The 72,089-nt window shown below is 34.4% G+C and overlaps 2 long non-coding RNA genes across 7 annotated transcripts; one reads left to right on the top strand and one right to left on the bottom strand.

The window, feature by feature from the left end:
- The first annotated feature begins 21,213 nt into the window (after positions 1-21,213).
- On the top strand, positions 21,214-24,409 carry LOC136209947 (uncharacterized). Of its 5 annotated transcripts, none has more exons than XR_010677735.1 (5): positions 21,214-21,833; positions 23,094-23,227; positions 23,685-23,750; positions 23,835-24,017; positions 24,106-24,408. It is a non-coding gene; the product is annotated as an uncharacterized lncRNA (long non-coding RNA). The 5 variants fall into 5 exon arrangements; XR_010677736.1 differs by having other exon boundaries at positions 23,840-24,017; positions 24,106-24,407; XR_010677737.1 differs by having other exon boundaries at positions 23,685-24,017; positions 24,168-24,409.
- Positions 24,410-38,937: 14,528 nt separating this feature from the next.
- Positions 38,938-41,887, bottom strand: LOC136208263 (uncharacterized). Of its 2 annotated transcripts, XR_010677034.1 has the most exons (4): positions 41,656-41,887; positions 39,547-39,664; positions 39,330-39,464; positions 38,938-39,246 (listed from the first exon to the last, which is right to left on the bottom strand). It is a non-coding gene; the product is annotated as an uncharacterized lncRNA (long non-coding RNA). The 2 variants fall into 2 exon arrangements; XR_010677035.1 differs by lacking the exon at positions 39,547-39,664 and having other exon boundaries at positions 41,656-41,878.
- Positions 41,888-72,089: the final 30,202 nt, after the last annotated feature.

Raw genomic sequence — 72,089 nt, 5'->3', positions numbered from 1 at the left:
AAATTCACAAACCTTGTGAAAATAGAGTTTCACGTAAAACCTATAAATTTTACGTAAATTTTTTTATTTTTAGACATAATTTACGTAAGGTTTGACTAAATTTACGTAACCCTTTTACTTTAGGATGAAAAATCCACAAACCTTGTGAAAATTAGAGTTTTACGTAAAACCTTTGAACTTTACGTAAATCTTTTATTTTTAGATATAATTTACGTATAGTTTGACTAAATTTACGTAACCTTTTTATCTAAGGAGAAAAAAATTCACAAACCTTGTGAAAATAGAGTTTTACGTAAAACCTTTGAACTTTACGTAAATCTTTTATTTTTAGATATAATTTACGTATAGTTTGACTAAATTTACGTAACCTTTTTATCTAAGGAGAAAAAAATTCACAAACCTTGTGAAAATAGAGTTTTACGTAAAACCTATGAATTTTACGTAAATCTTGTATTTTTAGACATAATTTACGTAAGCTTTGACTAAATTTACGTAACCCTTTTACTTTAGGAGAAAAATCCACAAACCTTGTAAAAATTAGAGTTTTACGTAAAACCTTTGAACTTAATGTAAATCTTTTATTTTTAGATATAATTTACGTATAGTTTGATTAAATTTACGTAACCTTTTTATTTAAGGAGAAAAAAATTCACAAACCTTGTGAAAATAGAGTTTTACGTAAAACCTATGAATTTTATGTAAATCTTTTATTTTTAGACATAATTTACGTAAGGTTTGACTAAATTTACGTAACCTTGTTATTTTAGGAGAAAAAATCCACAAACCTTGTGAAAATTAGAGTTTTACGTAAAACCTTGGAACTTTACGTAAATCTTTTATTTTCAGATATAATTTACGTATAGTTTGACTAAACCTTTTTATTTTCGGAGAAAAAATTCACAAACCTTGTGAAAATAGAGTTCTACGTAAAACCTATGAATTTTACGTAAATCTTTTATTTTTTCAGTCCTTATGTTAAATATCTAACATATTGTTTAGTTCTCATATTTTAATAATATATTGTTTAGTTCTTATTTTTTTATCTTGATCAACAGTTTTATCACTTAAATTTTTAAATTATTATACAGATCCTCTATAAGGGACTAAATTGTCGAATTGAGCTAAAATTAAGAACTGAATAGTGTATTATTAACATATAGTGACTAAATAGTGATTAGATTAAAATATAGGGACTCATATATTATTTACCTTGTAATTAATAATCTTTAAAATTTCCATAATTAAATATTACCTGCTATAGCAGGTTACCCTTTTTATTAATTTTAATTAACATTATTTTTTATTAACACATGTTCAATTACTATTGGATACTAAAACAAAGTATGATTGCTTTGTTTTCCAACAAAATAACCATAGAATTTACCAATCGATAGATTTTACAAAGTTTAGGAACTTTATTAGTAATGCACTAATGAGTTTTTACCTTTGGTCTCAATTTATTTTTGTGAACTCTTTTAAGTTTTATATTTGATTTAATAATCAAATTACACTGAATAAAGTTTATAATATTAAGGGTCTGTTTGGTTTAGCTGTTAGCTAATATGTCACGTCCATGTCTAAATTTTTAAAATTTATATTTTGATATTAGTATATATTATAATTATTGGGTGTGTGAAGCTAATTTGGTGCGATAGGAAAAGTTTGGGATTAATTCAATGGTTTTATGTGTAAATTAAAAGTTTAGGGTAATTAGTAAAAGATTATATAAAGATGAAGGACTAAAATAGATATTTACCAAATTTGATATATATATATCTCAAATGCTTCCCGACATCGCCATCTTCTTTTCTTCCTTTTCTTTCAGTATCAAATCGTTCCTTGACCGTTTCTCCACCGTTTTTTTGATTTACGGAGATTCGACCGTTCGAATCACTTGAAATTGAAACCATAGCATCCTTATGTATAGATCTAAGTCCTAACTGAAGAGTTTTTGAGTTTCGGCAGTGTTTGGAGATAAACGTCTTAGATAGAATTTAGAGGAGAATTGAACGGATGTGTTTTTCCTCAATTAATGATCAAGGTAAGTAACTATCAACTATATTTTGAGTTTTATGTATATATATATATATAATTAAAGAATTTTCAGAAATTGATATTTTAAGGTTATACAGGAATTTTGTACAATTGGGGTTTTTCACGATCTTGGTTTTTATTGTGAAATTGTGGTTCAAATGAAGCTATTGATGCTTCAATGTGAATTTCGGATTTTACCTGATTATGTTGATTTAAGGTTTCATTTGGTTGATTAACGTTGGATTTATTGATTAAGGATTGATATTTTGAATAACTGTGGTTATTTTTACGAAAGGGCTAATTGAAGCCAAATGATTTATGGTTATGAAATAGTTTGGAATTTGATTGTGAAAGGAAATTTGAGTACGTTATGATTTTATGATTTTATATCCATCGAGAGTTATCCGGATCGATGGTTTTATATTTGAAGACCATGTTCAGTGAGGGACATGGCTTGTGTACACAGTCTGAAGACCTATTGGGTATGACAGCGAAGTGTTGGGTAAGACCATATATTATGGGATAGGCAATGTTAAGAGACGTCTCGACTATATATGTGGTTATGGATTGATACTTAAGGGGAGAAACTCGAGGATGGATACAATGTTTTAAGTTCATTTGGATTATGTTTTCGGGATTGAATACGAGTTGGTTTGATAAAACACTTATTTGATTACAAGTTGGTTTGATAAAACGGTTATTTGTTTATGAACTAGTTTTGATAAAACATTATTTAATTGGATTCGTTTTGATAAAATGATATATATATAATTATATAGTAGTAACGTGAACTATACAGTTAATTGATTAGTGTGTTGATCAACGTATCAATTAATGAAGAAAACTACCTAAAATTGTTAGAACTACGTGGCTTTGATTCCCGATTTAAAGATTGCAAGATGTTTGGAATACGTAGGAAGCTTGATAGAATTATCAGGTCCAAGCCAAATAATTAAATAAAAGTTATGTAGTCTAAATAAATTTTTATCTATTCGAAAATAAGTTGGGTTTTTGGACTGTTAGAAGTTGGTTATCCTTGCTTCCGTTCATACTCAATGCCGGTTAGGGTCGGGTGTGACATAATAGCTATTGCGGTTGCTGTTAGCTATTTGCAGTTGCAGTAAGTTGTTAGTTGTTACTGTTAGTTGTTTGTTATTAGTTGTTTAATTACTAGTGTTTGGTAAAATTATATTGAACTGTTGCTGTTCGGATTTAAAATGTCTAAAATTGACATGTTTTAAATTAAGCAACGATGAAATTATAAAAGGACTAACGTCTAGGAATAATTTTACTCATAACGTCTAAAATAGTGCAAACTTACTCATAACGTTGACAGCTAAGAGCAAACATAGATATTTTATTTCTTATTCTACACCAATTGCACATACCAGTAGTTGTAAAAAAGAGATTTCATATTTTTTTTTGTGATTTAATAATAAAATTGAAAATTACTATTTATAAATTCGATGAAATATTTGAATTTTTTTGTCCAACTAGTACAAAAGACAATATATTTTTTAAAAAATAAAAAAATGGTGCACGTGTGAAGTGTAGGTGACAATATTCATGACCAAGAATACAATTTGATAAATTATTTCTCAAATTGACCCAATTTGTCAATGTTAGGGGTAAAATTGCTTTTGGCTGCCAACATTAGGAGTATAATTGCACCATTTTAGACGTTAAGGGTAAAATTGCTCCTAGCTATAAATGTTGGGGTATTTTTGCATCTTATCCTATTATAAAATAAAAAATGTGTTACACAAATTAATAAAAATAATCTATATAAAAGATAAAAAATTTATTGAACGCAATAAAACCTTATTCTTCCAGTAATTATGTTGTAGAAATATAAATTATATTAAAGAATAAACATATTTTATGGAAATAAGAAAGATAATTTTGTCAATAACAAATTACTACAAACAGCTGTTTATGAAAAGCTCCAAATAAGAGCTTTTCGTGAAACACTCCAAAACGCTGCAGTGTCTAGAGAAAATGCTAAACGCTGCGGTTATATAAACCTAATCAAACACTATATTTCCTGCAGTTTGGAGTGAAACGCTAAACGCTCCTCCGAAAAGCTGAAACAAACACCCTCTAAAACTATCCTTTTTAACAACAGCATAGCATTAAATAGTAGGAGTCGCTTTCAAAAAAATTACATCAAAAAGCCAACTTGATAAAATTGATGAGTATTGAAACGGACTTGTCTAGCTACTAGATGAACAATCCTGTTCGCTAAACCTGCTTTTAAAATTTTATTTCTTATTTAGCGAATAGAACTTTAGTTAGTAGCGCATAACTTATTCATTCTTTCAAAAATAAAAAACTTACTCATTAAAAATAAATAAATAATATTTATCAAAATAAGAGTAGTTTTATATAAAATTGTAAAAGTGATTTTTTTTTTTATTTTTAGAAAAAAATTCTGGATGAAATGAATGAAAAAAAGGATAAGGTGTAAAAATACCCCTAACGTTTCCATTAAGTAGCAATTTTACTTCTAATGTCTAAAATGATGCTACTTTATCCTATAATATTGACAGTCAAGAGCAATTTTACCCTTAACATTGGCAAGTTGGGTCAATTTCATACATCATTATAAAACACAAATATTTTGTTTTTTATTCTGCATCAATTGCATGTTCGTTGTTTCTAAAAAAATCATATTTTTTTATGATTTAATAATAGAATTGGAAATTAATATTGTTAAAATTAGGCAAAATATTTGAATTTTTTGTCCAACTCGTACGAAATACAAAATATTTTTAATATTTTTTTTTATTTTTTCACGTCTTATAATTTGTGATATGTTACTAATTAGTCATAAAAACCACCCACATATGAAATATAGATGACAAAATTCATGACCGAGGAGGCAGTTTAATGAATTATTTCTCAAATTGATCCAATTTATCTATGTTAGGGGTATAAAATTGTTCTTGGCTGCCAATTTTAAGGGTAAAATTGTATCATTTTAGACGTTAAGGATAAAATTGCTCTTATATGTAAACATTAGGGGTATTTTCGTATCTTATCTCTTTAAAAAAAGGTAAAATGATTAATTAGTCCTTATGGTTTTACTTCATACACCAATAAGTCTAGGGTCGGGTCGGGACTATTTGAGGTCCTATGCGAGATACGAAATGTAGGCCCTTTGTATATAAGTAAAATTAATATATATATATATATATATATATATATAGGGGTGAGATCCAGCGTGACCAGGGTTTAAGTTATGACAAGGAGCTTATTATGTGACATAACAAAACTACGTAGTTTTGATGATAATTAAAAAGGGGAAGATAGCAAATTGGTAGATAAAATGAAAGAGAGTAGAGAAAATTGTTTTATTTATTTTCTTTAAAATATATTTTCCCGACATCTCTAACATCGGTTTTCGAAAATTTTTATACTATTAGACTCGTCTAAATTAGACGGTCATTTTAAGATCCCTGAAGCTCAAGTAAAAAATTTCCGGTGAATGGAATCCGGGTGGACGTTTTTCGGCGAGAAAAAAAGTGCCCAGAAAATTCTAAAACAATTCCAGAAAATGTAAAACAATATTCTGAAAAACTTTAATTCTTGGGTCGAAACAGGATTTATTACTCCCAATAAAACTTTTTTCTTAATTTTATCCATTTTACATGCTTCAACAATTTGTTGGGACTATACCGTAAGAAATACCGCTTCAACCAAAGAATTAAAGTTTCTTAGAATAATGTTTTACATTTTCTGAAATTTTTTGAGAATTTTCTGGGCACTTTATTTCTCGCCAGAAAACGCCCACCCGGATTCCGTTCACCGGAATTTTTTTTACTTGAGCTTCAGGGATCTTAAAATGACCGCCTAATTTAGACGAGTCTAATAGTATAAATTTTTTCGAAAAATAAGGTTAGAAATGTCGGAAAATGTATTTTAAAGAAAAGAAATAAAACATTTTTCTGTTGGAACAATACAAGTATTATGTTGGAACAAATGGTACACTGATTTGGAACAAATGGTACACTGATTTGGAACAATGTAAGTAGGACAAAAAACGTACCCAGAAAATTATCAAAAAATTCGAAAACATGTAAAACATCACTTTAAGAAACTTTAATTCTTGGCTCAAAGTGAAATTCCTTACAGTTTTGACCCAATAAATTGTTGAAACATGTAAAATAGATAAAATTAAGGAACAAATTTTATTGGGACTAAACCGTAAGAAATCCCGCTTCGATCCAAGAATTAAAGTTTTTTAGAATAATGTTTTACGTTTTTTGGAATTTTTTTAGAATTTTCTGGGCACTTTTTTTCTTGCCAGAAAACGCCAACTCGGATTCCGTTCACCAGAATTTTTTTTACTTGAGCTTCAGGGATCTTAAAATGACTGCCTAATTTAGACGAGTCTAATAGTATAAAACTTTTCGAAAAACGAGGTTAGAAATGTCAGAAAAATATATTTTAAAGAAAAGAAATAAAACAATTTTCTGTTGGAACAATATAAGTATTATGTTGGAACAAATGGTACATTGATTTGGAACAACGGGATAAAAAACGTGTCCATAAAATTATCAAAAAATTTCAAAACATGTAAAACATTATTTTAAGAAACTTTAATTCTTGGCTCAAAGCGAGATTCCTTACAGTTTTTACCCAACAAATTGTTGAAGCATGTAAAATGGATAAAATTAAGGAAAAAGTTTTATTGGGACTAAACCGTAAGAAATATCGCTTCGACCCAAAAGTTTCTTAGAATAATGTTTTACATTTTCTGAAATTTTTTGAGAATTTTCTGGATACTGTTTTGCTTGCCGGAAAACGCCCACCCGGATTCCGTTCACCGGAATTTTTTTTAGTTGAGCTTCATTGATCTTAAAATGACCATTTAATTAAGACGAGTCCAACGGTATAAATTTTTTTTTAAAACGAGGTTGGAAAAGTCGGGAAAATGCATTTTAAAGAAAAAAAATAAACAATTTTCTCTTTCCTTTTATTTACAAATTTACCACCTCCTTTTGGTTAATTACAAAATTGGTCCTTATCACACAATAAGGCTCGTCACACCATAAGAGATGTGTCACACCTGATCTCTCCTATATATATATATATATATATATATCTTTTAACGTAGAAATGCCTTAGAATTGAAAAAAAATATTCATGTAAAACTAAAAATTTAATATTTATATAAAAATTGCTCTAGCCTTTTGAGATGCAAAAATCACTAATTAAATTTTGGACAAAATAACAAAAAAATACGCATGGTTTGCTTTAATTATAAATAGAGATCAGTGGTTTAAAAGTTTACAAATAGAGGCATGTGGTATTCTTTTTTTACAAAACAAAGTTGATAACATCTAGATATTATCCTCGGGACAAATCCATAAACAAAATGATCAAATTGGTGAACAAAGCTCCGCCACCAGACGAGATCCGCCAGGTCAAGACAGTGGCATATGCCAGAAGCCATACGCATAAAGACCTTGCCACGTGGACACGTCTTGTACATACCATACGCCATAAGGGACCCATGTCTGTCAAGCTGACAGGGACACACCATCCAAGGTAGATCCGCCCATAGCATCACCAAGTCGTTACCAAGGAAACCGCTAAAATTAATAACATTAAATGGTTCCGTAAAAGCACTAACGGCCAAACATAAAGAAAGCAGCATTAAACTACATTAATGAGCATTAAATGAAAGACTACTTTGATGGTTATGGAATCTAGTATAAATACTCTCACTACGAGGTATTCAAGGTACACTTTCTAATTCCCTACTTTGTGCTTATAGTTATTCTCTCAAGAATCCTTACTAGCTTAAGCATCAGAGTGTCCCCAGCCGAACCCAATGACGCCTCACAGGAAAGCATTCCGGTAGAGGAAAATCTGTAAGTTATCAAAAGTATTTAAAATTAAACTTTTAAGTAATTCATGATAATCAGAGGCATTTTTTAATTTTTTTTTCAATTACATTTACATATTGACAAAACACAGATCTCAAAATCAAATTGCAACCGTGTAAAATGAACTTAAATATCAATTTAGTTCATAAATTGTCAGATTAGTAAAAAACCGTAAAATTACACCATATTATTTATTTTTTCGATTTAGGAAGTTGTTTTTTTCGGGAATTGTGTTTTGCTGATATGTAAGAGTAATTTTTTAAAATAACTGTGTAATTGTAATACTTTGTTTTGTAAGTAAAACATACCACATATATTTATTTATAAACTTTTAAACCACATGCCTCTGTTTACAAATTGGACAAACCACAATCATTTTCGTACTTTTCCCTTAAATTTTTATATTTAATGCCCTTTAATGTCTCTTTTTTATATAAAAAGAAACTATGAAAATTATCAATACACTAATTTAAACCCAAAAATCAATACACTAAATTAATCGAAACTAGTTGTGAATGAAATTTTGTTTTTGTAAATTGAGAATAAATTGTAAAGAAATTTAAGAGTTTGTAATTTATAACAAGAGTAATACATATAACTATTCTTTTTTGTATTTTTTAAAGTTTAAAAAAAAATACACGATTGAATATGGATTTGTTAAACAGTAAATATAAATTTGATAGGTAGGTATATATTGAATTTAGAGGATTTGGATGGAAACTGATCATGAATTTGTTTTTATTAATTCATACTTCCATTCAATATCTATAGAATATATTCTTATTCTCCATGCACCTTAGTGAACATGTAGAATTTGCTCATTCACCATTAGATCTAGGTTTATTAGAATCCTAAGGCGGAGATTCAAAGCATCATGAGACTTAGATTTAATAAAGCTAGATCTAACGGTGAATTAGCAAATTCACTTGCTCATTAAGGTGCATGTGAAAATTCTTGCTTATTCTTATTATTATTCTTTTATACCCCTAACTTTTAGGGGGTTTGTTTTGGGGTTTCAAGAAAAAATAAGAAAAATGAGAGGTTTCATTCTCTTTATTGGTGTTTTTTTATTAATTCAATCATTCCATTTACCTTATTTTAGTTTTGGGTTTACCTCTAACTTCTCTAATCTTATTCTCCAATCCCCTAAGGTTTTCCATTCTATTTCCACTCTCATACTAACTTTAACTTTTTGGGCTTCCTACATGAATATCATAATTAAATTTAAAATTACAACTAAATCAGATTATCAAACTTAATTCTGAATATGTCATATATAACAAATAAAGTATGCTTTCACCCCTAATTTAAAAATTCTAAACTCAAATTCATAAATGTTAAACTTTAGATAATATATTTTAGATTCTCAAAACATAAACCCTAATTCTTAAAATAGATTAAAAGTAGTGATTTTATTAGTTTGATATAATTCAAAATTATGACTTGATATAATTGTAAATAGTTTTTTAAAAGTGAATTTCTATATAAATTTCCCTAACTTCTATCCTCTTTATAAAATTCTACTTTACTCTCTATTTTACTTTTTTTTTATTTGATCCATATATTTTCTTTATTATTTTTTTATCCTTAGATTAATTTTACTTTTGATCCCTGTACTTGTATATTTTTAATTTTTTCCTCAAAAAATTTTTTTGACAAAATTTTACTTTTTTTATTTTTGTATCCTTGTATTTATTTATGTATACTTTTTTTTATGTATATATTAATTTCACTTTTGATCCTTAAACTTATTTATTTTTACTTTTTTACCCTGAAAAATAATTTTCTTTTATCATATTATTCAGTTTTAATATTTATTTTTAATTATTTTCTTTGATTAATTATTTTTACCTGTAGAAATTGTTGTTAAAAACATAATATATATGTTATTAAACAATTTTAAAATATTCAAAAACTAATCTGACAGCGATGAGAATGTTTATAACTTGATTTTTTAAACATTATTAAACCTTTTAATTTTCCAACTGGTCAATAGATATTAAAGATTGACATACCTATGGTATTAGGTCTTAATATAGATCAAACTTGTAGAAGATTATATAATTGTACTTGGTTTGTTATTCACTCAATTGGAAAACATGTCACCGAAGATAAAATAATTAATGTTTCTAATATAGGACACAAAGTTTTTATTTCTAGACTTGTTTTAACTCATTTGGATAATAAAAATAAAACAAGTAGTCGTGCTCAAATATTCAAAGAGATTTTTAATAATTTATAGTTATATAGTCAATCATATATTCATATCTTTAAAATATTTTTTATATTTATAAATATGGTAAAATTAATCATATAATCAATCATATATATATGTAAGCTTTAGAGCTAATCTAATCAAAAGAATTCATTATAACTTTTATAATTTTGTCTATATATATATATATCTTCATTGTACATATATCCTATACTCATTGTATTCAACATGGTTTCAGCAGTCTCTGCTTCCGCTTCATCTTCACCAGCTGAATTACCAGCATCTACGTCTTACAAATAATCAGTAGATTAGCAGTGGGAAAAATGTTTGAAATCAAGACATTTGATAGAATAAAAAAATCAAGAATGAAGAAGCAAGTTTCCTTGCAAGACAAGCAAGTAACCATCATGGATGATGAATTCCCAAAACTTGAATGGGATACTAGTATTTTGCTTGCACAGCCAGCCAAATCAACAACTTCACTACTTGTTAAGTGTAATCCACGAAAGAAAGAAGATGATGGTGCAAAATCAAACAACTGGATAGATAATTTTGTCATAGATTTATTACAACATCAACCTCCTAATTCACCACTCAAGGAAACTCAAATTGAAATGTTGCCCAATCTGCATTGTACCCATGAATGGTTGGGTTCTGAATTGCTGCCTAAAAAACTTACATAGTTTTTCTCTAACTTAATTTTTTTTACTGATTTAGATTATTTTATCTTAACTTCATAGTCCTATAGAATATAATTATAACTGATTTAGATTATTGCAAACAAATTATATTATGTTGCTTTTATATCTCTTTATATATATATATATATATATAGAGAGAGGATGACTCTTGTGAGAACTCTTTTTTAGGTGAGGACACTTTGTTATGTGAGAACACTCAAAACTACGTCATTTTGAGTACAAAAATTAAATAAAACATAGAATGCTTCTAGTGGGATTCAAACCCAAGGACTTGGGTCTACACTCCATGCTGCTTAATACTAAGCCAATTAATTTTCTTGTACATTATATCGCGCGCTGCTTAATACACTACTGTCCTTGTATCTTCTATTGTTTAATATTTGACGCATACACTTATTAATATCGATTAAATGTGCATAATAATAAATTATTAATAAAAAAAAAGAAATATGCATAATAATGAATTATTAATAGAAAAAAAGAAATGTGCATAATAATGAATTATTAATAGAAAAAAAGAAATGTGTATAATAATGAATTATTAATAGAAAAAAAAAAAAATGTGCATAATAATAAATTATTAATAAAAAAATAAATCCAAGAACATGCTCCAATTTCTTATTTATTTAATTCTTCTATATTTTTTGTAATTTATGTTTTAAAATGTTAAGGACGATGTTCTAAAAATTAAGTATAATGTTTTAAAAAAATCAGTAAATATATGGACCATTTTTGCATTTGTTCTATAATATAATTTATAACTCATATTCTAAATAACATAACGTATGTTCTAAAAAACATAACGTATGTTCTAAAGTTTATAGTTTGTGTTCTAAAAATTAAGTATAATGTTCTAAAAAAATCAGTAGATATCTGGATCATTTTTGCATTTGTTCTATAATATAATTTATAACTCATGTTCGAAAAAACATAACGCATGTTCTAAAAAACATAACGTATGTTCTAAAAAATATGTCGTATGTTCTAAACTTCATAGGTAGTGTTTTAAAAGTTAAAATATATGTTCTAACGTATGTTTAAAAAAATATATTTTCTTATATAAATAAAATATTAATATGAAATTTTATCAAAATATATAATATATTTTTATTTAAAAAATAGGAAAAAGTACAAAAATAAACCTTGTGGTTACACCCATTTTCGAACAACACCTATGTGGTTTAAAAGTTTGCAAAGTGGTGTCATGTACTTCATTCCGCTAGCAAACACATACCAAATTGACTAACGGTATTAAAAGTCAAATGAAAAATAGTTAATTTGGCCCTTATATTTATTTATTTTTAAAAATTGACACCCTTATTCTCTAATTATCACAAACAAACCACAAAATAAAAAATAAAAATCAAATATACCATCATCTCCAACTCTTTTTAATTTCTTATTTTTTTTCTTCTTTCTCTCTCCTCTCTCTTAATTTCTCTCTTTAAAATAAAGCTATCCCCAACAACTCTTTCAAAAATTTCTATATATATACATTTATTAATCTCTCCTTCACATACTTGCATACATTTAATCCATAATCAAATAAAACTCTCTCTGAAATTTATCCCATGGCGGCTAAATCTCTGCTGAATAACAATCCATACTCGCCTAAATCTTCTGTTTAAAGTCAGTAAATTAGTAGAAAATATGATCAAAGAAACAATCTTTGATGCTGGAACAAAATTGGGGTAATTCTAGAACTTCCAGAAAACAAACTTTGTCATCAGCATAAATTTGGAACCTGAAGTTTTGCCCCAAATGAAAAAATAGCCCCAATTCCACTCAAGCTCCACTTCCATAAATTCAACCTCTCCATTTTCTTCCCAATTAACCTCATCATCATCATCTCCCTCTACTTTCATATTTCCCCTAATTCTTGGGGGAACATATTTTAGTGTCCAAGATCTCACCTGTATGCCCGTTTGGTCTACTCTTCTTCTTATCCAAACTAATAATCTCGTTTTGCCCTTTTACACCATTGAAGAGAACGTCCACTTCTCTCCCAATTCATTCTGTGATCACTGCAGATGCACTGGTTAGTATCCTTTTTCTGATTCCTCATCTGGGACTGTTCCGATTGTCATTGGGATTTCTTTCATTTTGATCTCTTATGTGATCCTTGATTTTGTTAGGTTGGGGTGATAATTTTGTGTGTAAACGGAAATATCATGTTATAATACCTGTTGATGGAGACTGGAACAGGAGATTAGAAGATGGAGTTCTTGATCTCCACACTCATCTCTTACATGGTTTGATTCATTGCAACGGATTTGGCCATTTGCTTTGCATCAATGGCATTGAGATGGGTTCGAGTTGAAATGGAACGCGCACAACTCGGTTAGATTGAAGCATTATGGACTAAATGTATCTAAGTGTTTGAATGGGATAGCTTTATTTTATTTTAGAGAGAGAAATTAAGAGAGGAGAGAGAAAGAAGAAAAAAAAAGAAATTAAAGAGAGTTGGAGAAGATGGTATATTTGATTTTTATTTTTTATTTTGAGGTTTGTTTGTGATAATTAGATAATAAGGGGGTCAATTTATAAAAATAAATAAATATAAGGATCAAATTAATTCTTTTCCCTTTGACTTTTAACACCGTTAGTCAATTTGGTATGTGTTTGCTAACGGAATGAAGTACATGACACCACTTTGCAAACTTCTAAACCACATAGGTGTTATTCGAAAATGGGTGTAACCACAAGGTTTATTTTTGTACTTTTCCCTAAAAAATATTATATGGACTATTTTTGCATTTGTTCTCTAATATAATTTATAACTCATATTCTAAATAACATAACGTATGTTCTAAAAAACATAATTTATGTTCTAAAGTTTATAGTTTGTGTTCTAAAAATTAAGTATAACGTTCTAAAAAAAATTAGTAGATATCTGTTATAATATAATTTATAACTCATGTTCGAAAAAACATAACGCATGTTCTAAAAAGCATAACGTATGTTCTAAAAAATATGTCGTATCTTCTAAACTTCATAGTTTGTGTTTTAAAAGTTAAAATATATGTTCTAACGTATGTTTTAAAAAATATATTTTCTTATAAAAATAAAATTTAATATGAAGTTTTATTAAAATATATAATATATTTTTAATTAAAAAATATAGTATTGGATTTTTTTAGCATCATATGCACTTAATAATATATAAATAAAAATTGTATAATGAACAAACTAAAGTAAGCGTATTTTTATTTAAAAAATATAGTATTGGATTTTTTTAGCATCATAGGCACTTAATAATATATAAATAAAAGAATTGTATAATGAACAAACTAAAGAAAGTGTATTTTTATTTAAAAAATATAGTATTGGATTTTTTTTTAGCATCAGATGCACTTAATAATATATAAATAAGAGAATTACATAAAAAACAAATTAAAGTAAGTTGCCTAGTGGTAGATGGCGTATGCTTTGCTCCTTTTATGCTTCAGTCTCAGGTTCGAATCCCTCTACCCTCATTTTCTTATTTAATCTTTAATTAAATGTACCAAAACTACGTCATTTCATCTTGTTCTCACATAACATAGTTCTCACTTGATCTCTCCCCTATATATATATATATATTAAAATTCTCATTTATCTTGGAATGAATGTCATAAAGAACTTTCTAAGTGTCTTAACTTTGAATTCGCTTCTTACACTTATTATATTGCTCTTAAGAAGATGATTTTAAGGGTATAAATAACACCACATTCATTTTAGGGTAAATTTCAAATAAAACCTCTGTGGTTTCACTAATTTTCAGATAAAGGACTGTGGTTTACTTTTTGTCAAACCGAGGATTGAGGTTTCGCACTTTTAATAATGCTATTAAAACTATCTTTAACGATCTGAAAATAAAAATTTTCAAGAATTAAAGTTGTTCAATGTCATATTTTCTATGGAACTACATTTTCGATTTTAGAAAATCATCTTTTTTGGAACTTTCTCTCTCTAAACATTAACTTTCTCTCTCTTTACCAAACATCATCTAAATAATCTCGAAATAAAAAAGTTGAAGAATTAAAGTTGCATAGAATATTAGTAGCTCTTAAAATATGTCATTTTTGAAGTCGTCAATGGTGATTTTAATAGTATCAATCGAAAAAGTCCTTATTTTGCTAAAGTTGAAAACCTCAGTCCTCGTTTTGATAAAAAGTAAACCATAGTCCTTTATCTGAAAATTGGTGAAACCACAGGGGTTTTATTTGAAATTTACCCTTCATTTTAACTATCTTATTTGATTATTATTTTTATGATATTGTATAATATGTTTAATAATTTTAAGGGTATAAATAACACCACATTCACTAACCAAACACCTAATGCTACTTTTTAAGTGTAAAAGGCAAACAGGAGGTCACTAAACAAACACCTAAAACTCTCCGTTTTGAAGTGAAAATGCAAACAACAACACGAAAAGAAGCAACCAAACACCCCCTTAATAATTCGCTATTTCTCAATATAATTTGTTGAATGAAAGACATACTCCATTATTTTTATACTATTTTACCCCTGATGTTGGAAGTCAAAAGCAATTTTACCTTTAACGTTAGCAAGTTGGATCAATTTCATACATCATTATAAAGCACATATATGTTGTTCCTTATTCTACATCAATTGCATATTCGTTGTTTCTAAAAAAAAAAGATTTCATATTTTTTATGATTTAATAATAGAATTGGAGATTAATATTTTTAAAATTCGGTGAAATATTTGAATTTTTTTATCCAACTCGTACAAAATACAATATATTTTTTAATATTTTTTTTTACGTCTAATAATAAGTTTGTGATATGTTACTAATTAGTAATAAAATGACCCACATATGAAATATAGATAATAAGATTCATGATCGAGAAGACAGTTTAATGCATTATTTCTCAAATTGATCTAATTTATCAACGTTAGGGGTAAAATTGCTCTTGGCTGTCAACGTTAGGAGTAAACTTGCACAATTTTATACGTTAGGGGTAAAATTGCTCTTAGTTGTAAACGTTAGGGGTATTTTTACACCTTATCCCTAAAAAAATGGTAAAATGATTAATTAATCCTTACGTTTTTACTTAATATACCAGTCAGTCCATATATATATATATATATATATATATATGGGTAAATTACAAAACTATGTCAAATGGGAGGCTCATTTATATATTTAACCCATTTACTCAACCTACTACATATCTAGACTGTTTTTGTGTGACTTTCTCATAATACCCTCAATATTAACGCGCGTCTGTCTCCCTCCCGTCTGACTTTGCAGATTCGATCTTATGTGAAGCCTGCGAAGCTAATGTTTGGGTTTACTTGATGAATTTAATTAGCATATGTGAAGCCTACGAAGCTAATATTTGGTTTACTTGATGAATTTAATTAGCATATGCAAAGCCTGAATGTGTTTTGAAGCTAATTCGCGAAGTGGTATATAACAAAAAATGTCAAACAACAACGTATTCTAACATTAAAATCATAACATTATCAAAATTTACAACAAAATTGCCATAATAAACTCCTAACAAATCACTTCATAATACATATGCTCCTATTCAATACCGATGGATGGATGTGTCTCACGATACAGAACAAGATTGCCACAATAAACTCCTAACAAATCATTTCAAAGTGAATGTGCCAATCTTGAGGGAAATTTCTCCCTATACAGGAAGAAAAGTCATCTCCAGGAAAAATTAATCGTGTTAGGTAGGGAAAAAGATGATTTTGGCTTCGCGAAATGAGGATTAGCGAAGCATGCGAATGTAAATGTGTAGGGAAAATGATGATTTTACTTCGCAAATCGATGTTTTCGTGAAGTTTGCGAGGTCTGAAACGTGACGATTTATGTCGCATATCGATGCTTTCGCGAAGTCTGCGAGTGAAATCATGAACTTTTCTACTCACAGACTTCGCGAACTAATCGATTCGCGAACTAGATCATCACGTTTCATGTTCTTTCTCTTCGCAGATCTTCGCAAAATCATCGACTACGCGAAGTGATTTCATGGAAAACGCAGAAAAAATAGCAGATACTTATATTTTTCGCGCCTTTCACCCTTAAAAGCGACAATATCAATATGATAAACTGGGAAAAACGATGGAAATAACGTAGAATAACCATTTCTTTGATGGTAACAAGAAGAAAGAAACCAAGTAACGAGCAGGAACAGGAAGATGAAAAACCATGGCTTCGTTTTCTAGGATTAGGAAGTTGCAGAATCAAGATATGAAGAGAGGAAAAAGAGAAATACATTGTGATTTGGAGAAATGGTGCAGATTTCGTGCAATTTAAAGGAAGATAGGAAGATCAAAAGTCTTAGAATCATTAATGGAGGAGCCAACAGCCGTTTCGCGCAACCAATGAGAAGAGGGGAGAGAACGTTCGCGTAAGGGGAAGTGGGAAGGTTAGGGTTATCATGAAAAAGTCACACAAAATCAGTCTAGATATGTAGTAAGTTGAGTAAATGGGTTAAATATGTAAATGGGCAACTTATTGGAAGATAGAAGTAGAGCCCATACCCACTAGAAAACCTTGGACAGCTGGGACAAAGACTGTAGAATAGACGCTCACCGACTGAAACCACAAGGAAGGATAGGCATAAAGAAATGGAGCTTCCGGCCTGACGCCTGAACCTATTCATTCCACTCCTGAGTTGAACCGCTCTACTCAGCTGAAGAGTAAAATGCTTTCTCTAGCTCAGTCCTATTTGACTCATTTTTGTAATTTACCCTATATATATATTTCAAAACCATTAAGTTTTGTCATAATCAACTATTTAGTCCCTCTTTTTATTTTTGTACATGAAATTGCAAAATTCCCCTTAATTATATAAGGAAAACAACTTGTGTTGATTTTTTTTTTTATCTTTTTGACAGCTAACTAAACTTTTTATAGTGGAGCTAGGAATCTAAAAAAGATTTTCCATTCAATCCTTGCGTCTTTTGTAAACCATTTCGATTTTTAAAAGTCAAATCTAGACGCAAACATTAACCAAAATATTGAAAAATCATTTAGAAATTTACTTTCCTGATAGGCCTGCATCAAATCCACACGGATCTAAGTTGAATACAACATATTTTGAAAATATCGTTGGTTTTGTAATTTTACTTTGTTGGGATTTCAACATCGATTTGCTAATTTTTAACTGTTGATTATACAATAGAGATAGATAGAAACGATATTGTATTTAATGAATTTCTCTCAAACATGGTTGATCATAGAGCCTTCTATATATATATATATGGTGGATTACATGAATTAGAGTTTAACTAGGATTGACAATACGTAATATAGATAAATATAAACACTAATTATTAAATAACTCTAAACAAGCCTAATACTTATCCGTCAGTATCTGGTGATGGTAATAGGTAAAGAGATAATTAACAATAATTATCTTCAACATCAACATCTTTAAAATTGACATCTTCCTAATTGAAAATTATTATTAAATATTGGAAGTTGAAAATTATTATTAAATCTCGTAACCATAATAATAGTAAATCAGGATAATCGTAACATATAGTTAAAGCCTATGTTTTGTATAGTAACTGGCTATTTAAAGTAAAATAATTCTTTTTTATATGAAATTAGATGTTTTGTAGATCTCCTATTAAGTGCCATAAAAAAAAGTCTTTTCAAATAATTTTTTGGTTTAAAGCATTGTTTTGGCACCCGATTTATTTAAAATGTTGGTTTTTTTGTCTCTAATTTATTACCCGATAACATTTTTCACCGACTTATCCAAAATGCTTATTTTCAACATTAACCAATTATTTGATAACATTTGTCTATTGACTATCCAAAATTGGTGAAATGTTAACTACACAAATGTAACTAAATGATAGGTCAGATAGCAAATACTAACATTTTCGCTAGATTCAGGAGAAATTTTTTACAAAATCATAGATTAGGAAAAAAATTGAATAAGTAACGGACCAAATAATGCTTTAATCCTTTTTCTTTTATAAATTGATCTTTTTTTTGTTTTTTATTTGTAAATATGTATTAGAGCCATTGTTTACTATTTCGCTTCTAGCCCTACAAAATCTCAGGATAAACCATACATATAGGTGTCTGGTTTTGACAATAATTCTCTTGGAAGAATAAATGCTCGTTTGTTTTATCTACTTTTTGTTGTTGTTGTTTGTTGTAACGGTTTGCTATTTGCTGTTGGAAAAAAACTGTTACAAAAAAAAATATTTGAGTCCGCTGACTAGGGAGACAGATAGCTGTTGTTTGTTGCAAATAGCGTATCTCACTAACGGTTTGCTATTTTTTAATCTTTTTCACATCCCAACAGCAAATAGCGTATCTCACTAACGGTTTGCTATTTGCTGTTGGAAAAAAAAAACAAGGATTCTCTGTTTTTGTGAAAGTCTACTTTTCAGAAATAAAAGGCAAACAAGAGATCACTAATCAAACACCTAAAACTTTTCTTTTTAGAGTGAAAGACAAACATAAACATAAGCTACCAATTAATATCAGTCTGAAGGAATAATGGTCTCTACCATGGTTTAACTTGTTTAAGACCTACATGATTCATATGAGCGTTGTATTTTAATTGAGACAAAAGTAATCATGATTGTGATAATGAAATTTCAATCCTAAAGACATATTTGGCTAGTACAAGCAATTTGATATTGATGAAATTGTATGATGCAATTTTGCAGCCAAGCGCAATTTTACCCCCTAACATTGATAATTTGGGTCGATTTGATAAATAATTCATCATACTGTCTGTTCGGTCATGAATCTTGTCATCTACACCTCACACGTGCGTTATTTTATCAGTAACAAATCACAAATATATGTTGGGATGTGAAAAAGATTAAAAAAAAATATACTATCTTTTGTACGAATTAGACAAAAAAATTCAAAAAATTCACCGAATTTATAATATTAATCTTGAATTCTATTATTAAATTAGAAAAAACATGAAATCATTTTTTAGAATGAATTGATATACCATTGGTGCAAAATAAGGAACAAAAATACCTGTGTTTTATAATAGTGTCTGAAATTGACCCAAATTATCAAAATTAAAAGTAAAATTGCTTTTGGCTACAAACCTTAGGGCTAAAATTGCACCATTTCAGACGTTAGGATAAAATTGCTCCTGATCGAAAATGTTAGGGTATTTTTACACCCTTAACTCATTAATACAATAGATTGGAGACTCTTTAGCATGTACCTACACTACAAGAAATCATTGTTTATGTGACAATAATTTAACCGTCACATAAATTGTTGTAACAAAATGCATATTATTTATGACATTAATTTTTTAATTGTCACAAAAATTAAATGGGTGACGATTTTTATAAAATTATCACAAATAAATAAATGAATTTGTAACAAGAAGTCTTTACTTGTAACTAAAATTTATATGTGACCATTATAATTGTACAAATAAATATAAAAAATGTTACAACACATTTATTATTATCATAAATATGTATTTTGTGACTAGTTAAAAGAAATTATCACAATTTCTTTATTAATTTTGTGTCAATAAATTTTAATTATAACTAAATATTTTTGTTACAATTAATAGTTATAATAAAAATATTATAAATATGTGATAATATATTTATAATTGTTATAAAATATAATTTTGTAACTATCTAATATTATTGTCACAAATTATTTATTAATTTGTGATAGAAAAATTTGAAATATTTTTGTTTCAATTAATAGTTATAACATAATATGTAAAATTTAATTTTTTTTGACAACTTAAAACTTTTATTAAAAAATTATTATCTAATTTTGTGACAATAAAGTAAATTTTCTAATTATATTTTCAATAAGCAAAACAATTTTTTTTAGGGTAAAGTTCAAATAAAACCCCTGTGGTTTCACTAATTTTCAGATAAAGGACTGTGGTTTACTTTTTGTCAAAACGATGACTGGGGTTTTCAACTTTAGCAAAATAAGGACTTTTTCTATTGATACTATTAAAATCACCCTTAACAACTTCAAAAATGACATATTTTAAGAACTACTAATATTCTAAGCAACTTTAATTCTTCAACTTTTTTATTTCGAGACTATTTAGATGATGTTTGGTAAAGAGAGAGAAAGTTAATGTTTAGAGAGAGAAAGTTCCAAAAAAAAATGATTTTATAAAATCAAAAATGTAGTTCCATAAAAAATATGACATTGAACAACTTTAATTCTTGAAAATTGTCATTTTCAGGTCGTTAAAGATAGTTTTAATAGCATTATTAAAAGTGCAAAACCTCAGTCCTCGTCGTTTTGACAAAAAGTAAACCACAGTCCTTTATTTGAAAATTAGTGAAATCACAAGGGTTTTATTTGAAGTTTCCCCTTTTTTTTAACTTAAAATTCCTCTTATTTTTTTTAGGAGTCTCCGCCTCTTGTGGGAGTTTTAGTCTCCGTCGACGTGTGGGAGTCTTAGTCTCCGTCGACCTCTTATTTTTTAGGGTTTGTTTAGTTATCGTCCATTGCCGGAGCCATCTAGCCTCTCCGGATGTCTAATATCGGAGTTGGGGGTGAGTTTTGGGGTGGCTGGAGTCGGGATTAGGGGATAAGGGTTGAGCAAACGGCGGAATCTATTCTTCCTCGGGATCGTTTTCGCCGTCTTCGTCCAGGGGTCAGGAGGCGATTCAAATCGGAAGAAGGGAGGTGTGAGTCCTGGGTTAGCTGGAAGGCTGGGATTTCTGTACCGAATTGATTTGGGAGCAGATTCACAGAAGTGGGGAAATGGAGAACAGGGGAGGGCACGACAGCGCCGAAGGAGAAGAAGATGTTGGCATCGATTTGGGTCTGGTAGTGCCTGCAGAAGAGGGATCGAGAAGCAGCCTGTGTTTGGTTGGGAGGTTGATTTTGGCAGTGGTATTTTTAGACACGGCTGATTGGAATCCAAGTGAGATCACTGATTGGAATCCAAGTGAGATCAATGTTATCTACTGCAATCTACCAAAAGCAACTACATCTATCAAATGCGGCTAAGGCAGCTCATTCTCCAGGTGAGATAGTTAACTATTTGGTTTTTTATACTTATAGAATTGGTGGGATTCCATATTGGTTTCATCAGATATGGTCAACAAGCATTCAACTATGTCTTGCCTTAGCTATTATCTATTATATGGTTGGGTTGGAAACTATTGCAGCTTTTATCGCCATTGTTTTGACCGTGCTTACAATTTCTCCCATGGTTAAAACACAGCTTAAATATCAAAGGAAACTGATATAAAAACAAGATGAGAGGCTTAAGGTCATTACAGATGCACTAGCTATAATATGAAGTTGGATGCTTGGCAAACACATGTCGAGAATCTTATTAGTAGATTAAGAGAAGAACTTCATTGCATATCAAAATAACTACTACAAAAAGCATAATATATGGTTTTGTTTTGGTCATTCCTTGTTCTGATACCAGCAGTTACATTTTGAACATCTTATTTCCTTAGAATTTCACCATGTACTAGATGCACTTTAATTTTTGATGCTGCATTTTAGTTTTCCCCACTGCAATTTACTTTTGTGTTCTACTTTACTTTTTGTTGCTCCACTTTTATTTTTACTGCTGCTGCACTTCAATTTTTCCTGTTGCAGGTCATTTTTGGTGATGAATTTGACTTTTCCATTCTGCACTTTAATTTTGGGATAAGGTACCAAAATAGGCTTATGGATTTCGGGGAAGTATTAATTTAGGCTCAACGTACAAAATAACATCAATTTAGGCTTGACGTTTAAAAATTGGTATCAATTAGGCCTCAATAACAGAACGAGACACGTCATTGATATTACTCCGTTATGTTCTGTCAATTGTACATGGAGGGAGAAATCAGAACTTAACGGAGTAATAGGAATGCCGTGTCCAATCCGTTACCGAGGCCTAGATTGATACTATTTAGTACTTGAAGCCTAAATTGATACGATAGGCCTATTTTGGTACCTTATCCTTTAATGTTTGCTGTTGAACTTTGGTTTTGTTACTGCTGAACTTTAGTTTGTGCTATAACACTTTATTTTCACTGCTACATTTAAATGGTTGCTGCTGAACTTCATTTTTGCTGCTGCACTTTAATTTTCACGGCTGCACTTTATTTTCGTTGATGCACTTTATTTTAGCTACTACACTTTAATTTTCACTGCTGCACTTTATTTCGCTGATGCAATTTAATTTTTCCTGCTGAACTTTATTTTGTCACTGCTGCTACACTTTAGTTTTTGCTCCTGCACTTCATTTTGGCTGATGTATATCATATGTTTTGAAAATATAGTGAAAGAAAAGATGGATGAAGAACGTGCCAAGTTAGATGAAGAACGAGCTAAGATGAAGAAAGAATTTCAAGATAAGATGGAAAAGCAATTGCAAATGATGATGCATGCAAAGTTTTCCCAAGTTTTGTTTCCAGCTGAGACTCTTGACACTTTTAATTCGGATGAATTCCATTGATATTTTATTTTTCAAGATTAGTTATGTTGCTTAGTTATTTGCAGTTTAGCTAACATGTTGTCTTTGACATTTATTTTGGTTGTTGGATTGAAAAACACTTCTGGTTGTTTATCTAATTTGAGTTTGGAACTGAATTATAGGAAGTTCATTTTAATTTACCTTCTACGCTGCTCGATTACTTGTTGCAAGGCTATATATATTTGTTCTCTATTTCTTTCTACAGTTTAAAGCGTCTTGTTGCTAGGATTATGTACAACATTGTTATGGAATTAGTGTGGAAAAGGATTAACATTACTAATAAGAATCAACAAAGCACTTAAAGTGGACTTCCGTCTCTTTCCTGCTCCACATTGTTATTCATATGATCATTGTTGAAAATGAAAATGAAATTTGGAGATGTGTTTTCATTTTTTAGGTTTCTAGCCAAGGAGCCGAGTAATGTGCCAGCGCTACTAACTGAGTGCCAACAGAAAATAAAAATGTAAGTCCTGTTCTAGCCCAGCATGTTCTTGAATTCATGTGGAGTCTTGTTCTGCAGAAGTGACAGCATAATAAATTTGCGCAGGACAGAAAACTGACATAACCACTTGAGGGAGACTTAGGATAAAAAAGAGTGAACCGTTCAATTTGAGGGTTCGGGAGCCTTGAAAGCTGTTCGGGTGTAATGGTTCGTCGGTCTTGGCTACTGGATGATTAGATAAATTTATCGTATCAATCATTATTTGGGAAAGAATTGGTGCAAAACATGGTAATATATTTTAGACATGTGCTTAATTATTGTTCATTGTGGTTTGGTAATTGTGCTTAATTTACCCTTTTGTGGTTGAATTTTACAGTTGGTACTTCGATTTGCAAATTGCTTCCTTTTACCTCTTTAGAATAAAGATAGTATTGCCAGCGTGCAGGTTAGAATCTTTCATTCAGCCAATTAAACCAGACACCAGCCCCAAAGTGTAAACCAGTGCCACCTGATCACTTTTATTGGATATTATATTTTTCGTCGCATATATGAGAGGCTTGCATGGTGGGAGCTAATGTTTTGGGTGGGGAATATTTAGATGGTTGAAAGTTTTGGACCAATTTCTAGGCGACTCAATTGGGTGGTTGGTCATTAATGGCTATGTAAATTGATACTTTTATTGAAATCATTGTATTATTTCAAATTTAATCAATAAAATATTTTGTTATTTATGTATATTTATTTTATTCCTAATTAAACTAACTAATATAAAAAAATATATAAATAAAATTCTCATTCGTGACAATAATTAAAGTGACATGTAAACATTGTCACTCAACAAATTGAGTTGCAAAATTATTGTTGTCATTGATATGTATTAGTTATAATAACTTATTTTACAGATCTATATATGTGACCAAGCAATATTGTCATAAATAGTTTTTGGTGATAAATAAAAATTATAACAAAATCGTAATATGCAATTGTTACAATATAAAGATAGTGTCAGATTTATATATGTTACAATTTTAACTGTCTCAAATATTTTTTTGTGACAACTAAATAAGGTTGTCACACGATTTTAGTTTTAATTAAAAGATAATTTGTGACGACATATTATTTTTGTGACAATATTTTACTTTTCAGTTACAATAAAAGTTGTCACAATTAAAAGTAGTGTGACAACAAACTTATTATCACAAAAAATAAAAACTTTTGTGACAATATTTTAAAGTCACATTTGCCAAAAAGTATTAGCAACGGAGTTTTACGTGACAACACTCGTGACACCTACTTATCGTCACATATATTGTTCAGTGACAATTTTTTCAGAGTTTGTGACAATATTTGTTGTCACAAACAACTTGATTTCTTGTAGTGCTACACCCTATATGTGACCAATTAAATAACATGTATTTATTAAGATATCTAAAATTTTATTTATTTATTTTCAACATAATTAAGCTATACTAATTTGGCTTAAAAGTAAAGACATGATATGAATAAAGATCATTCAGGGTTCAAAAAAAAAAAGATCATTCAGTCCTCGAATTCTCAAATTCTAATAAAGATAAAATACTATCGTTAGCTGAATAAACCAGTTAATCATTAATTAATACCATTTAATTAAACATAAATTAAATTATACAATAACACTTTAACTAGGATTAGGATAAGAAGTGATAGTCAATTATATATATATTCCAACTCTTTTTCCTATTTTCTCTCTTCGCTTTGCTGCTTATCCTCAAACGTGAGTTGTTTCTCTTACCTAAGACGGGTTTGGTTCCGCAACTTCAGTTTGCTGTTTGTTGTTTGTTGTTGCCGTTAGCTGTTTCCTGTTACAGATAGGCAGTATATATTAGTTTGATTTTTGTCTAAAAAACAGTTGTTTCGAATTTTTACCAAAGGCTTTTTGTCTCCTGTTTAGACTTGAAAGGCAAAAAACAGTTCCAAAAAATGGAAACAAACGAACGCTTCGTACCTTAGAAATACCATCAGCAGCCTCTTCCTATGGTCCTCTCAAAAATACAGATGAGCATTCCAGTAGTCCACATGGAACTGTATCCAAATGTATATGATTCCGTTTCAAATAACATGAAGTTTAAGGGTTGAAAGCAGGGGCTAAAGTACCATGGATGTCCTTTCTTAGGTAATCACTTTTTTTCTTTATTTTAGGGTTTCTCACTTTTTTTTTTATATATTTCAACGTTGAGTCTATGGCTGAGTCCTGCTAATTTTGTTAGTGTTTATAATTATCTATAATATTTATTGTCTATCCTAGTTCTACACTAACTCATGTATAGGGCTAACCCTAACTCTTATATTTCTGTCTCTATATATCTCCATTATACATATATCTTTACTGTATATTCACTTCATCTTCATCAACTGAATTATCAGCGTCTACGTCTTACAAATAATCAATGTTTTTAGTAGTCGGAGAAAGGTTTTGAAATCAAGACATTTGATAGAATGAAAAAATCAAGAACTAAGAAGCAGGTTTCCTTGCAAGACAAACAAATAACCATCATGGATGATGAATTCCCAAAGCTTGAACGGAATACTACTATTGTGCTTGCATTGCCAGCCAAATCAACAACTTCATTACTTGCTAAGTGTAATCCACGAAAGAAAGAAGATGATGGTACAGAATTAGACGATGACCACTGGGTAGATAATTTTGCCATGAAATTATTACAATATCAACCTCCTAATTCACTCCTCATTGAGACCCAAATTGAAACGTTGCCTAATCTGCATTGTACCCATGAATGGCTGGGTTCTGAATTGCTATCTAAAAAGCTTACATAGCTTTTCTCTGACTTAATTCTTCTAACTAATTTAGATTATTTATCCTAACTTATATAGAATATAATTCTAACCGATTTAGATTATCTCAAACAAATTATATTATATATGTTGCTCTTATATCTCTTTTTTTTTTATCTCCCCTCTCTTTATTTATATTTATTAAATTTTTTATATATTCATTTTCATATTCCCATTTAATTAATTAGTCCCGTGGATTTTCAAAATTATAACTAAAGAATGAAAGTAACAATTCTTCAAAAAAAGAAAGAATGAAAGTAACAAAAGCAAAACTGACAAATACATTATTCCTCTTCAAGTGAAGAACAGCTATTGATCAAGATTATACAATATATCAGCAATTTTTGAAGTTTGTTTGACATGGTGTAATTCAAGGGCGATGTGTAATTCAAAACCTCTTGCAAAAATTTGACATGGTGGGTGGTAGAGTATGCCCAGAATAAGCTTTTCGGTTAGAAGTTGGTTTTATCGGGGAAAAATCAACCTTCAAAGTAGAGAAAGATAGTGAGTGTGTGTTTAGAGAGAGAAACAAAATAGATAAAGCGAGATGTGAGAGAATAAGAAGATAGTGAGTTTGATATTTTATTTTTGTGTTGAGATTTGTCTATAATAATTAGATAATAGAGGGGTTAATTTATAAAAATGAGAATTATTAATAAAAAGAGATAAAAGATATTTTAGTGCATGTTCTATAAATGAGATAAGGTACCAAAATACGTCTATAGTTTTTAAAGAAGTATCAATTTATGTTTCACGTACAAAATAACACTAATATGAGCTTAACGTTTAAAAAAGGGTACCAATTTAGGCATCGATAAATTGACAGAACGTGACACCATCATTCATATTATTCCAGTAAGTTCTGATTTATCAATACACATACAATTGACAGAACTTAACAGAATAATATGAACGACGTGTCACATTCCATTATCGATGCCTAAATTGGTACCATTTTTTAAACTTTAATTTCATATTGGTGCTATTTTGTACGTAGAGCCTAAATTGACACTTCCCCAAAAACCATAGACCTATTTTGGTACCTTATCCATCTATAAATTTAATTCAATCAATTATTTTCTTAATACGCGTGATTTGTTTAAATGTGACAATTATTTTCACATAGAGGAAATATGATTTATTGAATTTTGAAATCAGTTGAAAAAATGAATAAAGTTGTATTCAACGAGAAAACATAGAAGAATAAAGATCATGGAATTGGAATTTTAGTATACATGTACATTGCTCATTAAGGAGTTTGAGCCGTAATAATAGGGTTTTTTTATGTTTGAAATTGAGTATATTAACCATTTTTTAATTCTGGGCTTTCATTCGAAATTTGTGGTTTGGATTAAGTTGACGGGGGAGACAATCCAAATCCTATTTGAATAGTAATATGTATTTTAGATTAGCTGAATGAACCAATTAATCTTAATAAAATTCTACAATTAGACTTTAACTGGGATAAGAAGTGATAACCCATTATATATTTATATTTCACGACTTCTCATCCTCCTATTTATTTTCTCTCTTTGCTGCTTATCCTCAAACATGAGTTTGACATGTATTTTTTATATCAATTTCAAATTTTGACATCATGGTTATTACAATTATTGTCTGTTGTTATTGTAATCAATCATATATATATATATATATAATGTTTTAAAATTCATTATAACTCTTATAATTCTTTCTATATATCTCTCCATTATACATATATCATTCCTTACTGTATAATCGCAACATCTTCATCATCTGAATTATCAGCGTCTACGTCCTACAAATAATCAGTGTTTTTAGTAGTTGGAGAAAGGTTTTGAAATCAAGACATTTGATAGAATGAAAAAATCAAGAATGAAGAAGCAGCAAGACAAGCAAGTAACCATCATGATAATAAATTCCCAAAGCTTGAACGAAACACTAGTATTGTGCTTGCACTACCAGCCAAATCAACAATGTCACTACTTGCTAAGTGTAATCGATGAAAGAAAGAAGATGATGGTATAGAATCAGACGATGACCACTGGGTAAATAATTTTGCCATGGAATTATTACAACATCAACCTCCTAATTCACTACTCATTGAGAACCAAATTGAAATGTTACCTAATCTATATTAACCCTTTTTTAATTCTGGGCTTTCATTCGAAATTTGTGGTTTGGATTAAGTTGACGGGGGAGACAATCAAAATCCTATTTGAATAGTAATATGTATTTTAGATTATCTGAATGAACCAATTAAGACTTTAACTAGGATAAGAAGTGATAACCCATTATATATTTATATTTCACGACTTCTCCTCCTCCTATTTATTTTCTCTCTTTGCTGCTTATCCTCAAACGTTAGTTTGACATGTATTTTTTATTTCAATTTCAAGTTTTGAGATCATGGTTATTACAATTATTGTCTATTGTTATTGTTTGTAATCAATCATATATATATATATATATATATATATATATATATAAGGTTTTAGGGCTAATCCTAATCAAGAAAATTCATTATAACTCTTATAATTCTGTCTATATATCTCTCCATTATACATATATCATTCCTTACTGTATAATCGCGACATCTTCATCATCTGAATTATCAGCGTCTACGTCTTACAAATAATCAGTGTTTTAAGTAGTTGGAGAAAGGTTTTGAAATCAAGACATTTGATAGAATGAAAAAATCAAGAATGAAGAAGCAGCCAGGCAAGCAAGTAACCATCATGGATAATGAATTCCCAAAGCTTGAACGGAATACTAGTATTGTGCTTGCACTGCCAGTGAAATCAACATTTTCACTACTTGATAAGTGTAATCCACGAAAGAAAGAAGATGATGGTACAGAATCAGACGATGACCACTAGGTAAATAATTTTACCATGGAATTATTACAACATCAACCTCATAATTCACTACTCATTGAGACCCAAATTGAAATGTTACCTAATCTACATTGTACCCATAAATGGTTAGGTTCTGAATTGTTAACGGAATAATATGAATGACGTGTTACATTCCATTATCGATGCCTAAATTGGTACCATTTTTTAAACTTTAAGTCCATATTGGTGATATTTTGTACGTAGAGCCTAAATTGACACTTCCCCAAAAACCATAGACCTATTTTGGTACCTTATGCATCTATAAATTTAATGTAATCATTTATTTTCTTAATAAGCGTGATTTGTTTAAATGTGACAATTATTTTAACATGGAAAATATATAATTTATTGAATTTTGAAATCAGTTGAAAAAAGGAATAAAGTTGTATTCAACAAGAAAACATAGAAGAATAAAGATCATGGAATTGGAATTTTAGTATACATGTATATTGCTCATTAAGGTGTTTGAGGGGTAATAATAGGGTTTTTTTATGTTTGAAATTGAGTATATTAACCATTTTTTTAATTATGGGCTTTCATTCGAAATTTGTGGTTTAGATTAAGTTGACGGGGGAGATAATCCAAATCCTATTTGAATACTAATATGTATTTTAGATTATCTAAATGAACCAATTAATCTTAATAAAATTCTACAATAAGACTACTAGGATAAGAAGTGATAACCCATTATCGAAAAATTATTATGAAAAATTTGATCAATTTTACCTTAGCTATAGTTATATTTTAGATTTTATTGTGGGCTCTGCTAGGGTTTGCTTCCCTCCACCGCCAGCTCCTGTCTCTGCCTCCGCCACTGGCTCCTGCTCACTGCCTCCGCCGTCCTCTTGTCGCCGCGGTTCTCACTTGGTGCTAGAGAGATCGTGGCATTCATCGCCGGTCGTAATCGCTGATCCCTCTTTGCCGTCGACGTTCCTCTCTGCCTTTCTTCTTCCTCTCGCCGCCGCGTCTTCTGTGGGGCTTGGAATTTGCGGATCTGTGCCGCTCGTCGGACTCGAGGCTCTGGTCCGCCACCGTCGTTCCTTTCTACCGACGTTCTCCTCCCGCATCCTCTGATCTGTAGATTTCCGCGAGGGAGTGCAGGCTGCATATATTATTTATATCTTTAATTAATTATCTTTTGAGATTGTGGTACTCCACCATTCATTTGAATCCATACCAGCACAAAATTTATTTGGCAAATTATTTGACCATTATTATATTAAATTAAAGATATAATAAACTTGATATAATAAATTTTTTCTTTAATCTTTAACCAAGCTTCTGCCGCCGTCGATCGGTTTTAACCTGCAAGGGCTAGGGTTGTGTTTTTGTGAGGCTCGGGTTTGGTGCATGGTTGGTTGTTTGGTTGGCTCTCGCTGATCTGATGGAGATGGATTGCTCCATTGCTCATCTTTTTTCTAGAGTCTCTTTCCTTAAACATGCCTTGCCTGGTTCTCGGGATGCTGAGATTTGTCCTCCTTCGAGACCCGGGCCCTCTGCTGGACCTAAGTCCTATACGACTACTCTTGTTGGTGCTGCTCCTTATGCGGCTATTTCTTCTGATGTTACTCCCTCCGTGGATCGATCTCTTATATCTGAAGAGGGCGGCTTTAAAGCCGTCAAAATACAGCAGGATATTTACAATGAAAGACTCAATCTTTGTAGGCACTCTATTATCGGGCGTATCACTCTTGCTAAAGGGGAGTCTCCTTGGAAGCAACCAGACTTGAAGTTCAAACTTTCATCTATTTGGGGTTGCTCTCCTAATTGGAAATTGATTTCTCTGGGTAGAGGTTTTTACCACATCATTCTTTCGACTGCAGAGGCTCTCCAATCTGTTTAGAGTCGTGGTGCCATTGCTCTTAGGCCTGGGATTATGTGCTTTATTCCTTGGAGCCCGGGATTTAATCTGAATTCTCACAAATCCACATCTGCTCAGGTTTGGGTCTGATTCTACAATCTTCCTTGGGAATTCTGGGATAAGCGGATCATGGCAAGCATTGCACGGGCGATTGGGGTGCCCCTTCGTTTTGACAAGAATACTGTGGAGGGTGAAATGGGTCATTATGCTCGTATCTTGATTGCTGTGGAGCTTTCTAAGGAAATCCAATACAAACTAAGGGTGGATACTGACTCCTCTATGCATTGGATTTCCCTTGAATATGAAAGGCTCCCTGACTTATGCTCCATTTGCCATTCCATTGGCCATTCTGCTGGAGCCTATAGGAGGAACCTTCGTCGTGAAGAACATGTTGACTTAAAGCAAAGAAATGGGAAGCAAAAGATGGGGTCTCCTGAGCCCCGTGGTAGGTATGTTACTCGGATTTGGAAACAGAAGCTAGGAGTTCATATTATTACTGGTGAATCCTCTAAAGGGGCTCCTGACAAAGGAGAGTCTGACAAACCTAATAACTGTGATTTGCAGATGGTACTTCATAGCTCAGTCAAGATTAGTGAGTCGGTTCTTGATTCTGATTCTGGCACGACTCCCGCCTCTCCTTCTCTTGGCTTTCCATCTTATCGAATTGATAAAGAGCTGGGAATTTTGGGTTGGTAAACTACTCATCCCAACCCTCTGGCTTCTGAATTTCCTACTCTGCAAATCATTGAGAATTCAGAACACTGTGATAGTTTACAGGTGGTTAATGAATCAGAGGAAAAGACTTGGTCTAAAGTCTAGAAAAGGAAAAAGTCCAAAGATAACAGCATTCCCCTTGAGGTCAGTGGTAAACGGCATAGCAAGCTGCCTGTGCGGTTTCAATGATTGTGTTATTTTGGAATTGTTGGGGCATCGGTAATGATCGCACTCAACGAGCCCTAAAACTTCTGTGCCAGCAACATCGTCCTGATTTTTTATATCTTGCAGAACCTCTTGTTTGTTTTAGTGACACTTCTGATCGGTTTTGGAGATCTCTGGGTCTATCTCTCTTTGCCTGGAATGATAAGGATTCGCCGACTCTTTGGCTTCTTTCTAGGGATGCTTCTTCTCTTTCTCTTCATTCTTCTAATGTCCAACATGTTACTGTTCAACACCAGTTGGTTGGTAAGTCTTTTCTACTTTCTTTTGTTTATGGTAGTAACTTGGCTTCGGAAAGAAGGGAGTTATGGTCTTCTCTTTATGGTTGTGCCTTTCCTCATAATAATTGGTTGGTGTTTGGGGATTTCAATGCTATTACGGGCTCTCATGAGAAACTTGGTTCCCCTCTTGCTGCTGGATCCTGCAGGGATTTCAGGAATTTTATTGATGATTGTGATCTTATTGATATTGATACTCTGGGTAAGAGGTTTACTTGGTCCAATGGTCCGCATGGGGCAGCTCATATTGAATGTCGTCTGGATAGAGCTTTGGTGTCAGAGGGCTTTTTAGATTCTTGGGATTCTATCTCTTGCACGACTTTGGCAAGGTATAGTTCTGATCATTGCCCGATGCTCCTTCAATGCCGTATTGGGGAACTAAGGATTGCTAGGTTTAGATTTCACGCCATGTGGACCACTAATGATTCTTTAAAGGGGGTAATTGCTAATCACTGGACAGCATCACACATCTCTCTCCCTCCTGCTCAACTATTATGTCATAAACTTCGTACTCTTAGGCCTATTCTCAGGGATTGGAATAAAACGTGTTTGGCAGAATTGATTCTAATATCCATCTGGTAGAAGTTCATCTTCTCGATATTCGAAAGCAAATTTCAGAGCAATGTGATTCTCCGGAGTTGAGTAGTGCTGCTTCGGCCGCCTGCTCCAACCTTGATTTACAACTTCTTCGGCAGGAGATGATGTATAGAGAGCAAAGCCGCGTTAAGTGGCTTAAAGAGGGGGATAGGAACACTAGTTTCTTCCAAAGGTCTGCTAAAGTTAGAAAGACTTGGGCCGGCATTCATCATTTAAAGATCGGTGATGAGGGTCTCACTTCTGACACGGATAGATTAGATGATCATGTTATTGAGTATTTCTCTAATCTATTTGGTAGTTCTAGGGAGATTATTGATCTTTCTCCAATTAATGAGGTAATTCCCAACTTAGTAACTTCCTTGGAAAATGAGGAATTAACTTCTAAACCTTCCATTGAAGCTATTAAAGACACAGTCTTTTCAATGGATCCTGATAGTGCCCCTGGCCCTGATGGTTTTGGGGGAACTTTTTATCGTTTCTTTTGGGATATTATAGGGAATGATGTTTGCAGTATGGTTCAGGCTTTCTTTGATCATGGTTGCATCCTGCCTGGTTTAAACTCTAGTATTATGGCTCTAATTCCTAAAGTTGTTGAAACTGCCAGAATTGAGAATTTTCGTCCAATTGTGATGAGTAACTTTGGTTTCAAAATCATCTCAAAAATTCTTGCAGATCGACTTGCAGTTATTGCAGCAAGGATTGTCTCTCACAACCAGTATGGTTTCCTTAAAAGTCGAAGCATACATCAGTGCATTGCCTTAGCTTCTGAGGGAGTTAATATGCTTGACAGAAAACTTTTTGGTGGTCACATGGCCTTAAAAATTGATATTCGTAAGGCTTTTGATACTTTAGATTGGAACTTTCTCTTGGCTGTGTTGGACTCTTTTAGTTTTTCTCTCACTTTTAGAGATTGGATCCTAAACATTCTGGCATCTGCTCATATTTCTGTGATGATTAATGGTTCTCCAAAGGGTTACTTTTCTTGTTCTAAAGGGGTTAGATAAGGGGACCCTCTCTCTCCTCTTCTGTTTGACATTGCTGAGGATTTTTTCTCTCATTGGCTTGATAAGATGGTGAGGGAGGGTTCTTATTCTCCTATGTATTATTCTAGAGGAATTTCTTTTCCATCTCATCTTCTTTTTGCTGATGACATGCTCATTTTTGGAGTGGCATCCTTAAGCAATTTGCATGCTCTCAAGAATTTCTTCCTATTATATGGAAAGATCTCCGGTCAGCAGGTTAGTTGGGACAAATCTGCTGCCTTTTTTGGTTCTCAGGTGAGTCCTCCGAGGAGGGTTCGTCTTTCTCACTGTCTTGGCATACGTCTGGGGTCTCTCCCCTTCAGTTACTTAGGAGTCCCTCTATTTAAAGGAGCTGCAAGAGCTCGTCATCTCAGCAGTCTTGCTGACAAATTTCTCTCTCAATTTAGCAAGTGGAAAGGTAGCTCTCTCTCCTTTGCAGGGCGTTTAACCCTAATTAAATCTGCTTTTACTGGTTCTCTGGTTCATTCATTCCTGATTTATAAGTGGCCAGTGGGATTATTGAATAAGCTCAATAGAAGTGTTAGGAATTTCCTTTGGACGGGTTGTGTGGATCAGAGGAAGTTAATAACGGTTCCCTGGCAAACTTGTTGCAAAAGTTTGGAGGGTGGAGGTTTGGGCATTAAGGACTTTAGGATCTTTAACCAGGCTCTCTTGGGTAAGATGTGTTGGGAATTAATTCAAGGCACCAGCCTAGCTATTTCTCTGTTGAAGTCTAGATTTCTAACTGTCTCTGGTTTGCCTAAAGCTACCATTGCTCCATCCTCGATTTGGTCTTTTTGTAAGTTTGTTTATTCTTCCATTTGGGACCAAACCTTTTGGTGGATTGGCCAGTCTACAAAGCTTAATTTTTGGGCAGATAGGTGGATCATTCCAACGGTGGCGGATAGATTGGGTCTTGATCATCAGGATAAGCGTTCACGCTTTAATTCTATTGATGATTTTTTGGTAAATTCGGAGTGGCGCGACTTAAGTACTCTTCCTTTGGTTGTTCAAGACAGCATTCAATCTATTCACATGGGTAGGGATGATTTTGATTTCTGTGCTTGGCCTACGAAAGGTATTTTCTCTGCCAAAGAGTACTATTCGACTATCAGACCTAGTTCCTTCTCGGTGGACTGGTATAAATTTGTTTGGAATGCTCACATTCCCCCTTCTCGTTCCTTCACTTTCTGGAGAGTTTTGCATGGCCGGGTTCCGACTCACGACCTCCTACAGCGTCTTGGATTCTCATTTGCCTCTCGTTGTGCTCTTTGTGGTAGGGATGCTGAATCCATTAACCACTTATTCATTAGCTGTTCTTTTGCAGATTCTCTTTGGAGGGCACTTGAGATTCATTTTGAATGCTCTTTGCCTCGTTATTCCCAATTCATCCACTTCCTCAACGCTCTTCGTAGCATTCATTTTGGCTCTCAGGTGTCGATGATCTGGCGTTTTGCCACTGTCACTTGCATCTGGTTAATCTGGCATTGCAGGAATGAAGCAAACTTTAAGGAAGTTTCTACTTCTATTCAGCACTCGAAGGTCACCCTTTTTCGAACGATTCGAGAGTCCTTTGCCATTTCTAAAGGTTTTTGTTCTTCACGGAGAGATGATGTTATCTTATCCCGTCTTTTAGCTTCTCCTAGGTCGCCCCCTGCTCCCAACATTATTCTGGTCCATTGGCTTAAACCTCCTCCGAGCTGGGTTAAAGTCAATGTGGATGGCTCTGCTTTTGGCACTCCATGCGAGGCAGGAGCAGGAGGTATTTTTTGCAACTATCGAGGATTTCCCAAAGGCTATTTTGGTTTTTCTACCTCCCCTTCTTTTGTTTATATGGCTGAATTGAGAGCCGCTATTTTCGCAATTGAACTTGCCTGGGAGAAAAATTGGCATCAGCTTTGGATTGAGTCAGACTCATTGTACATTGTTAATCTACTTAGACATTGTTCCATGGATGTTCCTTGGAGTATTCGTCAGGAGTGGTTGCATTGTCTCAGCATTTGCTCTAGGATGAACATTATTTTTTCTCACATCTTTAGGGAAGGAAATAGAGTTGCTGATGCGCTGGCTAAGTTTGGAGTCTCTTCCTCAGTGATCAATTGGTGGCCTTCAGCTCCTGCTTTTTTCCACATGTTTATCAATGATGACATTTGTAGTATTTCTCACTTGCGCTTTTCTTGACTTTCCTATATTTTTCTCCTTCCCCATTCTTTTTGTTTGTTCTCCTTATTCTTCTCTTATTCAAACACTCATGTTTTTTTTTATATATTACGGGTTTGTCACTTTTTGGGCCATGGGTGCTCACCCCGCCCAAGTTCTGTCTCGTCCCAATTTCTATAAAAAAAAGATAACCCATTATCTATTTATATTTCACGACTTCTCCTCCTCCTATTTATTTTCTCTCTTTGCTGCTTATCCTCAAACGTGAATTTGACAGGTATTTTTTATTTCAATTTCAAGTTTTGAGATCATGGTTATTATAATTATTGTCTGTTGTTATTATTTGTAATCAATCATATATATATATATATATATATATATATATATATAAGGTTTTAGGGCTAATCCTAATCAAGAAAATTCATTATAACTCTTATAATTCTGTCTATATATGTCTCCATTATACATATATCATTCCTTACTGTATAATCGCGACATCTTCATCATCTGAATTATCAGTGTGTACGTCCTACAAATAATCAGTGTTTTTAGTAGTTGGAGAAAGGTTTTGAAATCAAGACATTTGATAGAATGAAAAAATCAAGAATGAAGAAGCAGCAAGACAAGCAAGTAACCATCATGATAATGAATTCCCAAAGCTTGAACGGAATACTAGTATTGTGCTTGCACTGCCAGCCAAATCAACAATTTCACTACTTGCTAAGTGTAATCCACGAAAGAAAGAAGATAATTGTACAGAATCAGACGATGATCGCTGGGTAAATAATTTTGCTATGGAATTATTACAACATCAACCTCCTAATTCACTACTCATTGAGACCCAAATTGAAATGTTACCTAATCTACATTGTACCCATAAATGGCTAGGTTCTGAATTGTTAACAGAATAATATGAATGACGTGTCACATTCCATTATCGATGCCTAAATTGGTACCACTTTTTAAACGTTAAGTCCATATTGGTGCTATTTTGTATGTAGAGCCTAAATTGACACTTCCCCAAAAACCATAGACCTATATTGGTACCTTATCCATCTATAAATTTAATGCAATCAATTATTTTCTTAATACGCATGATTTGTTTAAATGTGACAATTATTTTAACATGGAGGAAATATAATTTATTGAATTTTGAAATCAATTGAAAAAAGGAATAAAGTTGTATTCAACAGAAGAATAAAAATCATGGAATTGGAATTTTAGTATACATGTACATTGCTCATTAAGGTGTTTGATGGGTAATAATACGGGTTTTTTATGTTTGAAATTGAGTATATTAACCCTTTTTTAATTCTGGGCTTTAATTCGAAATTTGTGGTTTGGATTAAGTTGACGGGGGAGATAATCCAAATCCTATTTGAATACTAATATGTATTTTAGATTATATGAATGAACCAATTAATCTTAATAAAATTCTACAATAAGACTTTAACTAGGATAAGAAGTGATAACCCATTATATATTTATATTTCACGACTTCCCCTCCTCCTATTTATTTTCTCTCTTTGCTGCTTATCCTCAAACGTGAGTTTGACATGTATTTTTTATTTCAATTTCAAGTTTTGAGATCATGGTTATTACAATTATTGTCTGTTGTTATTGTTTGTAATCAATCAATCAATCATATATATATAATGTTTTAGGGCTAATCCTAATCAAGAAAATTCATTATAACTCTTATAATTTTGTCTATATATCTCTCCATTATACATATATCATTCCTTACTGTATAATCACGACATCTTCATCATCCGAATTATCAGCGTCTACATCTTATAAATAATCAGTGTTTTTAGTAGTTGGAGAAAAGTTTTGAAATCAAGACATTTGATAGAATGAAAAAATCAAGAATGAAGAAGCAGCCAGACAAGCAAGTAACCATCATGGATAATGAATTCCCAAAGCTTGAACGGAATACTAGTATTGTGCTTGCACTGCCAGCCAAATCAACAATTTCATTACTTGCTAAGTGTAATCCATGAAAGAAAGAAGATGATGGTACAGAATCAGACGATGACCACTGGGTAAATAATTTTGCCATGGAATTATTACAACATCAACCTCCTAATTCACTACTCATTGAGACCCAAATTGAAATGTTACCTAATCTACATTGTACCCATAAATGGTTAGGTTCTGAATTGTTAACGGAATAATATGAATGACGTGTCACATTCACTACAAAAAAACACTTTCAGGGACGACAAAAATCATCCCCACAAACATAAAAATTTGTCCCCTATATTTTGAGGGACATTTTTTTCGTCCCTATTTTTCGTCCTTGTTTCCTCCGTCCTTAATTCTATAGGGGATGAAAAACATGATATCGTCCCCATTTAGAGGGACGACTATCGTCCCCATTCTTACGGATGACTGTCGTCTCCGTTCTAAAGGACGATTATCGTCCCCATTTGTAAGGACGACATGTCATCTCCATTCTTAGGGACAACTATCGTCCCCCGTTCATAGGAACGACTGTCATCCCCATATCACGGTGACATATTTTTGACCTTGCAATAAGGGACAACACTCGTCCTAAAAAAATAATATGCTAATTAGTAAATTACAGTAAAGTCACTGGTTCATTTTTCAATAGCAAACCATAAAATTATATATAGACATAAATTAGGCAAAAAAAAATCAATAGAAACTAATTATTATGTAACAGTAACATTCAAGAAAAAATGATAAGGATACTAAACAGTACAAGTTCATTGAGCTTGTTCTTCCCAAATGACATGAGTTCTAATATGCCCTACAATAATTTCTTATATCAATCAAACATATCTTTCCTAAGCTTTAAACTGTTTTGTTCTGCTCAAGTCCTTGTTAATCTGTAAATGCACACAGAAATTCATAGGCAAAAGTTCCCATCATCAATGTATCAGCCATAGCTTGTAATTTCGACAAGTATTGGCCCAAATCCTTCTCTAGCTGTTTAATTAACAAGAATAACATTTTAAGGACTAAAAACACATTATAAGATGAAGTTAGCAGAATGTAACTTGCAGAATTACCTGAATCTATAATTCATCCAATTCACTTATAGATTTGACAACATTCCAAACCTAATTGATAAACATCTTCCTTCTCTGCTTGTATAACGCTTAAATGTATGTCCTTTTTCCATTTAGAGGACTTTCTGAGCCTCCCTGAAAATTTCAGAAACCAAAACTTAGTATTCGTCATAGACATCTTGTGATTTACCTATCAATTGATCTTACTAAATGGTACCTTAAATGTTAAGGTCATGTTGTAGTTACTGAAATTTTCTGTGAGACAATCATCCAACATTAAATTTTGAATTCTATAACATTCCCAAATATTCCAGGAGCAACTCCTGTGAGCAACCCTAACATAATATGTGATGCATTTATCAAGATAAACCTTCAATAAACACACTAAAGCCAAGGACAATAAAAATGTTATTCAGGATGATGAACTCTGTTAGCTGCAAGCAACCATAAAACTGGAAGTTCTAATTCAGTCCAAGTATAAACAAATTAACAAATTAGGTAATGGAAATCACTGATCAATCACATACATATTTTAATGATTGCACAAAGGTGTATGGAAATACTCTAACAAATTTACTAACATCAATTTGACTCCTAACAAGATATTCAAGTTTAGGGCTCAAAGGACGCACAAAGTATCATTCCTTGCAAAACAGTAAATATACACACATGTTTGAAGGATGAGACAGTCGTAGCTATTTTGATCACCTCTAGGCAGAGTACTCACCAGATAAGAAGCGTAGTACTTTGCTACCTCTGAAAAATTTACGAAGAAAGAAGAAGAACCCTAAGGGTTCATATTCTTCAAATTACAATTTCAACCATTCCAATCAAGGGCATAATCCCCAGCAAAACCTAGCAGGATAGCAGTCCTTGTTGAAACCAATTATGTAGAAAGTAAAAGCACATCATCGATTAGCTAACAGGCACCATATAGATGGCATGTCTCTCGCATATTACCTAGGAAGTTGGAGGTATAGAAGGCCTCTCTGTAATCACTTCTGAAGAAAACTTAATGAGTCTAAAAAAAAGGCTAGAGTGCACTGGTATGGACCCCTTTGGCTTTATGAAAAAACTTTAGGAGTTGACAAAGTCTTCCTATTGCATGTATAAAAGGTTACCATTATGGTTTTTATGATTTAAACTAGTAGGAACAAACATAAGCCTACACTTACAACTTACAAGTAAAAATATAAACATGCTACACTAACACAAAGACACAGATTAATTATGTGGGAAATGTACACACCTTATAGTATTATATACAATCTTTCTACATTTACTATGGTTAAATATTAATGAAGAGTAACAAATCTATCACTTAATTAATTAATTAATTTTCCTTTACAAACAGCTTGCGGGCTAAATATATCAAGAAGCAGTTCCCCCATGATTACTACATGAGGCTTCTGCAGGTTGATTTTTGAGCATGAGTTTTATATCCTGTAATTTTCTCCCACTACGTGGATAATTCTTATTGTAATATAATGTTACTGCTACTTCTATCGCTGATAATCCATGAATAGCTTAGTATTTCACATCACTAATTTTAACTCCAGAATCCTGTTTAATGTCCATAAATTAATTTAATAAAAATAACCGAGAGATTAATTATTTAATTAAAAATTGGTCCACCTGATCAGGGAATTGATTAATATAATTATTTAGTTCTCCTTTTATTGTTTTAATCTAACCATTAGATATCGAGTATTCAGTTACGATTCATACAACTTCTTATAGCTATTCTTGAAGGTAAATCGTGTAACATTTACCGGCTACAAGACACTATAAATAACAATAGGTGAATGAGCAACCCTGTAGCTATGAGTAAGCAATGTGAGAATATTAAGGTAAAACAAACTTAGCTTCTGTTCCTAAAATTTAACAATTGAATTCAAATGGGTTTTCGATACTGCAACAACAACAACAAAGCCTTAGTTCCGAAATGATTCGGGTCGGCTAACATGAACCATCAAACAAAACCGTGAAAATCATGAACAATTAAAAGCATTAACAAAGAAGAGTCTTTTCCCCAGTTCAACTAGAATTGAAAAACAAAAAAAATCAAAATCTTAAAACAACTGAGAATATTTTGGGATTTAGATACATACAACCTACACCAAGAAAAATCAACTAAACCAATTTTTTAAGAAAATAAGAATTGCACAAAGTTGGAGAATTTATATACTTCCTGAACCAGAATTTGGGGCAATATAGTAAGAAGTCGTTGAGAGCAGCAAAGAAAATAAATCAAGCCATAATTATAAAACAAACAATTCAATTTCATGTAAAATTTGCGAGCAAAAAATCTAAAAATAAAAAATACCTTAAAATTCAAGCAAAACCACTATTGAAATCCAATGTGAGAGTTGGGTCTGTTCTGTCTCCTTACTTGCCTCGTCGATTTCAGTTTGGCGCTTCCTTGCCTCGCCGATGTCACCGCTGCTCTTCCGCCAATCCGCAATTTTAACAGAAAAAAACCTAAAACAGATGAAGAAATGGGAGAACAGAAAGAGGTGGCCGAAGGAGGGAATAACGTGTACCAATAAATTGTCTTCCTTTTTCCACCTTGCACCATTACGTTCAATAAATTATTGTTTTCTTGTTTTTTTGTTCAATAAATTATAGTTGGCTTGCATATATTTCACCGAATCTCTTATTTCGCTTGAATTGCATATGCTGTTTATTATCTTTTCATTTGTAACATTTTCTGATTTAGCAAGAGCAGAAATAATAGATCTTATTCGTAGATCACTACATCTACGTGGTTGCAAAAGAAAGGATCCAGATCCGAAAATTCAGAAGGGTTTAAAGGTTGAAGATTGGATTACAGAAGCTTCTCTGTAAATTTGGAGTTTCAGGAAGTATATGTTTCATCTGTTGTTTGTTTTATTTGTACCTTTAATGGTTTATTTTGCTCTTTGTAGTCATTTTCTTACCTTTGTGGTTTCTGTACTAGGCATAACCTCTACTAATGTAAGGTTTTATTCCTTATTTTTCTTATTGTACTTGTTGTTTTCTTATCTATGAGATAATGTACGTATTTTCATCAAAAAAAAAAAGCGTATACCAACAAAAAAGAGGAGGGAATGGCTCTCTAATTCTAATTAGTAAAAAAAAAATATTGGAGTGTTATAAATGAGCCAAAACCGTAAAATTGCTCCCCATAAATTAATACATTTAAATCTAAAAATGTATCTAACTTAATTTGTCCCCCATTCTAAATTAAAAAACAATTGGAGACTATAAATATAATTGTCCACTGTATTAATATTCAAACTATAATTAAGAACAAAAATTATAATTTGTCCCTGACTATTTGTACCCGAAGCTCACTTTTTTTTGTAGTGATTCCATTATCGATGCCTAAATTGGTACCATTTTTTAAACTTTAAGTCTATATTGGTGCTATTTTATACGTAGAGCCTAAATTGACATTTCCCCAAAAACCATAAACCTATTTTGGTACCTTGTGTATCTATAAATTTAATGCAATCAATTATTTTCTTAATACGCGTGATTTGTTTAAATGTGACAATTATTTTACCATGGAGGAAATATAATTTATTGAATTTTGAAATCAGTTGAAAAAAGGAATAAAGTTGTATTCAACAAGAAAACATAGAAGAATAAAGATCATGGAATTGGAATTTTAGTATACATGTACATTGCTCATTAAGGTGTTTGAGGGGTAATAATAGGGTTTTTTTATGTTTGAAATTGAGTACATTAACCCTTTTTTAATTCTGGGCTTTCATTCGAAATTTGTGGTTTGGATTAAGTTGACGGGGAGACAATCCAAATCATATTTGAATACTAATATGTATTTTAGATTAGCTGAATGAACCAATTAATCTTAATAAAATTCTACAATAAGACTTTAACTGGGATAAGAAGTGATAACCCATTATATATTTATATTTCACGATTTCTTCTCCTTATATTTATTTTCTCTCTTTGCTGCTTATCCTCAAACGTGAGTTTGACAGGTATTTTTTATTTCAATTTCAAGTTTTGAGATCATGGTTATTACAATTATTGTCTGTTGTTATTGTTTGTAATCAATCATATATATATATAAAAGGTTTTAGGGCTAATCCTAATCAAGAAAATTCATTATAACTCTTATAATTCTGTCTATATAGCTCTCCATTATACATATATCATTCCTTACTGTATAATCGCGACATCTTCATCATTTGTATAATTGCTCTTAGCTACAAACGTTAGGAGATAAAATTGTACTATTTCAAATATTAAGAGTAAAATTACTCCTGACCTAAAATGTTAGGGTATTTTTACACCTTTAACTCATTAATACAATAGATTGGAGACTCTTTAGCATGTACCTACCCCTACATGTGACCAATTAAATAATATGTATTTATTAAGATATCTAAAATATTATTTATTTATTTTCAACGTAATTTTTTTTTTGATGAATATTTTCAACGTAATTAAGCTATACTAATTTGGCTTAAAAGTAAAGACATGATATGAATAAAGATCATTCAGTCCTCCTCGAATTCTCAAATTCTAATAAAGATAAAATACTATGTTTAGCTGAAATTAATCATTAATTAATACCATTTAATTAAACATAAATAAAATTATACAATAACACTTTAACTAGGATAAGAAGTGATAGTCAATTATGTATATGTTCCACGGCTCCTTCCTCTATTTTCTCTCTTTGCTTTGCTGCTTATCCTCAAACGTGAGTTGCTTCTCTTACCTAAGGGCCTGTTTATTTCACCTGCTCTTGTTTGCTGCTACTGTTAATTGTTTGTTGTTTGTTGTTACTGATAGATAGCAGATATTAGTTGATTTTTCTGTAAAAAGCAGTTGTTTCCAATTTTTAGCAAATACCTTTTATCTCATGTTTACACTTAAAAGGCAAAAGGCAGTTCCGAAAATTGAAAACAAACAGACACTCAGACGGTTGCTTATGATCCTGTATCTCATGGACATTTCATACCTTAGAGATACCATCAGCAACCTCTTCCTATATCAATGATTGTTTCAAAAATACAGATAAGCATTGCAGTAGTCCACATAGAACTGTATTTGAATATATATGATTCTGTTTCAAACAACATGAAGTTTAAGGGTTGAAAGCATGGGCCAAAGTACCATGGATGTCCTAATTTATTAGGTAATCACTTTTTTTTATTTAAGGTTTCTCACTTTGCTTTTTTTTTATTATTATTTCAAGTGCCAAATCTACAAGGTTGAGTCTTGCTAATTTTGATACGCACGATGTTAACTCTAGATGTATGAGGTGATAATAGGTTATTGTTTCCGAGATTGGGATTTTCTATTGTTTTTTTTTAGATTCCTTCATGTCTGTTATAATTTTTGAGATCAATAGGTACGTTTTAGTTCAATTTCAAATTCTGCAATCTTGGTTATTACAATTATTGTCTGCTGTTAAGCTATTATTATTGAGAGAAAACATTTCAATCCATTCAAGTTGAGATTCTATGCCAAATATGTTTGCAAAATGCACGTGTGAAATTGTTTGGAATGTTTTGAGTTTCTCTATGAATTTTGAAGTTATATTTAGACTTCAATTCCGATTTAAGACATTACTTCTTTTAATGATCTCTAATAAAATCTGAAAATTTTAAAATTACAGTGATTTCTTTTAGTTTTATAATATTATCTATAACACTGTCTATCCTAATTCTACACTAACTCATATATATATATATATATATATATATATATATATATATATATATATATATATATATATATATATATATATATATAGGGCTAGTCCTCATCATGAGAATTCATTATAACTCTTATAATTTTGTCTTTATATATTTCCATTATACATATATCCTTACCCTACACATTCACTTCATCTTCATCAGCTGAATTATCAATATCTACATCTTACAAATAATCAGTGTTTTTAGTAGTCGGGGAAAGGTTTTGAAATCAAGACATTTGATAGAATGAAAAAATCAAGAACGAAAAAGCAAGTTTACTTGCAAGACAAGTAAGTAACCATCGTGGAGACAATCCAAATCCTATTTGAATACTAATATGTATTTTAGATTATCTGAATGAACCAATTAATCTTAATAAAATTCTACAATAAGACTTTAACTAGGATAAGAAGTGATAACCCATGTATAAATTTAATGCAATCAATTATTTTCTTAATACGCGTGATTTGTTTAAATGTGACAAACATAGAGGAAATATAATTTATTGAATTTTGAAATCAGTTGAAAAAAGGAATAAAGTTGTATTCAACGAGAAAACATAGAAAAATAAAGATCATGGAATTGGAATTTTAGTATACATGTACATTGCTCATTAAGTTGTTTGAGGGGTAATAATAGGGTTTTTTTTATGTTTGAAATTGAGTATATTAACCCTTTTTTAATTCTGGGCTTTCATTCGAAATTTGTGGTTTGGATTAAGTTGACGGGGGAGATAATCCAAATCCTATTTGAATAGTAATATGTATTTTAGATTATCTGAATGAACCAATTAATCTTAATAAAATTCTACAATAAGACTTTAACTAGGATAAGAAGTGATAACCCATTATATATTTATATTTCACGACTTCTCCTCCTCCTATTTATTTTCTCTCTTTGCTGCTTATCCTCAAACGTTAGTTTGACATGTATTTTTTATTTCAATTTCAAGTTTTGAGATCATGGTTATTACAATTATTGTCTGTTGTTATTGTGTGTAATCAATTATATATATATAAGGTTTTTGGCTAATCCTAATCAAGAAAATTCATTATAACTCTTATAATTCTGTCTATATATCTCTCCATTATACATATATCATTCCTTACTGTATAATCACGACATCTTTATCATCTGAATTATCAGCGTCTACGTCTTACAAATAATCATTGTTTTTAGTAGTTGGAGAAAGGTTTTGAAATCAAGACATTTGATAGAATGAAAAAATCAAGAATGAAGAAGCAGCCAGACAAGCAAGTGACCATCATGGATAATGAATTCCCAAAGCTTGAACGGAATACTAGTATTGTGCTTGCACTGCCAGCCAAATCAATAATTTCACTACTTGCTAAGTGTAATCCACGAAAGAAAGAAGATGATGGTACAGAATCAGACGATGACCACTGGGTAAATAATTTTGCCATGGAATTATTACAACATCAACCTCCTAATTCACTACTCATTGAGACCCAAATTGAAATGTTACCTAATCTACATTGTACCCATAAATGGCTAGGTTCTGAATTGTTAACGGAATAATATGAATGACGTGTCACATTCCATTATCGATGCCTAAATTGGTACCATTTTTTAAATTTTAAGTCCATATTGGTGCTATTTTGTATGTAGAGCCTAAATTGACACTTCCCCAAAAACCACAGACCTATTTTGATACCTTATCCATCTATAAATTGAATGCCATCAATTATTTTCTTAATGCACGTGATTTGTTTAAATGTGACAATTATTTTAACATGGAGGACATATAATCTATTGAATTTTGAAATCAGTTGAAAAAAGGAATAAAGTTGTATTCAACGAGAAAACATAGAAGAATAAAGATCATAAAATTGGAATTTTAGTATACATGTACATTGCTTATTAAGGTGTTTGAGTGGTAATAATAGGGTTTTTTTTTATGTTTGAAATTGAGTGTTTTAACCCTTTTTTAATTCTGGGCTTTCATTCGAAATTTGTGGTTTGGATTAAGTTGATGAGGGAGACAATCCAAATCCTATTTGAATAGTAATATGTAGTTTAAGTTAGCTGAATGAACCAATTAATCCTAAAATGTATTGCAACTTAATTAAATATAAATAAAATTCTACAATAAGAGTATAACTAGGATAAAAAGTGGTAACCCATTATATATTCCATAACTCCTCCTCTTATTTATTTTCTCTCTTTGCTGCTTATCCTCAAACGTGAAACGTGACATTGGCAGGTATTTTTTTATTTCAATTTCAAGTCTTGGGATCTTGGTTATTACAATTATTTTCTGTTGTTATTATTTGTAATCAATCATATATATATATATATATATATATATATATATATATAAGGTTTTTGGGCTAATTCTAATCAAGGGAATTCATTATAACTCTTATAATTATGTTTATGTATATCTCCATAATACATATATCCTTAGTTTATATTTGCTTAATCTTTATCAGCTAAATTATCAGGGTCTGCATCTTACAAATAATCAGTATTTTTAGTAGTCGGAGAAAGGTTTTGAAATCAAGACATTTGATAGAATGAAAAAATTGCAAGACAAGCAAGTAACCATCATGGATGATGAATTCCCAAAGCTTGAACGGAATACTAGTATTGTGCTTGCACTGCCAGCCAAATCAACAACTTCACCACTTGCTAAGTGTAATCCAGAAAGAAAGAATATGATGGTACAGAATCAGACGATGACCACTGGGTAGATAATTTTGCCATGGAATTATTACAACATCAACCTCCTAATTCACTACTCATTGAGACCCAAATTAAAATGTTACCTAATCTACATTGTACCCATAAATTGCTAGGTTCTGAATTGCTGTCTAAAAAGCTTACATAGTTTTTCTCTAACTTTAATTCTTAGATTATTTACCTTAACTTCATAGTCATATGGAATATAATTCTAACTAATTATCTCAAACAAATTATATTATATATGTTGCTTTTATATTTCTTTCTATCTCCCCTTTCTTTATATATAAATTATATATATATATATATATATATATATATATATATATATATATATTAAATTTTTATATATCTCACGTTGATCATATTGCTCTTAAGAAGATGATTTTAAAGGTAAAAATAAGACCAGATTCATTTTAACTATTTTATTTTATTATTATTTTCATGACATCGTATATAATATGTTTAATAATTTTGAGATTCTCACGAACTTTCAAAAGTTTCAAATTTATATTCAATAATTCACTATTTTTCAATAGAATTTGTTGGATGAAAGATATATTCTGTTAAGTGTTCGACACGTGTCAAAAATAAAATGCTAAATAGACAAATTAATTTTGAAAGTTCAACGGACAATTGAAGCTTTAGAGTTATTAGATGCAATTGAACAAGAATATGGATATTGAATGCAATTTGCCAAGAATAGGGGTTATTAAAAATTTATTAGATAAAAATATGAGGTTATTGAAAGTAATTGGATAAGAATATGACCTATTTTGAAACTTTTGAAAGTATAAAGCACAGTTGAAGATTTGGGCTAAGTACAGTAGGCAACAAATATATTAATCATATAGTTTATCAATCACATTGCACAATTTTATGATATGATAATCCGTTTTGATAGCTCTTACTAGTTTATTGACCTAATACATCCCTATTTATTCCTGGATTTTTTCAGTCCCTATATCCTTTAAAAATATCTTATTTACCCCCTGAAATTACTTAAAATGACTTAGTAATCCACGTAGCAAATCAAATGTAGATTTTGGTAAAGTTGAAATGCGTACACTTTAAGCAAGTTCAATGGGTTATGGATGCCTCTAAGAAAGCCCAGGGGTCAAAATGTTACTTTAAGAAAATTTAGAGAGCCAATAATTCGCTTTAAACAAGTCCCGGTAAACAGGACGTTCTGAAAGTATGAGAGAGCATTTGAATTTTTTTAGAAATGTACAAGTAGTTAGAGATGTATTATGCACTAATTTATACAATTAATTGTCACATACAAAATGTCTTAGACGTAATTCATACTTAGAAGATCTTATGTGTCTGATATCTGGTGATGAACTTCTGATCGGACTCCTTCCCTGTGGTGGGCGTCGTTGGGTTCGACGGGGGGAAGCTCCGATGCCAAAGTCAGTATCTAGTAATAAGAATAAACTGTAATGACAAAGTAGGGTTTGAGAGAGCGTAAATGTGTACCTCAATACCTTGGGATGCAAGCTATTTATAATCATGTAGTTGTAACCCTCGGTAACTAGAAAGTCTCCATTAATGCTCCATTAATGACGGTTACTGATCTTATTCAAGTATGATCGTTAGCTCATTAATGGGTAATTAATCGCCTTTATTGGGAATCAGCTTAACTGCTCATCGGGCGGATCGAGACATGATGGCGGGTCTCCCGTAGATTTCACTACGGATGACGAATGGTGGAATCTAGGTGATTCGCCATTCGGATGGCTTGCTTGATACGCCACTGCTCTCTGGATCATCTCAATACACGACTGTTTGGTCAATTACCCTTTTAGTCCCGTAAATTGTATCTGGTTGTTATCAGAAGCCCCCCTAAGTTCCGTTAAAGTCCTTTAGGGCTTTTGCACTTCTTGGCACGCCGTCATGATGAGCTGCATTAATTGTCACTCTATTCCAGACCATTTACCGCATGACTGATGTCCTGGACGCACAGCTCAAGGTGAATGGCGGTACCTTCTTCAACCTCTCTCTTCCTCTTTCGGCCTCATTTGTGAATTTCCTTTCGATTTGGCTTGCGTTTTTTCAGAGCTTTTCAGGCGTCAAGAAGCTTCAAAACTTCCGATTGTCCATGTAAGTGATCCTTTTCGTCCTGTTTCTGGCTTTTTATGAGTTCTTCTTCTGGGTCTACCACTGAACTCTTTAATTTGTCCACCTCCTCCTCCGAACCATTATTTAGATGGACTACCTCTTCCGAGTGTTCCAATTCCTCTGAAAGCACGCCTAGTTGCGATTTGTCTGAGTTGCGTAATACGGTGAGGGAGAGTAGGAATCGTCGCCTTTGTTCAACTAGAACCCAGAACCTTTCCGCCGCAGTGACTCACATTGCTCCGGTGATAGATCCTAGGAGCCTTTCTGGAATGGAGGCTTCCCCTTCCACTCCAATTAGGAAAAAGATACCTCGTGCAGAGACCACTTCGTCTCGCATGAGCACCGCGGATCTGGCTGATTTAGCGGATCGCTACCCGTGGATCAAGGATTATGAGACCGAGTTGGCGGCGGCTCACTAGCGACCCGCCTGTCCTCCTGTAGGATATTTATCCGTATATAGTAGTCACATGGAGAGAGGATTCTGACTTCCTCTTACTCAGATGATGGCAGATATCTTGGAGTTTTTCGGGATCAATGTTTGCCAGTTGCATCCAAATGGCTGGTTGGACATTGCTCTAGATTGCTACTTAGCCTCGAATTTGGGGGTAGTTTATAATCCCCGTGTCTTCCGGTCCCTTCACAAACCTTCAAAGCGTAAAACCGAATCTTTCTACACCTTCGCCAAATTTAAGAGCTATTCGCCTTTCTGCGATAAGATGTCAAACGTCCATCTCTGGGACGAGAAATTTTTCTTTGTTAAAGTGAAAGAAGACGAGCGTCTCGGATTCCCATTAAATTGGAATGCTAAGCCTCAACACATGGCAGGGGATTTGCGTATACTGACTGATAGTGATGAGAAGGTGGCGGATCTCATGAAGAGCATTAAGATGGATGCGTGGACGTACGCCGATGCTCTGGAATTCATGATGAATGACATTCCTCTGGTCTACCGTGTAGGGGATGTGATTACTTATGCAAAGTTTACTCAGCTTGATGAAGGTAATTTTGTTTCTTCCTTGAACCTTGATTATTTCGTTGTTCCCTTGTCAGGGGTTTGTCTGAGGCCAGTCGCGCCCTTGTAGAGAAGCGTAAGAAACAGAAGGAGTTAGAGGCCCAAAAAGATGTGCAGGATGCGGATCCCAATAAGAGCTCCGGAAAACGTCCTTTCGAAGGCATCGCGGATCCCCCTCTTAAGAAGAAGAGATCGGCCGTAGCTGGTGGAGAAAAGTTGTTGGCGGATTCCATGAGAGCTGAGAAGCCTTGGACGGAGCAAGAGCAGGTATGTTTACTTTACCGTTTTTCTCTCTTCTACCCTGGATCCTGATTTTGCTCTTCTAATCCTTGCATAGGTGGTTAAGCCCGACTTGGGAGGATACTGGCTCGCCAAGTATGGTGCTAAAAGGTCCTTGAGGAATGAGTTGGTTATCAATGATCTTGATGAGGCCCTTGGTCAACTCGGTGAAGTGCAGGAGGGCCAAAACAAGTTTTCTGCATCAGCCCATGCCAAGATGGGGAAAAGGGATCTCCTTTTGGTGAGTTTTGTTTTCCCTATTTCACATTTTTGGATGAAAGAGTGATTTCCTTCGGGGAGATTTTGTTTTTTACATCATCCTTTGCTTTGCTAGGCATATACGCACATGCGTGCTATGGAGGCGGATCTACTCCAAAGGGTGGCGGATAAAGCCACCATAAGAAGGCTGGAGAATGTAGTTGCCATTGCTAATACAAATGTTGCTTCCGCCATTGCCCTTAAGGATGCCGAGATCCGTAGCCTGAAGGAGAAGATGGAGGAAGATGTTAAGAATCATAAAGCTGCCTTGTCAAACGCGGAGATCATGGCGAGCGAACGTGCTTATTACTATGGCAAATGGATCATGGCATACGTTAAGCTTTCCTACCCCAAGATTGATTTTATGGACCCAGAGTACGTGGTCCCTGAGGTTGAGGATTGCATTAAGTATGACAGGATACCGAACGTTAAGGATTTCATCCGCGATCAAATTCGGAAGGAGCTGAGTGGGTTTGTCGAGGAGAGCAAGCCTGTTGTTGATCTTGAATCAGATGATCTTAGCGAAGCATCCCAGAAGGCGGGTGACAAGGACAATGATTCGATGATTGATTGTGCGGTTCCCCAGGAGGGAACTATTGTTACAGAGAATGAGGTTCCTCCAGAGGGCGCATCTTTAGAGAAAGATGCTAAGGAGGATACTCCTGTAAATGTTTAGTCTTTGAATGTAACTAAGTACAATTTATTTAATCCTTTGTTCAGCCATTATCTTTACTTTACGCTTTATATCTTTCAGCAAGTAAATTTCTAGGTTTTAGGACTTATTTTGTTGGTTCAAGGTAGGTGGCCAGTCGTACCCTGGAATGTGAGCCTTTTTGAAGGCTTTGAAGCTTTTATTCCTTTTGGGGAAGTTAAGCTGCCTTAGGCGATCGATTTGCTTCCTATCTTTGAGGTGAATCGATCCACCACTAGGACTTGAAACTCTTCTTTGGAAAGATTATTTTGAGAGTGTAAAGGTCTCACGTCTGAGAAGTGTTTTAACTCTGTCTCTAACGGTGATCAATCGTTTCCTATCTTTAAGGTGAATTGATCCACCGATGAGATTATTCTCCTATCTTTGAGGAGAAAGTAGTTATGATAGCATTATTCTACTGCGGGAATGCGTTTGTTGCCTCCCCGTTTTTTGAATCTGGAATATTTATATTGCTACAAGAAAATACTTAAGAAAGAATTTGCAAGATGAAAATTTCTCTTTATTTAAATGGTGATTCGCCTTATTACAGCAAATTGGTCTTATGTGTGAGCCTCATTAAAACCTTTAATAATAAAAACCACATGAGATAAAACCTTACTAAAGGAAAAAGAGTACTCAAGACCTTGGTTACATTTTACTCTCTGGCGAAATACTTGCGGAGGTTCTGAATATTCCACGTCCGTGGCAGAGTGTTCCCCTCCATATCTTGGATCTTGAAAGTGGCGGGTCCAATTTTGGTGATTATTTTGTATGGTCTCGTCCAGGTGATTCCCAACTTTCCTTTTCCCTCTGTGGATTGAATTTTGTCCGCCTTTCGGAGTACTAAGTCTCCCGGGTTGAGATCCATAAGCTTGGCATGTCTGTCATGATAGGCTGTGATCCTCTATTTGTAGGCGGACATTCGTACATATGCTTTCTCCCTTTTTATTTCCAGCTGGTCAAGACTTTCCCTCAACCTTTGGTCATTCTTGTCTTCGCAATAGAATGCGACTCTATCGCTAGGGACCTGGATCTCAATGGGGATCACATCTTCTACACTATATGAGAGGGCGAATGGTGATTCACCTGTTGCCGTTCGAGGAGTGGTTCGATATGCCCATAGGACATTCATTAGCTGATCCGCCCACTTTTTGTTACGCTCCCCCAATCTCTTCTTTATGCCTTTAACGATCGTTCGATTTGTGACCTCAGTCATCCCGTTGGATTGGGGGTAATAAACAGAGGTGAACCTGTTCTGAATGCCTTGACTTTCACAGAATGCTCTGAACTCTCCATAATTGAACTGCGTTCCATTATCGGTGATAATTGTGTGGGGACTCCGAACCTTCCAACGATATTGTCCCTGACAAACTCGACCATCCGCTCTGCATTTATGGAGGAGACAGCTTCGCCTCTACCCACTTTGTAAAGTGGTCCATAGCTACTACCATATATTTCCTTCGTCTCTTGGTAGGAGGAAAAGGACCAACAATGTCGATCCCCCAGATGGAAAAGGGTCGTCCTTCGATAATGGGCTTTTGTAGGTGCTTAGCCGTGTGAGATCCATTTGCATGGACCTGGAAATTATGACTGGATTCTACTAGCTTTTGTGCATTAAGTTCCGCTGTGGGCCAATAAAATCCTGCTAACCTGGACTTTTTCATTATGGAGGCGGATGCTTTATGGGCTCCACAGACACCTTCATGTAATTCCTTGAGGATCTGTTGTCCCTCTTCTGTCGTGACACACTTCAACTAGGGTTGTCCGAAAGATTTTCTGTACATGCAATCATTTATTATGGAGAAGTATGCTGCCTTTCTTACCGTCCGTCGGGCTTCTTCTTTGTCTTCAGGCAAAGCTCCATCTGTAAGATACTGGCGGATCGGGGATCTCCAATCTACCATGGCGGATGTAAGAAAAGCTACGACTTTTGAGGCGAATGCCGGTGTTGTTTTCACCTCGAACGGGCATTGCAGGTCAGTCCACTGATCCTTGCTAGAAGCCAGTTTAGCCAAGTGGTCTGCTTCTGTGTTTGATCCCCGAAGCACATGGATTAGCTCCCATTTGGTTTCTTTCATCTCAAGGTAGTTTAATAGCTTCTTGACCTCCTCTACATATCTGGCCAGGGTTTCATCTTTCACTTCAAAGTTTTTGATCACCTGGTTGACCATTAGCTTGCAGTCGCTATAGATCACGATCCGCTCTGGTGTAATCTCCTTTAACAGGCGTAGTCCCAATATTAAGGCCTCATATTCTGCAGCATTATTTGTTGCAGGAAAGTCCAGCTTTGCAGCATAATGCAACTTTATGTAATGTGGCCCTTTGATCACTATGCCTATCCCTGCACCTTCAGCTGAAGAAGCTCCATCAGTGTACATCGTCCATTCTTCTACCTTTGGTTTAGGGAGATTCATGCCTTCTTCAGTGAATTCATTCACAAAGTCTGCCAAGACTTGGCTCTTCAGGGCGGATCTGCCTTCGTAACGGACGTCGAATTTGCCCAGGCAGATTACTGTTGAAACACCTTTCCACAGGATTTTGATTTGACAAAATTAATTAAGTGAAAGTAAATATTCTATAACACACTAAGTTTAAATGCTTTGATTTAGTGTTACTAATGTGTTTGTTCAATGTTGAGTTTATAATTTATCATAAGACATAAAGATCATAAGGCTCAAGCCCTATATGGAAATCAAGGCCCAAGTCAAACAAGCCAAAGATCACTCAGCCCGCGTATCTCCAAAACGTCGCCGTTAAAGTGATGAAACGCATGCTGAGTAAAGAAGGATCGAGAAGATCCACGTAGACAACTTCGGTATGAAGCTACTGAGCTGTCTCGACAAAACGTGCAGGACAGCTACTGACCATAAGACAGCTTCCAGACAAAGTATTTTCTCATTAGGTAAAGGTCAGAAGACACAACAAGCTGTCTGGTTGACATTACCCAAAATGGTGGAACATACTGACTCACTGACCGAAGAACAGAAGACGCTGGAATCTGATTGGCTAACAAGAACTGCTGGCAGACTCAGTGAAAGCGACCTGTAGCCGTTTCTCTCCAACGGTTATTTCGAAATTCGAAATAACCAGAAGCTCTCACAGCTCTCTATAAATAGTCCATTCAGAATCCACATTCTGCAGAGAACTTTGAGCAAGAGCCGCTACGCTGACCAAACGTATACAAAAGTTCTCCATCAAAAGCAAAGCAAAGTTCTTACACTACAAAGTCTATTCATTTGTGTAAAAGTCTAGAGTGATTGTTTTTCAATCATCTAAGGTGTTCTAGCAATTGTTGTTTAGGACAAAATCTTTATCATTTCTAGAAGTAGAAAGGAGAGGCTGGGTACTCGGTTTTAAGTACTCAGCGGAGAGATTAGGATTGAGTAGAAGTATAGAGGAAGGTACTCTTGTCATACTCAATTGCTGATATTGTAAAAGGTTTGAGGGTCTACCTTTAAAGAGCTCAGTAGAGGATTTGAAATCTCGGAGGTGTTCCGGGGACAGGACGTAGGCTTAGAAGAAGCCGAACCTGGATAAATCTGCTGAGTGAAGTATTTCTAAACCTTAACTCCCTATTCATATTGCTTGCTTAAAACAAACTAAAACTGACCAAGTAAAAGAGGTCAAGCTGAGTTGTGCGCTACCAACGAGAAGGTTCAGGAATAGACTCTAAGTGCTATTTCCTGACCTAAGCAACGAAGCTGTCCTAGTCACTAGTTGACTAAGCCAGTGTCTTGCTGAGTGGTAAGCGCCGCTGTTAGATAAACTTTTCTTGAAGAAAAGAAATTTGCCCAATTTATTTTAAAAAGGTAAAATAGTTCCTAACCCCCCCTTGGAACTATATTTGCAACCTTACAAGGGACCAACAAGTGGTATCAGAGCCTAAAAGCTCACTACTAAAGGTCTAACAACCTTGAGTTGATCCATACCATGGGCGAAAACAGCACTCGATTTCTCCCTGGAAACGAGACAACTCAGATATTACCTGAGGGACTGTCCATTACCAGGCCTCCCCTATTCTTCGGGTCAAACTATACCTTTTGGAAGAATAGGATGAAAAACTTCATTCAAGCTACAAACATGAGTGCCTAGCTATCTATAGTCCAAGGCCCGTTTGTACCTGTGAAAGTTGTTGCTGGCCAGTCAGTTGTTAAAGCTGAGGTTGAATGGACAGAGGATGATCTTAAGAAGCTTCAAAACCATGCTTCGGCTATCAATATGCTTCACTGTGCGCTCGATGCTGCAGAATATAACAAATCTCAGGTTGTGAGTCGGCACAAGAGATCTGGAAAAAGCTGGAAGTCACCTACGAGGGAACAAACAAAGTAAAAGAATCCAAGGTGAATCAGCAGATGAGACTGTACGAGCTGTTCGAGATGAACAATGATGAGGGCATTTCAGACATGAACGCAAGGTTCACCAACATCATTAATGAGCTCAAGAGACTTGGGAAAATCTTCACTGAGGAAGAACAAGTCAAAAAGATACTCAGGAGTCTTCCAAAAGACTGGCAAGCAAAGAAGACAGCAGTTGAGGAAGCTCAGGATTTAACCACCTACAAATATGACGAACTCATCGGTTCATTGCTGACCCATGAGATATCAATGAAGAACTTTAAGGTGAAGGAAAAATCTGATGACAAGAAGCAGAAGTCACTTGTCATGAAGGCTAACTCCACTGACGGGAGTTCAACTGATGATGAGGAGATGGCTATGTTTACAAGAAAGATGAAGAGGCTGTTCAGGAAGAACGACAAATATTCCAAAAAGCCTTACAAAAAGTTTGATAAGTATAAGGCTGACTCAAGCGACAGCAAATACAGAAAGGACAGCTCAAAGCCCATTACATGCTTTGAGTGCCACCAAGATGGCCATATTAAGTCAAACTGCCCCACGCTGAGGAAAGACAAGAAAAGTGGGAAGAAGGCAATGGTGGCTACTTGGAGTGACAGTGATGAATCTTCATCAACAGAAACTGAGGCCACCGAGTTAGCGAAGATATGCTTTATGGCTGACGAACTTGCTGAGCCATGCATTTCTGAGCATGCTGACCAATCTGATGAGTCAGATAATGAAGAGCAATCTAATGAGGTAATCTCACTCTCTCAACTCAGAAATGAAATGGGTAACGCCCTGAGTGATCTCTATACACTTGTTAAAAAGTGTAATAGGAAGATTAAAGCACTCAGCCGGCGCTGTGATGAAGTAGAAGAGGTCAAACTGAGTGACCTCAGATACCTTCTTCAAGACAACTCAGTTTTGCATGAAAATATGAAAATCATTCATGAGTCTGTCTCTGAAGTCCAGTCAGTTTCAAAGAAACTGAGGAAGGATGTCACAACCATTCAGAACCAATTAAAGGTTCCAAACAAAAACAATTTTCCGCTGAGAACTCAGTATCAAGGTACACAGTACCAAGGTACTCAGCAGAGAAGAAATCCCCAGCGAAAAGTCCAATGTGATTTTTGTGGGAAGTTAGGACACACTACTAAAGTGTGCTGGCACGCTCAGCACTGGGGTGCTGACAAGTCAGTAAAAAATCCTAAACAGAAGGTCAGCTGTGACTTCTGTGGAAAGAATGGCCATACTGTCCATGTATGCCGCCATAAAATAAAATATGATGCTATACTTGTTGCACCTAACAAGTCAGGACCCAAAAAGAGTTGGGTACCTAAAAGTAACTAGTTACAATGCAGGTAAGCCTGAGATGTGCCGAGAAGTCAAAGATGTGGTATATTGACAGCGCATGCTCAAGGCATATGACGGGTGATGAAACTCAGTTCATCACGTTTGAACGTAAACGAGGAGGGAGTGTAAGTTTTGGAGACAATAAGAAGGGTAAGATAGTAGGCTCAGGAATCGTCGGAGGTAACCCTACTATTGAATCTGTCTCCCTAGTCAGCGGACTCAAATATAACTTACTCAGCGTAGCTCAGCTATGTGACAATGGGAGAAAAGTTATATTTGATGCTACTGGATGTAAAATATACGAGGGTAAAACTAATGAGTTAATCTTAACTGCCCCTCGGATAGACAATGTCTTTATGCTAAACCTCGAAAAGAAGTTTTCAAAAACTGTATGCTTAGTCACAAAGGAAGAAAATTCCTGGCTATGGCACAGGAGACTTGGTCATGTAAGCATGGACCTCCTGGCCAAATTAGCAAGAAAGCAATTGGTTGAGGGACTGCCTGAACTTAAATTTCAAAAAGATCAATTATGCCATGCCTGCCAAGCTGGAAAACAAACCAAGCAATCTTTTCAAAGTAAAAACATTGTCTCAACTAAGCGTCCGTTAGAAATGCTACACTTGGATCTCTTTGGTCCAGTCCAGCCGCTGAGTCTGGGTGGAAGAAGGTTTTCCCTGGTTATTATAGATGATTTCTCTCGGTACACATGGGTTATCCTGCTGACCAGTAAGGATGAGACATTTTCAAACTTGGTTAGAAAAATTGAAAATGAGAAAGACCTAAAATTAGCTCATATCCGTAGTGATAATGGTGGAGAATTCAAGAACCAAAAGTTTGCTGAATTCTGTGAAGCCAGCGGCATTGACCACAATTTCTCTGCTCCTAGAACGCCTCAGCAAAATGGGGTTGTTGAAAGGAAGAACAGAACTCTGGTTGAGATTGCCAGGACAATGCTGGATGAGCATAGGCTTCCAAAGTATTTTTGGGGAGAAGCTGTCAACACAGCATGCTATATTCTGAATAGGGCTTTAGTTAGACCTATACTTAAGAAAACCCCATATGAACTTTGGAAAGGACGAAAGCCCAACATTGGATACTTTCGTGCCTTTGGCTGTAGGTGTTTTATTTTAAATACCAAAGATAGCTTAGCCAAATTTGATTCAAAAGCTGATGAGGCTATCTTTCTAGGCTACTCAACAAACAGTAAAGCATACATAGTTTTTAATAAGAGAACTCAAGTATTAGAAGAATCTATACATGTGCAATTCGATGAAACTAACCCTGCAGGAAGATACCAGCCGCTGACAGAAGATGAACCAAACTCAGCACCTGCTGATCAAGAACCAGCTACTGAGTCCTTCATAAAATGGCTGACCAAGAGTAAGAGCGAACCTAAAATTACTTTCACTGACCTATCTACTTCTCCAGAGAATGTTGAAACACAGATAGAACAAGACACAAGTCTACCAAAGGAGATAAGAGTCCCAAGAGGGCATTCAGAAAATGCAATTCTTGACTCAGCTGGAAATACGCTGATGACAAGAAATCAACTAAGGAAGTATCTCGGCAATGTAGCTTTTGTCTCAGGACTTGAGCCGAAGAACTTTGCCGAAGCTGAGGATGACGAATTCTGGATGAATGCCATGCAAGAGGAACTCAATCAGTTCAGGAGGAATAATGTATGGGAGCTAGTGCCACATCCTAGGAGCCAAAAGACCATTGGAACAAGATGGGTCTTCAGGAACAAACTAGATGAGCAAGGAAACGTAGTCAGAAACAAGGCAAGACTTGTAGCTCAGGGCTACAGTCAGCAAGAAGGTATTGACTACGGTGAGACCTTTGCCCCAGTGGCAAGGCTAGAAGCTATTAGGATTTTATGTGCATATGCATCTTACATGAACTTTAAACTATTTCAAATGGATGTCAAAAGTGTCTTTCTTAATGGAATAATAGACGAGGAGGTCTATGTAAATCAGCCTCCAGGGTTTGAGGATTCTAAGTTCCCAAACCACGTTTACAAACTCAAAAAGGCTCTGTATGGACTCAAGCAAGCACCACGTGCTTGGTATGAGAGGCTGACCAACTTTTTACTGACTAGAGGTTACGTCAGGGGTCAAGCTGATACAACCTTATTCATTAAGAGAAAGGGTAAAGATACCCTGCTGGCTCAAATATATGTAGATGATATTATATTTGGTGCTACTAATGAATCTATGTGCAAGGAATTTAGCAAACAAATGCAGACTGAATTCGAAATGTCAATGATGGGAGAACTCAACTTCTTCCTCGGACTTCAAATCAAGCAAGGAAAGAATGGCATATTCATAAGTCAAGCTAAATATGCCAAGGAGATATTGAAGAAATATGAACTAGAACATTGTAAGCCAATATCCACTCCTATGGGCACTGACACTGTCCTTTGTACTGATGAGAATGGTAAGTCAGTAGACAGCAAGTTATACCGAGGTATGATTGGCTCTTTACTTTACTTAACAGCAAGTAGACCGGACATTCAGTTCTCAGTATGTTATTGTGCTAGATATCAAGCTAACCCTAAGGAATCCCATTACATAGCCGTAAAAAGGATCCTTAGATATTTGCAAAGCTCAGTAAATGCAGGTCTATGGTATCCAAACACTCATGACTTTACACTCATCGGATACACTGACGCTGACTATGGACGAGACAAGCTGGAAAGAAAAAGCACCTCTGGAGGATGCCAATTCCTAGGAATCTGTCTTGTATCTTGGTTCAGCAAGAAGCATGCGTCAGTAGCCCTGTCCACAACTGAAGCTGAGTACATTGCTGCTGGAGGTTGTGTTGCTCAGGTCCTTTGGATTAAGCAACAGCTTGAAGATTATGGTGTTCAAACAAAGACAATTGAAGTCAAATGCGACAACAAAAGTGCAATTGACCTCTCAAAGAACCCAATTCAACACAGCAGGATGAAACATGTCAGTATACGACATCACTTCATCAGAGATCATGTACTTAAGAAAGAAATCAAGCTGACGTATGTACCAACAGACGAGCAGCTTGCTGATATCTTTACAAAGCCTCTAGCACGAGAGCAATTTAGCATACTGAGAGAAGCAATTGGTATGTTTAATCCTCTTCAGTAAATTCCTGTGCTAAATGAATATTGAATGCTGAGTGAATTACATGCTGAATGATTTATTGTTTGCTGAGTATCTCTTGAAACTGACTAAATATACAATACTGAGTAATCTTGCACACTGAGTAAATTAGTTTAGAACTTGAACTTAAAATCATCCTTAAATAATGCACTGACCTCTCAGAATATCAAACGCTTGACATTCTAAATACTGAGTGATTAATCCGTTAGCATAATTTCCAAGCACGCGTATAACCTAGGATGACGTATTCGCCGTAATGTGTCATAAATGCCAGGATCCCTGTCGGTACATGATCCAAAGGCAACTGACACATGGATTTGGTTAAGATCCACACCGTTCAACTCGTCTATAAATCATGGGAAATTCCCCATCTTTTACTCCTTACGCTCAACAAATCTTTAAGGCTACGAAATCACCCAAATTTCTCTCTCTCAAATACCTCTATTCTCTCCATCTTAGAAGCATGACTAAGCTATCCTTCAACGTCTCCGGTGCCGGCCAAAATAAGTCCAGCTCCGATGAACCTTCACGAAACCCTTCCACCTCTAGCAAGGGTAAAACTGATCAAAACTCTGAAAAAGAGAAAGCTGTCAAATACGTGTGCTGCAGGATCAGGCCAAATCTCCTACCCCTACCGATTAATTTGCCTACTGCTGATGCTGGCAAAACGGGGGAGAAAAGTGGCAACTAAGGAGAAGGAACTCTAGAGTGTTAGAGAAACTAGAGTGTTAAGTGTTAGAAGTTAGGAAGAAGAACTTTATCTTGTGTTTGTTTTGTAATGTTTGTTTTTGTGTTGTTCTATTTTATGCCTAACTTCTGTTACTCCTGAAATACTTGCATTCATATTTTAACTGTTGATTATTCATCCTTTAAATGCCAAGTATTATATAAATGCATGCTGCATATAGATATTTGAACTTGTCAAATATAAACTCATTGAACAATAATTTGCTCAGCGCGCTCTGTCACTATACATTACTTTCGCTGAATTCTGAGTAAAATAGAATATGACCCATAAGCTGGCCTATAACTGAAAACTGATCTTAGGCTTATTCAGTCAAACCTTAGAATGTTTAGAATAAAACTAAGTCAGTAGTTCTATCCTTACGGGGGAGTTCACTTAATTAAAAAGGTCAACTATCATGGGGGAGCTCATACTGAGTTCCTTGCTGATTAGTTTTGCCAACATTAAAATGGGGGAGTTTGTTGAAACACCTTTCCACAGGATTTTGATTTGACAAAATTAATTAAGTGAAAGTAAATATTCTATAACACACTAAGTTTAAATGCTTTGATTTAGTGTTACTAATGTGTTTGTTCAATGTTGAGTTTATAATTTATCATAAGACATAAAGATCATAAGGCTCAAGCCCTATATGGAAATCAAGGCCCAAGTCAAACAAGCCAAAGATCACTCAGCCCGCGTATCTCTAAAACGTCGCCGTTAAAGTGATGAAACGCATGCTGAGTAAAGAAGGATCGAGAAGATCCACGTAGACAACTTCGGTATGAAGCTACTGAGCTGTCTCGACAAAACGTGCAGGACAGCTACTGACCATAAGACAGCTTCCAGACAAAGTATTTCCTCATTAGGTAAAGTTCAGAAGACACAACAAGCTGTCTGGTTGACATTACCCAAAATGGTGGAACATACTGACTCACTGACCGAAGAACAGAAGACGCTGGAATCTGATTGGCTAACGAGAACTGCTGGCAGACTCAGTGAAAGCGACCTGTAGCCGTTTCTCTCCAACGGTTATTTCGAAATTCGAAATAACCAGAAGCTCCCACAGCTCTCTATAAATAGTCCATTCAGAATCCACATTCTGCAGAGAACTTTGAGCAAGAGCCGCTACGCTGACCAAACGTATACAAAAGTTCTCCATCAAAAGCAAAGTAAAGTTCTTACACTACAAAGTCTATTCATTTGTGTAAAAGTCTAGAGTGATTGTTTTTCAATCATCTAAGGTGTTCTAGCAATTGTTGTTTAGGACAAAATCTTTATCATTTCTAGAAGTAGAAAGGAGAGGCTGGGTACTCGGTTTTAAGTATTCAGCGGAGAGATTAGGATTGAGTAGAAGTATAGAGGAAGGTACTCTTGTCATACTCAATTGCTGATATTGTAAAAGGTTTGAGGCTCTACCTTTAAAGAGCTCAGTAGAGGATTTGAAATCTCGGAGGTGTTCCGAGGACAGGACGTAGGCTTAGAAGAAGCCGAACCTGGATAAATCTGCTGAGTGAAGTATTTCTAAACCTTAACTCCTTATTCATATTGCTTGCTTAAAACAAACTAAAACTGACCAAGTAAAAGAGGTCAAGCTGAGTTGTGCGCTACCAACGAGAAGGTTCAGGAATAGACTCTAAGTGTTATTTCCTGACCTAAGCAACGAAGCTGTCCTAGTCACTAGTTGACTAAGCCAGTGTCTTGCTGAGTGGTAAGCGCCGCTGTTAGATAAACTTTTCTTGAAGAAAAGAAATCTGCCCAATTTATTTTAAAAAGGTAAAATAGTTCCTAACCCCCCCTTGGAACTATATTTGCAACCTTACAAGGGACCAACAATTGCCCATTCCATCAACCTCCCCGAAGTTTCTGGCCTTTGAAGAACTTTTCTCATGGGTATGTTGGTACGAACAATGACTGTATGAGCCTGGAAATAGGGTCTGAGGCGGATCGAGGTGGTGACCACAGCTAGTGCCATCTTATCCAATCTTGAATACCGAGTTTCTGTGTCTTTTAGAACTTTGCTCACATAATAGATTGGATATTGCTAGCCTTTTTCTTCCCTTATCATGACTGTGCAAACTTCTTTATCAGTAATAGAAACATACATGTACAGATTCTCACCTTCCAAAGGTCTACTCATTAGGGGCAGTTCTGAGAGGAAGCGTTTGATCCCTTCGAAGGCCTGCTTGCAATCTTCATTCCACTCGAAGGCTTTCTGCTTTTTTATCACTTCGTAAAAAGGTTGGCATCTACGAGCAGAGCATGAGATGAATCGGCCAAGTGCTATGATACGCCCGTTGAGGCATTCCACTTCTCTGACATTCTCCGGCTCCTTCATGTCCAGAACAGCTTTGATTTTATCTGGGTTAGGACCTACCCCTTCCTGGCTGATCATGTAGCCCAAGAATTTTCCATACGTTGCCCTAAAGGTACATTTCTCAGGATTCAGTTTAATGTTGTGGTGGCGAAGGACTCCTAGGACCTCCCGTATGTCCTCTACATGCCTTTCCATGGTGGTGCTCTTGATGATCATATCATCCACGTAAATTGAGAAGTTGTCACCTTTTCTCCGTTCGAATATTTTATTCATCATCCGCTGATAAGTTGCTCCAGCGTTCTTGTGCCCGAAGGGCATCACCTCAAAGCAGTATGTCACCTAGTGTGTCACGAAGGAGGTCTTGATCCTATCCGATGGCTCCATTGGGATCTGGTGATAGCTAGATTTCACATCTGTGAAGGAATACATTGCGTGCCCTGCGGTTCCATCAACTAGGATATCAATGCAAGGCAGAGGGTAGTTGTCTTTGGGATAAGCTTTGTTGAGATTCGTGAAATCGATACATATGCGGTATGATCCGCCTGCCTTCTTGACTAGGACCACATTTGCGAGCCATTGCGTGTAAATAACTTCCTCAATGGCGTCCGCCTTTCTTAGCTTAGCAATCTCCTCCTTGATTACTTTCTGTCTCTCTGGGCCATGATTCCTCCGTTTTTGTGCTACCGGGACTGCATCCTTGGCGATATTGAGTTTATGAGTGATCACATCCGGACTGATCCCTGTGAGGATCTCATCTTTCCATGCGAACACATCTTCTGACTCGAGAAGAACTTTTGTAACATCCTCCTTAATCTCTTCCTTTAGCCCTCTAGCGATCCGCACCTGCTTACCCTTCGCCATGAGAAACATTTCCGTGCCTCCAAGGGCTGCCGTAACAAGTTCCTCCTCTTTATCATCTTTAGACTGCGGGCAAATCGATAGGGATGCCGAATATGTCTCCTGAGCAGCTTTCTGGTTCCCCTTGATCATCACACCTCCCTTGGCAGTAGGGATGTACCTTGTCAAATGGCGTATCGATATAAGAGCCGCCACCTCCGAGATAAAAGGCCGCCCTAAGATGATATTATAAACCAGTTGCCCATCCATAATGGAGAACTCCAAATCTCCTGTCCAAATTTGATCCTCATCTGCTAACTCGCACTCCAACATCACTTGCCCCTTTGTCTGGATTGTGTGACTTGTCACTCCCAGAATATCTACGATGGTGGTCTCAATTTGAATAGAGTCAACCTTGAGTTTGGCGAATGCTCCCCTAGTGATGACATTACAAGAACTGCCAGTATCTATCGTCACTCTCTTCATTTCCCATCCTTCCACCATCATATTGATGACGAGAGCGTCTGCGTGTGGGGGGATTGTCAGACCCACGTCCGCAAAGGGACAGTTGAGTGATGCTCTATCTAGAGCGGTGGTTTTTGCTTTCTTTACCGTAGGCTGATACCCTGGTCCACCGGCGATAACATTAATGATCCCTTTAGCCTTTTTCTTCGGCTCATCTCTAGGTTTATCACCATCTCCCTTCTTGTCATTCTGGACAAACCTGTCCAGTTTTCCTCTCTCAATAAGCCTTTCAATCTCCCTAGCCAACTCCCAACACGCATCTGTTTCATGCACGTTCCTCCTATGGTACTTGCAATAATTCTTGGGGTTTCTCCCCGTGTTGGTGTACTCTCCCCCTTTTGGTTCGGGGTATGAAATGCTCCGCTTGTGCTAGCTGTTCTCTATCCACATTAGCACTTCACTTTTGGAGGCGTTTAACGGCGTAAACGATGGCATATATGCTGACTTGTTCCTAGAACCTATTCGCCTATTTCAGGAGGATGAGTCAGGGAGCCTTTCTTTTTCCTTATCCCGCCTCCGTGATTCGCCTTTTCCTCTCTTGGGTGGAGATGCCGACTCTCTTCGGATATCGTCGACCTCCATGAAATCCTTGCACCTTTCAACCAGCTCCGTCATATTTTTTGGTTTGTTTCTGATTAGATCCTCCTGTAAGCTCTTACATGTTGTGTTTTTCACTAGTGCTTCCACTGCCATGGAGAGATCCACATCAACAATGCGGATACATAACTTATTGAAGTTGTCGACATATTCCCGGAGAGGTTCATTTTCTTTTTGCTTCAGCTCAAAGAGCTTTTGTGATTTAACCACTAGCGGAATGCATCCTGCAAATTTTGCACAAAACTCCCTGCTTAACTGATCCCAGCTGTCTATCGATCCCGGGGGAAGAGATTGGAACCAGTCGTAGGCTGGACCTTTTAGCGTGGTGATAAACATTCGACATAGCACTGCCTCGCTTGCACGATTAAGTCCGAGCAACATACGATACTTTCTCGCATGAGCTTCAGGATTGTCCTCGCTAGAGTAGGCTGGTATGTTGGGAATCTTAAAATGCCTATCCGTTTCCTCGGCTTCAATCCACGTAGTGAAGGGCGATTCTCGATTGGCGAACGGGTTATGCCTGGCATTCTCTTCGTTCTGTCTGCGTATCTCTGCCCTGATTTGATCCGCTATAGAACCTTGATTTCCCCTTGGACATCTCCTACTGGGGGGCCTGCTTCGCTGTAAGGAAGAGGAGCTGGAGTCTGATGAAGGCTCTGATGGTGACCTTCTACCGCCGTCGCCACGCCCCCTTGGAGGAGTTCGCCTATTGTCTCATTGATTTGGTGGCGAATGTTGCACAACCTGGCGAGGTGACCCAGCTCGGTGCTCATTCCCTCTTCGTTCGGGTGATGGGGGTGATCTACCACATCGGGGAGATTTAGTTCCGCATCTGTTGTGTGAACGGGATTTGGATCGCCCCTTTCTATGCGCCCTTTTTCGCCTCTTATGCCTATGACCATCACGTTCGTCCTCCGGTTGATCCAGTACCGTGTTATTGGGATCCGCCAAAGTTCCAGTTTGCACTAGAGGAGCCCGAGTTGCGCCAATAGTGATTCCAGGGTTTGCAGCGTTCCTTGGGGGAGCTTGATCATTTCTCTGACTTCCCTCTGGTATATCATGAAATAGCCTCCGATTTAACGGTAGGCTACTGGCTAGCTCCGGATTAACAACGGTTGAATCCACAGGTTGAGAGAGAAAAAATGACGAGTCACGGCGAGCATTGGGCCCTACATAGGCGTTTTGCCATTGTGATGGCGTTGGTACTGGCGGTCGACGACGATTCAGCGAGAGAATAGTCCCTGTAGTGGCTCCTCCTACATCTTGATTGTGCTGGTAAGCCCTTAACCGACCCTCCATAACGGGTCTGTGCTCTCTTCCAATGGTACTTGTGCAAATATCCCAAAAGGATTCTGGCGACATGTCCCTTTCGTCATGGATGGTTGGTGCATTGGGATCAACGCGACCAGCGTTTGTAGTGGGATTAACACGACCAACGTTTGTAGCAGGGTTAATTGATGGTGGTATTGTAGCTCCTGTTGTGGGGTTAGGCTCCCCACTTGCCATGTTTAAATCGTGAACGGAGTCCTTTTTTATTAGAACTTTCACGATCACCGCACCAATTGATATCTGGTGATGAACTTCTGATCAGACTCCTTCCCTGTGGGGGGGCGTCGTTGGGTTCGACGGGGGGAAGCTCCGATGCCAAAGTCAGTATCTAGTAATAAGAATAAACTGTAATGACAAAGTAGGGTTTGAGAGAGCGTGAATGTGTACCTCAATAGCTTGGGATGCAAGCTATTTATAGTCATGTAGTTGTAACCCTCGGTAACTAGAAAGTCTCCATTAATGCTCTATTAATGGCGGTTACTAGTCTCATTCAAGTATGACTGTTAGCTCATTAATGGGTGATTAATCGCCTTTATTGGGAATCGGCTTAACTACTCATCGGGCGGATCGAGACATGATGGCGGATCTCCCGTAGATTTGACTACGGATGACGAATGGTGGAATCTAGGTGATTCGCCATTCGGATGGCTTGCTTGGTACGCCACTGCTCTCTGGATCGTCTCAATACGCGGCCGTTTAGTCAATTACCCTTTTAGTCCCGTAAATTGTATCTGGTTGTTATCAGTGTCCGATTACTTAAATAAGCCTTTTCAAGTTTTCGATAATGTTAAAAGTAAAGTAGATCTTGTTTGGAAATGTTAGAGATAAATTTATACCATTTAACACGTTAGAGCTGAATCCCCGCTTCTCATAAAACATGAGAGTCAAATTTGATAATTATTCCTAATTTATATTGTATAAAATATAGGGTAAATAATTTATTAGTCCCCTAGTTTTTACCTAACACACTATTTAGTCCCCCTATTTTGAAAAACACATTATAAGGTCCCTAGCTTTTGCCAATATTAACCCTTTGGTCCTTTTGTCTAGTTTTTTTAGACTTGTAATCGTTATATTTTAGCATAAACAGATATATATAAAATAACAGAGTAACATGGTCAACTTGTAATGTATCGTGGTTGTCCTAAAAGCTAAGATATGTTCGGTTAAAAATCTAAAAAAATAGATAAAAGGACCACAAGGTTAATATTGACAAAAGATATGGACCTTAAAATGTGTTTTTCAAAATAGAGGGACTAAACAGTGTGTTAGGTAAAAACTAGGGGACTAATAAATTATTTACCCTAAAATATATCGATTAAATAACACGATTATTATGACATGCCAATTTGCTTTTACATCCTTACTAATTTATTTATAGAATTAATTACTTTCATGCTACAAATCACTTAATTTTGTTATCGCCGGTGATGAAAAACATTTGGAGGATTTTGAGAAATTTGTTGAGATTAGAGGGATCAAAGCTAAGACCAAAAGAAAAGGATCACCAAGGGGTTGACAACCCTAGTACGAGAGGACCGGGAAGGACGCACCTCTGATGTACCAAACTTTTTATGATTACATTACTAAAAAAACAATAATCAAGATGCTCCAGTTCCTCATCGGAATGAATGACTTTAATTTGATTTTTGTAGTTTGTGTTTAATTGATAGATTTTACAAAGTTTAAGGACCTTATTAGTAATGTACCAGTGAGTTTTTACCTTTTTAGTCCCTCAATTTGTTTTTATCAATTTTTAAATCTTATATTTGATCAAAGTTAAATATGTGGAAGATGTATTTTAGAATGTTATTACATAATTTAAGAATATATTAAAAATGAAGTTATTACTTGCTAAATTATAAACCTTGTATTCTTTAAGATTACAACTGCATACCACCGATCTTAATTGTTTTACTTTTTTTTAAGATGCATGCAATATATTTTTCGCATTTAATTTACTTTTTTGCAATCGAGTGATCAATTGATTACATTTTATACAAGTTCATGAGGCTATGGAGACACTTTGAAAGTTCAGGGGTCAATCAAACTTTTTGGACAAGTTCAGGATGCAAATGATGTATTAAGCCTTAAAAAAATGAATGAAAAATATTTTAAAACTTATCGGAGTAGTTTTGTATAAAAATGTAAAAGTGATTTTTTATATTTAATAAAATTATGGATGAAAAAAAGAGGATAAATAATAATTAGTCCTTATATATTTATCTTTTTTTTTTTTTAAGAAACGAAGTAATTTATTGGCTTTTATCAGCAAGAACAAGAGAAACAAACCAGGAGGGTAGTTGTGTCATTCCTCACGAAAAGACTCAGAACTGACCGCTCTAGCTAAGCTATGAGCCGCACAATTCGCTGAACGTTTAACAAAAGAGATAGATGTATTATCTAGCTCGCTAAGTAAACTAACACAATCAAAAATGATGTCTGATAAATAAGAGAGAGTGAGATTTCCCCCGTGGATGGCGTGAACCACTGATAAGCAATCTGTACGCACATCCATATTGTTGATCCCATTGTCTTTTAACCACGAGAGCACCTCCTTCACTGCCAGTGCCTCGGCAATAACCGGTTCAAACAGCCTAATAACGCCCCATGAGAGGCAAAGGTGCAGTCCCCCTGCTGTTTCTTACCAGAAAACCAAACGAACTGTATCCCTTTTCCAAGAATATCCCGGCGTCAACATTGCAGGCAGTCATACCTTCTGGTGGCCGTTGCCAAGTGGTTGTAACGGGATTTCCACCGCGAACTGCACCAGCAGCAGACGGGTGGGTAATGGCCTTACGAGCCTCCCAGACAGCATACCAATACATTAGCGAGTCTATATATATATATATATATATATATAAGTAAAAAGTTTCTTAAGTTTTGTCATAATCAATTATTTAGTCCCTCTTTTTATTTTTGTATGTAAATTATCCTTAGTTATATAGGTAAAACAACTTATGTTGATTCTTTTTATCTTTTAGTGGCCATTGTGATAGCTAGTTAAACTTTTTATAGTGATGCTAGATACCTAAGAAGGATTTTTTGTTCAATTCTTGAGTTTTTTATTTTTAAAAGTGTAACAAAATATTAAAAATCATTTAGGAATTTACTTTCCGGATACGCCCACATTAAATCCACACACATTCAGATTAAATACCACATATTTCAAAAATATAGCTAACACAACCAACTCTGATTTTGTAATTTTACTTTCTTGAATTTCAACATCTTTAAAATTGACATCTTTCTACATGGTTGAAAATTATTATTAAATATTGAAAGTTCCTATGTTATTAATTTGAGTTTGTTTTCTAAATAAGAATTTATTTCCTTTGATACAAAATAATATATTCCCATATAACCATATAAAATATAATTCTCATGTAAACATAGCGTTGTTGGAGATGGACAGTCTGTCTAGTGCCTAAAAGAAAGAGGGACACAAAACTAATTTCATAATGGTGATTAGAAACTCGCATGTTGAGTTCATATCTACCAACAGCCGACGGGTTCGGGAATGGGACCCCAGGCCCAGCCCTCAGAGCCAATCCTTTTTCCGAGGTTATGGATCCATTTTTATAAAAGAAATGTAGAAATTAAATCTTAAAGATGTAACAACAATAATCGTAGATGAAGACAATCATAATATATCACGTCAATAAATCTCACTTAATATAATACTTCGCACGTCAATTTAAGCAAGTTCGAGAAATTAATATGCCACTTTATATAAGTTCACTGAAAGTAATAGACCACTTTAAGTATATCAAAAAAAAATAGATTACTTTGAATAAGTTTAGAGAGTTATGAAATATCTCTAAAATTTAAGCAACAACAAGTTTTTTAAACTAAATAACAGTGATTCATGATGTATTAAGCATTTTCAGCTGTGTTTTATCAATTTCAAGTAGAGTAAAATCAGATTGATAGTGTAATTTGCACTATAAATTTAGTTTGACTACAACTTTGCAAGACAACATATATCTAAAAAATGAAACATTTATTAAAATTATAAATTATGATTATCATCTCATAAATAAGTAATTAGGAGGGTGTTTGGTTCTGCTTTTTTACCTCATGTTTGCCTTTTCATTTTGAAAATAAGAGTTTTAGGTATTTGGTCAGACACCTCATGTTTACTTTTTGTAGCTGAAAAGTAGCTTTTTTATATATATAAAAACATGGAATCTCTGCTTTTTTTAGAAAATTAGTCTTTCCAAACAAGAAACAGCAGGTAAGAGTAAGGTTGTTTCTTCTAGGAAACAAGCCATCTTATAATAGGGGTAATTGAGTGTTTCTTGGTAGAAGAATTTCTCACAAACTTTTCTTTTTCTTTTTCCTTTGAAGTAGATATAACCTTTGTAATGAAGGAGGGCTTGCAAATTTCACATTTCTCTTCTTTTCATCATCTTCTTGTTTTTCTTTTTCTTCGTGATTTTGGGTGAACATTAATTCCTTAGCCATAAGCCATTGAAGTTGAGCCTTAGCTTGTGCAAGTTCTTCCTTTAAAGATACCATTGCTCCCATTTTGGATTGACTTTCACTTCCCAAGATGGCCGAGAACCCTTCCAAATCCAAATTTTTAATTTTTTTTAGTCTATTAGGTTTTTCCTAAATCCAAATTTCTAATTTCTTTTCGCCTATTAGACCCTTCGTAAATCCACATTTCTAATATTATTTTTTACTATTTAAATCCAAATGTCTAAATTTTTTTAGCCTGTTAGACTTTTATTAAAACCTTTTTTTTTTTTTTTTTGCCTATTAGACCATTCCTCACGTTGTGTATACAACATAAAACAATATTGCATCCTGTGATTGTT

Source organism: Euphorbia lathyris, chromosome 10, assembly GCF_963576675.1.
Source record: "Euphorbia lathyris chromosome 10, ddEupLath1.1, whole genome shotgun sequence".
Classification (NCBI taxonomy): domain Eukaryota; kingdom Viridiplantae; phylum Streptophyta; class Magnoliopsida; order Malpighiales; family Euphorbiaceae; genus Euphorbia; species Euphorbia lathyris.
The sequence above is the reverse complement of the archived record's forward strand: the minus strand, read 5'-3'. Positions and strand labels throughout refer to the sequence as shown.